This window comes from Engraulis encrasicolus, chromosome 16, assembly GCF_034702125.1.
Source record: "Engraulis encrasicolus isolate BLACKSEA-1 chromosome 16, IST_EnEncr_1.0, whole genome shotgun sequence".
NCBI lineage: Eukaryota > Metazoa > Chordata > Actinopteri > Clupeiformes > Engraulidae > Engraulis > Engraulis encrasicolus.
The window spans coordinates 20,821,391-20,892,677 of NC_085872.1; the positions used below are offsets into that span (position 1 = coordinate 20,821,391).

The window sequence follows — 71,287 nt, forward strand, 5'->3', positions numbered from 1 at the left end:
ACCTCTCCCTGTCACTTAAAACTACTAGACAGCCTATTTTCGGGAGGGGAACCGTGGGCTCTGATTATAATTCCCACAGTTACACCCTCGATGTAGCTACAGTAAGTTTATGATGCTGCCAGTGACTGTCTCCCTCCCTACACACTCGAATGTCATAGTTCAGCCCATGCAACATTAGAGTCGTTGTGACAATGTTTGTTGATGTGTTCTATGTTGAAAGCTATGTGAAGAAGATTCTGATGAATGCTGTCTCTTTGCATCGTGGCGTGGTAAGGGAACAGAGTGCATCATGAGACAGTGTGGGGGGTGTAAAGGGGAGCGTGTCTATGTTCCCACGGCCCATTGGTCCCACAGCCCATTGGTCCCACATCACTAAGACTATTAACATTAATTTTTAGGCCCATTGGTCCCACAGCCCATTGGTCAAACAGAATATTCCTGCTGCTCTATGTTCCAACATTTCTAAGAATTTATTGAGATTTAAGCCCCATGTTCCATTGTAAGAAGAAAGACACGTTGTCTTAGTTTAGACGGAAATGTGGGAACATGGAGTTGTGGAACATAGGGCCTATATTTTAATAATTTCTCAAAAATGTGGGAACATGGAGCAGCAGGTTTAAGCTGTGGGACATTGGGTTGTGGGAACATAGAGCTGACCTCGGTGTGAAAGTAATCGTGCTGGCACGTTCATATTTGACCTAATGGCATAAAATTCTTAACTCGCAAGTTCATATTCGTGGTTCGCCAGCCGGGAACTCGTAGCTAGTTTACACACATCCTGGTTGCACTAAAAGTTGATTTCTGTTGACAGCACTGGGCAACAAAGCTGTATACATACATATGAAATGACTGATCAAAATGCCATGTAACAAGCTTCTCCTCGAGACTGCAAGATGCCGGTGAAGGCAGTGAAATGCAAACAGTGTTTCAGGTACGTGAAAAGGTGTGTCCTTAAGAGAACTGTGGATATGACTTCCCCATGTGCTTTCCTTCAAGCGCATTTGGCTACTGAGTCATGGTAGCCACATAGCCTGTTGCATCTAATGGGTTTTCACACCTGGCCCCCTTTAAGCGCACCAAACTCAGTCCTCTTTAAGTTGACCAAAAAGCGAACTGACAGCAAAAGGTCTCAGTTCTGTTTTTGTTCATATTGTGAGTGTATTACAAAAAGAACTGGCAGATCTTTCTTTTATTCTCATCTTCTTCTCATCTTTCTTTTTTTTATCACACCCGGTGGTGTAGAGCCCTCCTTAAATGATTACACCTATAGTCACAAGTGTAACTTGTCAGAATTCACAAGCCAACCGAACTGAGACCACGTCAACGAAGGTCTCAGTACGGTTCGCTTCGGAGGGGTCTAGGTACACTTTGGAGCTTTCACATAGGCGGCAAAAATGCTGAGTCACTACTCTGAGTTCGCTCAGGCGACTGAAAGGGACCAGGTGTGAAAACGCTGTAAGATGCAGCAGGGAAACTGAAAGCTTTGGTCAGATGCTTCCCCACCATATTACAAAACATAATTTGAAAGGCCAGTAGCCAGAAGACATAAAACTGAATAGGGTGCTTTTATATAACCTACCCGGCGAGAGTGACCTGACCTCCGATGAAAACTGACCTTACCATGGACAATATAATTCTGTTCACCACCACAAGATCCTTTACAAAAGGAAGAAAGTGAAAAAATATCGTATCTCTGTCACTGCTGAGATAAGTTATCTGGGGGTTGATAAAGCGGTCCGCCAAGGCCAAGACAGAAAAAATACTGTGTAGTGAAGCAGAGGTTTTGCTGGATGGTCATGGAGAATATTAGCAACTAAGTGTTGTTCCGAAATATCAGATGCATCCTCAGTTCCTCTGTTGTGCACTTCTGAAACTCAATCATGGCATCAGCGACTCTGCAGGTAATCTAGTTGACATGTTACCTTTTGACCACTTGACTTTTCTAAGTTTTCCCTCTTTGTTGATGTTTTTTGTTTCGCAAATATGAAAACCTGCATTATCAAAAGTGGTGGGCCTACATGCCGCAACATCAGAGTTATATAGGCCAAAGTAGAAGTACTCTTAAAGAAGAAAAAAAACACCAGTAGTATGATATTACAAAGTTGAAAGTATGTAATGTCATACCATTGTGCTGTTATTACATTTGTAGTAGGCCTACTTCTACTTCTACTTTCTACAACTCTGCACAACGTCTTCAGTTCAATTTTAAGTAACCAAATGTTGTGGGGTCCTAAAGGCTTCCTCTCCTTGCACATAGGCCTAATGAAGTGTTGCAGGGCTGTATACATAGATGACATGCTGATTTGTGATTTCCAAATCATCTATGCAGCGCCAGCTCTTTGCCTCTTGAAGTGTTCACATGTGCCTAGTTGCCAAGTTTTTATTTAGACAGATGCAAAATTGGTGATCAGTGGGTATTTCTCAAAACCTAGTCTGCACACTTCCAAGTGTGCGCAGCCTAATTAGTCACGCCCAGTGATTGGATACTCCATAGAGTTCACCAAAGAGTATCCAATCACTGTGCTTGACTAATTAGGCTGAGCACACTTGGAAGTGTGCAGACTAGGTTTTGAGAAATACCACAGTCTTTATCTTCACATTTCATTTGCTATAATGCAGGCCTAAAGTACTATCAGGGGTCTTGTTTTGGGATGGAACTAGGCCTACTACTGGGACATAATAGGGAACCTAAAGGCCTCGTGACTCCTGCGACAGCTATCCAAGTATCCAGTTGAATCACGAGAGGTTGATCACGTGACGTCCCACCCCCTCGCCTGTCTGAGGAAGTAAGTTGTGCACATTGAGAAGTCAGCGTGGAGTGAGTAATTCATATTTCATACAGTAATGGCCTTGTGAATGCACTATTTTGGAAAACTCGTGTCAAACTATGCTCTACACTCCTAAACAGATTACGCTGCTGTATAGACTAGCACGTGTGCGTTTTGTGTCGTTTGTTTGTGTCGGTGCGCACCCAACAACAGTGTTGAAGGAAAAAAATGTATACATTTGACTGCCCATACATTTTTTTAATAGTAGCGACGCGACAGGTATACATTGTATCAAGTGTTCTTAGCGATGGCGCATGTTATGCAACGCATGCATGCTTGAAGATTTCCCTACTGTCATTGAGCCTGAATCACATGGCAGTTCATTGACAAAAATGCCTCACTAATATGGTTTGATATAATTTTATCGCTGTCCCAGTGTGTCGTGATTGACATACGTTGCAAAGTATGTAGGCATATGAAGTAATGCGTTGCGTTGTTGCTGGAGAGCGCACAGTTGTTTGCATCAGTAGGCCTACATTTTTGTTAATTTCTTGCGCTTCTTGACAGTCATAAGAGCAAAGAACGGAGATGGGTCGACTCGATGGGAAAGTAATCGTGCTGTCTGCTGCAGCGCAAGGGATTGGCAGGGCCTCGGCAATAGTAAGTTTCAACTGCAACCGACTCCATTCTCTTTCCTTTAGCTTCCTCTCCCTCACCAGAGCCCTATCATATTCTCTGTTAATTGCGCACACAGCAGGTGTGTGACCTGTTCTCATGAGCCAAAGGTCAGGTGTCCAGCGGTGATAAACTTTGGCTGTCAATTAGTAGTGGACTATCATTTCAATTTCAATTTATTTGTTTAGGGGGATAGCCCCTTGAGATAGGATAGTTTTCGAGGGGGTCCCCAAATTTCACATTACTAATTAGGCTACTGTAGGCCGACAGTATATGAACAGATAGAATAATTTTGTATTGAATATGAGATGCTAAAATGTCTTGTCTGACAGGTGACATTATTTTCAAAAGCCCCATGTGTGCGGATTGAATCCTCCCCTTACACCTATTGTTTTTGTAAATGCAGCAGTGGCGTGCACACACATTTTGGAGGGTGGGCAGGGGGCATGTGGAACTTCTGGCTGTCGGCTGGTTATTGTATAAAGACATTATTATCAAACACTTTTTATATTTTTAGATGGTCCTGTCACCATGGACTACAGTGAATTGTAAAACGTTCAAAATTTGTATTTTTGTCCAATAGTGCAATGGGGCAGGTGCTTTACCGTCTCGTCCCTATGCACTGTCATGAAGTGCAGCATTTGTTGAAGGAAAAGGAAACTGTCCAAAAGTTGTTGTTTGTTGATTTTAAACTAAACTAATGCTATTTCAGGCATTTGCAAAGGAAGGAGCACAAGTAATTGCTACTGACATTAATGAAGAAAAACTGAAGGAACTAAATGGCGTTCCAGGTACAGTCCTTTTCATTGTGGCTAGTTGCTGCCATCTTGTGGACAATCAGTGTAATGTTTTGGTCAGGTGTACCTCAAGCAAATTGCAACAACCATCACACAAAATTGCTGCTGCTCTATCATGGCAACTGGCTTGCAATAAAAGTCCATCAGATGATTTTATGTGTAATCTCTACCATCTTGTTTTATCAAAACAAGGCAAATTGCTCTGTAAGGAGTGGGGTAGCTCTGTGACATTGAATGACCGTATCTAAAAAAAATGACTTCTGCTAGAAATATTTTGTGTGTAGGTGCATATGGGTTTTGTATCTTAAAATTCAAACCAATGAAGTCACACATAAACAAATGCAATGTACACATACATGGTCTTTTTTCCATTAATCTTTTGTGAGTGTAATTATTTATTTTATTCACTCATTCCAAAACATTTTGTTTTATTCAAGGCATTAGGACCAAGGTTGTGGATGTTACCAACAGGGACCAAGTTGAGGCCCTTGCTAAGGAACTTGATCAAGTGGACGTGCTGTTCAATGTTGCTGGGTAATTTACTTCAGTCAAGTATACTGTGACAAATGCAATGTAAATGTGCACTGTGTAAAACGTTAAGTAGTTTATTTACAGAATTCGTGCTGCCCATTCAGAAATGTTATTTTTTTCATTAATACTTACCACCACCATCAAATTCGAAGTATTCATTATGACTGGGAAAATCACACTTTTCATGCATGAAAAGGGGGCTCTTCTACATGTCCGCCATTTGAAATTTCCAGAAATAGACCTTTTTAGCTGCAAAACATACAGTATTTTGCTCATACTAGTAAAATGTATTACTTAATTGTTTATTAAATATTCATGAAAAGATCAAATCTGGCAATAGGCAGCACAGTTTCAATGAGCAGCCTAGTTGTAATATCTACTCTGGCCACCATCCTACACAGTGCATCTTCAAAAAACCAACCAATGCAATACCAACATCTACATTTCAAAATCCAGATGACACCAGTTAGGTAATCAGTGTTGGACTCAGCAATGGTCACACTCATTTCTTTTCCTGCTGTTAGGCCTACATTATTATGCTTAAAACTAATCTTAGCTGTTGGTCTCTCTAGTCTGTAACAGTGCCAGAACCTTTTAGTCAAAGTTAAACCAAAGTTCCTTCCTGTATAAATCTCTGGTTATACGGTTATATATGGTTATATGTCGTCAAATCCTACTGACTTGTCAGGTAAAGTTGGTAATCAGCCATGCCCCTTTTGTGGTATCTCAAGTCTAACGTTTACATTATTTTTCTATAGGTATGTTCATCATGGTTCCATCCTGGACACTGAGGAGAAAGACTGGGACTTTACAATGAATGTGAACGTCCGCAGTATGTTTGTGATGATTAAGGCCTTCCTGCCCAAGGTGACCTTGACCTGCATGTATCCTTCCTTCAGAGGATTACCAAGTGAACACATGCTGCCCTATTTTCTTTCTGTTTTGTTCTGTGGTTTTATATGTATGTTTAACAGCAGCAGCAGCACTCGTTTAGCAGTTAACAGACGTGTCCTAGTCCGGCTTATGCACTGCCATAAGACTTGACATGTAGGGGTTAACCCCTAATCCCTTTTTAGACCTAAACACTGACCAAAGTGCCTCAAGATGATTGTTATTCCAAGGATGCCTTAATGACTTTGAATAGGTGTTAAAATGTTTTGTGGCAAAAGTTTTCAATTAAATGGTCTTACCATTGGTTGTGCCTTCTTACTGTGTCAGCTTTTGAAGTTGCACAGTTGTATTTAAAAAAAATTGCCCCAAGTGGTTCTACAAACTAATGTTTCCACAAAGAGCTGTCTCCACTCAACTCCACTCTGGGTTTTCCACAAACGGTGGTCTCTACTGCTCTCTGCTGTGCAAATAACGTCGGAGGGCTCATCCCAGTGCAATGATTTGAATGAGGGGAGGGGAATTATACTTCCAACCTGTTGAACAGCCAGAGATGAAAACTCTCGTTTCTTTAAAATGTATGTATACGTATGTTAATACCTCTTCATGTTTCTCATTGCATCTTGCTTTCTATTCTTGTTCAGATGCTTGCTAAAAAATCTGGAAATATCATTAATATGGCATCGGTAGCCTCCAGCATCAAAGGTAATTATCTGATTAACAGGCCCATTGAAATGTAAGGGACTATGCATAGAAGATTACTGTGAAGTCAAAAGACATCACGGCATATGATATCATATTTAACATTGTAGGACAATATAATAACATGCAGTACTGCCATGCTTGTATTCTGCTCTCGTTCTGTGTTGATCTGTCATTGTGTCTAAAATGTAGGTGTGGTGAACAGATGTGCCTACAGCACATCCAAGGCTGCAGTCATTGGGCTTACTAAATCTGTGGCGGCTGACTACATTGATAAAGGCATTCGCTGTAACTGTGTTTGTCCAGGTAGGTGTTAAGGGCTGAATTGAATAACTTATATGACCGGTGAAACTACTATGTAATAGCATGGATTTGGAGAATCCAATGCATTGTTTTGAGTCATTTCTAGTCACTCACTCTATGTATTTGCCTGATAGGAACCGTGGACACCCCATCGCTGAGGGATCGAATCCAGGCAAGACCCGATCCTGAACAGGTACTTAATTATATTCTATATTAACATTGCAATGATTACACATTAAAATGAAGGTAGGCATGCATTGATGGTATTAAATAAATATGATCCGGTTATAACTGTCACCTGTTATGGAAAACAACAAGCATTTACACATAGCTTCAGAAAAAGCAGTGGTTCAAGTTCAAATTCAATGACTGTGTATAGCTGGAAAAAACCCATAAACTCATTGTCTGTTAATAATTATTTGTTTTAAATGATCCCTTGCAGGCCCTGAAAGACTTCCTTGCAAGGCAGCCGACTGGTAGAATGTGTACTGCTGAGGAAGTTGCGAATCTTTGTGTGTATTTGGCATCTGATGAGGTATGTTTTTCCTTGATATAATGCTTAAAACTATTGGATGTCACTAGTAGTAATACCTCATGGAGTTAAACCAACTTTTGTATATTTGGTTCACAGTCAGCTTATGTCACTGGAACTGAGCACATCATTGATGGTGGATGGAGACTTTGAAGATTGCTGCCGGACCAGCTGTCATTCACTCCAACTGCTGTCATCACTGTGATTTTTCTTGGTAAAAATATGTAGCCCTATGTGGAAACACAATGCGGAAATAGAGTGCACTCAATTACAATGTAATGGATTTCTTACTTGATGTACTGTATTATAATCATAAACTGTTTGATGCAGGTATGGCATAAAATGCAACCTTTTACAGTATTTTTATACTGTACATGTTGTATGTACTGTCAACACGCCACACTTTGACAGGTATCTTTCATTAACCACTGCTGATATTTCAGAATAACTTGACAAATCTTTACCACATTGATTGCTCTATCATTTTAAACAATCAATAATCTTGAACACAGAAATACAGTAGTTCAGAAATAATGCTCATTTTTGGTGTCTCATATTTTTTCAATTTACAGTCCATACACCAGACTACTGACTGATAATCCCCTTCAGTATTCTTTTGCCATATGTGCATTTTATAAAATAGGCTGACTTCCATGAAACATGCATCACTACTGCTGAGTACAGTGGAAAGAAAAACAAATTAGGCCTACCGGGATATGGTAGGTGTTTGCAGTTGACGTGTCCTGGGCAACAGTAAGATCTTAAGATGGCAACATGGAGTTGCATAAGTGGCAGGATCCCTGTAATGACCCTTGACGATCGACCAGGCACCTGAGAGATCTAGGTCAGAGGGACTGATACACACCCTTTCTGAGAGGGAAGGTCAATGAGCTAAAGGAAAGTGAGCTAATGGAAAGTGCCTGGAGCATGTGTAAGAAAAAGCAGAAACTTCCTACTTTGTGAGACATAAGTAAAGTAGCCTATCATTTCTTAAGTAAAACAAGTTAATGTTTGAAAGGTGTCTAACATTTCACATCAAACAATACTCCATGTATTGTTTTCCAAGGATCATTTTCTCTGTGTAAAGCTTAAAGTGTTTATAAGAAAATGTATACATTTATTTTTTGCAATTTCAATAGTAGCCATCCATCGAATAACTTGACATAGTGCAAAGGCAAGTGATGGATAGCTAGAGGTAAATATATAGGTTTTTGATTACCCATCAAATTGCAGAACAAAAGAAACCCTTTTCACACATTAACGGTACATCCCATTACACCCCTTAGCCCCACAACTTTCCCCTTCCCCTCCGTTTTGCGCGTCCACGTGTAGGGGTAGTGGCTTCTTGATTCACGTTCAGACAGAGGGGTAGGGGTACGGCGAAGGACTTTCCACCCCTCCGAGCGGAGATTTTCCGACACCTCACTCCACGACGGAGGGCTACGACGGATTTCCCTGAATGCATTGCGAATGCCTTGAAAAATCGCCGGCAAGCCGCGGCATCCACAACAGCACACAACTTTAAGTACTATTTTCGCCACAATTGACTGTAAAGTTGTTAAGTTGTAATAATTACTCCATTGTACTAAGTTCAACATTGTCCTAATGTGTGATGGCCCCTTTCTCCATGAAACGCACATGAAAAAAATTGCTATTAACGTCAACCTAATGCATGGAATTAGTGACAGCTGTGAGTGTTATTTTGCGATTGTGGAAGTGGTCTCAATTCGTAGAGGTTGCGTTTCAAGCCCTTCACCTTGCGGCTTTGTTTGAAAGCACGAAGGGCAAGAGGAAGGTGTAGGGGTAGGGGTAGAGATCAGTAATGGGAAAGGCCCTTAATACATAGGAATAGGCTTTTTGATCCACATTTTTATAGTCATTACTTTGATGAATGCACAGGGCATTGCAAAGCTCTCTTTGGCCATTCCAATGCTAGATTTATGTTGTGCTAACGCCTCGGAAGTCAAAGTAGCTGCATGAATTTTTCCATGACCTGTTATTATGAATTCACAATCAATTGTTGGTAACACTTAAGAATAACTCCCTATCCACAGCTTTCACAACACTTTATTAATGAGCTCACACTTACTGGACTATGTCCATCTATAAAGGACTTACTGTGCACCTTGTAGGGAAGCTCAAATCTCAGTATACTTCGTATAATGACAATAGGAGAAATATCTATATAAAACAACAGTTCTCATATGGTATATACTATAAAAGTAAATCATTACTGGTACTCATTACTCATTTTCTTGATATGCAAGGCACACAAATAGTCTGGGAGGAAGGATAGTCTACCATAGATTGTGAGTGGTAATAGTAACACAACTCATTCCCACTACACCATTTTGCATCATATTGTACATGACCTCAGAAGGCTCCACATGTTTCAGTTCTACTATGTAGTTGTACAGTAGAGTGCAGTGCAGTGCAGTACAGTACAGTACAGTACAGTACAGTAGCATACAGTAGCATACAGTACGGTGCAGAATAGTAAAGTACAGTACAGTCGCGTGCAGTACAGTACAATAGCATACAGTACGGTGCAGTACAGTACAGTACAGTTTGGTATATCACATTACCGTACAGTACGGTGCAGTGCAGTACAGTATGGTGTATCACATTACAGTACAGTACAGTACAGTACAGTACAGTACAGTAGCATACAGTATGGTACAGTACAGTATGGTATATCACATACAGTACAGTACAGTACAGTACAGTACAGTACAGTACATTACAGTACAGTAGAGTACAGTACAGTAGCATACAGTACGGTGCAGTAGAGTACAGTACCATACAGTACAGTACAGTACAGTATAGCAGAGTGCACTACACCACAGTACAGTAGAGTACAGTATCTTGATGACGTTTGGGCTAATTTGACAGGTGTATCCCTCCAAAGCCAATGGGATTTCCACATGTTGTTTAAAGTTTTTGAAAGACTTTTTGAGTGTGTGAGAGAGGGAAAATGTTTTAAACAAAGGACCACACCTACAAATAAAAAATAATGAGAAATCATAAATCAAGTGGTTAGGTAGCCAACATGTCATCTAGGCTAAAGGCCAAAGTACATAAAACAGACATGTTACCATTTTGCTGTATGTATGGTGTATTGCATGTTGATTATTCATAATTTCCTAAGCATAAAGGCCCCCATCACTCCATAGTACACTAGGACTTGAGATATACATATCTGAACACAAATCAGCATACATTTTAATTTGTAATGGCCTTATAGAGATAGATCATCCAAGCTGTCACTGACACTTGATATGTGCATGTATTCACGTCATTGATATGAAAGTTGAATATTTCAGTTGGGCTCCTAGGCTTAAATCATTGATCAAAGATCAAAGAGTGCTTTCTGGTGAACATTTGTGCCAAATTATATGATTCTATCCCTAATTTAACTCTTCTTGGCCTTATTTACAAGTTGAGACGTGGCCATCTTGAAAAATGGCGGCCATCTTGGATTTTGAGTGGCCAATGCTCTTTTGTGAAAGAGTGCATTCTAATGAACATTTGTGCCGAATTGTATGATTGTATCATTAATTTAACTATTCTTAGCCTTATTTACAAGTGAAAAGGCTGGCCATCTTGAAAAATGGCGGCCATCTTGGATTTTGAGTGGCCAATGCTCTTTTGTGAAAGAGTGCATTCTAATGAACATTTGTGCCGAATTGTATGATTGTATCATTAATTTAACTATTCTTAGCCTTATTTATAAGTGAACAGGGTGGCCATCTTGAAAAATAGCCGCCATTTTGAATTTTTGCGTGGCCAACGCCCTTAGCTGAAAAAGTACATTCTAATGAACCTCTGTGCCAATTTCTATGCTTGCATACCAAAGTGAACTATTTTTGGTCTTATTTGCTCCGCTAACTGTGCACCTTGTAGGGAAGCTCAAATCTCAGTATACTTCGTATAATGACAATAAAGGCTTTCTATTTCTATTCTAATTCTATTCTATTCTCTGGAGGAGAAACTTCCATGACGATTTGACTGCGTTGTGTCTGCTGTGTTAACATACTATTTCTTGTCTATTTATAGGCTAAACATTTGTAAACATTTTGTTGATAATTAGTTAATGTCTGACAAAGTCTGTATGAAGCTGTGAATAGGTAGTTATTCTAAAGTGTTACCCAATTGTCTTGGTCATGTTTAAGTCTACAGGCAAATGTCATGCATAGGGGGAAAGCTTAGATTCTCTTCTTTTAAATGACATGCATCTGGAAATGTGAGGTTAGACAGGAGTAGGCATCTGTTTTTGCATGCATGGGGCTCACACTGATACTGTAGGGCTCATTGTAATGAGAGGCTAGAGGGGTATTCTGGACAGCATCTTGCTCAGGGAGTGAGTAACTGGCAAGTATTAATTCCAAAAGGTGTCATGCATTTTGGTCTACTCTCCCCTTAGCTTTGAGTAATACTAAATGCAATTCATTATAATGCGTTGCCCATAAATTCATTCCACAGTTACTTCTTGCAACGTCAGATTGCTTATTTGTTGCAGGCTGTATATAGCCTGATAAACCAGCCTAAATGTGAGACCGGAGTAATTTAGTCTGGCCCCGATGAATGATACCTCCGAAGATTGTTGATGAGAACAACCTGTTGTTTTTTCAAACCGTGCCGGCACTCTGACCAATCGGTGATCTTTGCCGTTGATGTGCTTTCCCAACGGTGTTGCGAGGTTCGTCGTCAGTACCCTCAAAACCCCGCCCGGTTTAATTCAAAACAAATCGCTGCGTTGTGATTGGTTTTGCCAGACTCAGGGCACAACGTTCAAAACATTCTCAGATCCGGGGCCAGACCCACTCGCTAGCTAACATTTTTCAGCGTCCAGCGGGTGGCGCTGGTTTACCAGGCTAGGCTGTATAGGCTATTCCTTTCATAGGGCAACTACACAATAACTGATTTGAAACTAGAAGTGAGATTGAAACATAATAAAATGAAGTAACACTAAAACGTATGGTGAGGGGAAAGTGCTGCGTTCAGAACCGTTTGATTACAGAACAGGGTTGACCCTCATGATGTTGGCCGTGTTGTGCTGGAGCATGTGATTGGCTACACCGCTACACCATCCCACAACTCCGCCAACTGCATTCCATTCATGTGCTACATTCTGCATCTCTTCATCTTCTGGCTATCGCGACAACAATGCTCATAGGACCTTATTCTGGTCGATCCCACATACTAAATGACTTCTAAAAGTAACTTTTACTAATAATTAATATTTAAGACCAGATCCAGTGGAGTAGTTTGAATTCAGAAATGCTAGGTTTATTTGTTTAACATTCTAACATCTCTTATGTACCTAACCTCCTTATGAACTTAATTTGCTTTTAGCATCCTTTTAAAATTCTTTACTTTTTTGCTTCATCCTTGTGTTGGACATTGCTGTCAGTGTTGCAACTGTACACTGCACCTTGATGTTTAGTTTAATTTCTGCTACTTTTTAATGCATAGTCCTCTTCTTTACTCTGTGTAGGACAATGCTATCAGTGTTGCAACTGTACACTGTCCCTTACCCTGTCCTTGTTTAAATTGCTCAGGCCTTCTCCCATTGTCTCTCCCCCCCTCCCTGAAGAGGTGTTACAAGCAGGACAGGTAAAGGCAGAAGAGACCAGAACAAAGCAAGTATGTATATTTAAAAATCCCTCACATGAAGTGGGGTCATATGGAATGATGTCACATACAATGGTAGTTTTAGCCAATAGCAATCAACACTAGTGATTCATAAGTATGCCCTGGAGGCCTATTGGTAAATTAACCCATCCATTGTTCCTTCAACGGATAAAATGTATCAGATTGGGGGCAATATTCAGATACCTTCACTTCTCAGAGGTGGATGGCACCTAAATTAGCTGTGTTTCTGCATTCCTTAACTCAGGAGGCAGTTTGTGCAGTGCCGTTGGACGTGTGGGCCCTGGATAGGTTCACCCCATACACATACAGATACCTACCCTAAACATGGCATAATCACATTCTCAATACAATATCAGCTCACATGACGCCCACTCATTTTTAAACCCACCTCAATTTTCATTTTTCAATTAAGCTACACATCAAGTGCAACTTGAACTTGAGATCTTGTTTTTACAATTAACAGAACTACCTGTAATATTTTGTTCCTTGGAATGCAATAGGCCTACATGGAGTATTGTTTGGTGTGAAATGTTAGATTCGTTTCCAACATTAACTGGGTAATTTCACGTGAAAGCAGACACTTTGGGACCCGACCCACACGGATTTCAATCATACTGGCTGTGCCTGTTTAGTAGCAAGGTAGCACCCCAGAACTGCATTTTTGTTCATCTGACACCAAAATTAAGGGAGAAACAGACTAGCAAAGGTTTACATGTGAGGGTAGGACACTATGCATTAAGCCTTGATTATATCAGTCAGTGTAAGTCAAAAAAGGATGTCTGAGGTATTGTTTGAAAGCTCTTTTCTGGCTCTACAAATTACTCATGAGTGGAGGTGCAAAACGCACACCAGAAACAGAGGTACTGGCAACCAGAAAATACAATTGCAGGAGGAGAGAAGTGCCGCACACTCTCAAGTTAAATAAACAGTTTTTAATGTGACAACGTTTCGGCCTGTCGGCCTTCTTCAGGTCACGTGTGAGAATTACAAATTACACATTTTTTTACTACAAATTACTCAAACAGCTTGGAATACAACAACCTTCAGAATATGAATTATGATACATTGAACAATTAAAAATTGAATATAAAAAAGTGTATATTTTAAAATGGCTGGTTTCTCGTCTAAACATAGCCTCTAAGGTCATAAACAACACCTGAAAATGGGGTGTTTGGTTCTTTATTCATTTCAGAGATAATGGGACATAAAGGTTGAAATGAGTTGTAATGAAGTAGTAATAGAGTAGTGTCTGGGACAGGGCTGGACTGGCCATCTGGCATAACAGGCATTTTCCCGGTGGGCCCTGCACCCATGTCGGTCCCTATACCAGGTACTCAAAAACTACACGGCTTCTGCCCATTGTCAATGGACACAGTGGAAGCTAGAGCATTTTAAGCATTCAGAGAAGGCAGGGTTGAAAGAATAAGCTCAGTAAAGGATTTTAAAAAAATGTTCAAGCATCAAAGGGTATGTTGTAGCTGTATATGATGGCAACTAGTGGCTATGTGTTGAGGAATGTATGCCGAGCACTGGAGAGGTGAAACTGAACTTTCTGCATCCTCATGGACCATCTCCATCCTTCACATATTCCGATAGACATGCCGTCATGTGATATTACTATGGTATCACCATATTTACTAGGTGATTTATATGATGCCATATTTTTGAGTCCCATTGTCTCTGAAATGAATAAAGAACCAAACACCAGCATTTCAGGTGTTGTTCATGACATTGCAGACTATGTTTAGAAAAGGAACTGCCATTTTAAAATATAAGTTTTTTTTATATTCAATTTTTAATTTTTCAATTTATGATAATTCATATTCTGAGGGTTGTTGTGTTCCATGCTGTTTGTGTAATTCGTAGAGCCAGAAAAGAGCTTTCAAATAACACCACGGACATATTTTTGTGACTTACACTGACTGATTAAGGAAGGCTGAATGCATAGTGTCTTACCCTCATATATAAACCTTCGCTAGTCTGTTTCTCCCTTAATATTGGTGTCAGATTCACACAAATGCAGTTCTGGGGTGCTACCTTGCTAATAAACAGGCACAGCAATTATGATTGAAATCCGTGTCGGTCCGGTCCCAAAGTGTCTGATTTCACGTGAGATGACCCAACTTGTTTTACTTTTTTTTTTCAATGATGGTAATTTATGTCTCGCAAAGCAGCTCATTGACCTTCCCTCTAATAAAAGGGTGTGTATCAGTAGGCCTACCTCTGACCTGCCTGATAGTTTCCAGGATATAGGACCGCTGGCCTGTGGGAAAATAGCTTACAGGAAATGCTGTGAGAGTTAATAGCATTCATTTAAACTGAAAATGTCCACTGAAACGGTTGGCTACATTGAAAGGTTTATTTGTTTCAGATCATTATAGGACAATGATGGTATCAAAGTTGATTGAAAGTTAAAAAAAACAACACTTGAACCAGTCTCATTTACATGTGTGTGTGTTTGTTATCGCTTGAATTGTTCATTCATTCATTCATTCATTCATTCAGTCAGTCAGTATTCATTCATTCATTCATTCATTCATTCATTCATTCATTCATTCATGTTATAATTAGCTGGGGCACTACTAGGCCTACTAGTCTCATGTCTAGCCACCATTAGGCATAGGCCTATCTTAAAATGGCACTGTTGTTCTGACCGAACAGGTAATAAAGAAAATGTCCTGGAAAAAAAATGTCTTAAAAGGCTATCTAGGCGACAAGTGTAGAATTCCCTTTATTGCGATGACCTCAAATGCAGACATGGGCCATCTGAGGACAACCCACGACCCCGCCCATACGGTTTTGGTTCAGCGCAGTTGGCGGATGTTTTGAAACTCCGTGCTAAATTTTAGTCGGACGGCATAATCCCTTCGTTTTTTCTTAGGGACCTTGAGCGCGGCGCTGCTGTCACATTCAACAATTTCCATTCATCAAACTTAGACCTAATACTATGGTGTTCTGTTGTTGCGGAATGAGGTAGGCTAAACATTTTTCATCAGTCGATTTGCTTTGCAGTTGAAGTCCATCGGCACCATGCGTAGGCAACCACAGCAGCGGCTTTAAAATAAAGCTGATAGCACCGGTCATCTATTCTTTCTACTTTGACAGAACCACTTAGCCAAAACTACGACTACATCACAGAATATCGTTCAATAATACAAGCGGTGGTGTGACTTTGGGAATAGTATGCATCATGGAAACTCGACTACTGCAGGCCTACTCGTACTATTCATTATTCCGTTTTCACGGAAATGTCCAAGTGGCTGTCTGGTAATTAGCGGGGCAAATGCTGTAGGTATCGTTCTAGCATCAAATCAGGTTAATAGACGTTCCCATGGCTTAAAGTGATGGTTAGCAAGTTGGCTAACGTTGGTAAGCTGTGTACAGTCTTTAGCCGGACCATATGCCACTCTTCTCTGCTAATGTGCCATATGTTCTCACATCAAGACGAGCGTCGATTAGTGTGTGGTCTCGTCAAAATAGGATTAACTATTGGTTGCCTGCTTAACCATCCTAGTTAGCTAGCTTTCTGGTTACTATGTCCTTCGAAGAGATGCCCCGCATTGGACTATCACTATATCTGCAATAAACTGGAGACAACACAATTTCTTCAGGTATCTTTTGGTAACGAACAGATGCATTTTCATGAATCTGCAAAGGTCGTACCCAGCTGCACGTGTCAAAGGAACACGGAAGGGAAACACTGCGATTGAACTCGATTGGAAACTGTTGCTTCATTCTCTTTCCGCGTCGGTCTGTGGCCAATGTTTTGCATTTGTAATGTCATTATGTCTCATTTATTTATTTTGTCACAGTAGATAATTGTTTCTATTACTATTGTGAGTTGTAAGTGCATGCTGCATTCTGTTGTATTTTTATTGTGTAGGAAAACAGTGATTTTCATTGACCACAAACTGGTTGCTCATGTCCATTTTAATTCACACACTTCCTCTGTTAGGTGACGCCTTGATGGAAACAAGCCTGCCGCTGGAGTACATAGACAGCGCAGCGCATACATGGTCAGTCACAGTGATAAGAAGAGAGTGAACCCCCTGTGCCATGGAAGGTATCCAGTCAAGACCACATTCATCAGTATCCTGTGGGACCGATGAAGGACTCAGCCCACTATGCAACCATGCTGGGGTAGGACATGCTATTTCAAAAGTTACCAATGCTTATTTTGTATCCGTGGAGTTTGCAATATTTTTCATTGTAGACAATTTAAAATTTTCATTGTAGACATAAATACCACTGTCGTAAGTAGACAGTAATTAATATAGGGGAGGATTTAAGCCTCATACTATTGCTTCAGAACTTGGTATTCTTGTTACTCTTGTTCCAATTAACTGCAGCTCTTTTTTTCTGAATAATGCCACTTTCTATGTGGTCTAAAAGCACACCGATCATTGTGTAAACAATTTTCAGTGTGTTGTAGTGGCTTACTGTTAGGAGACTGCATCGTAATCTCAAGAGTCAACATCAGTATAAGTTTATACTTCCATACGAGACTAGAAAAAGCAATATCATAAAGGGGTCGATGAGTAGAACCTAATTAAACTGTACGACAGGAGTAGTTGGACCTTTTTGAGTTCATTTGTGGACTTCACTGTAATATATTTCCCCCCTCTACGTATATCCATGGCCTTGAACACTTGTCAATGAGCCAAAGGTAACTTAACTTATCTGTGTAGACTAAACTCTGTCTTATTTGTGTTCTTCTGTTACTATTACCAGTCACACCTCAATGTTGACCAGATGCTGCAGCTTGTCCCAAAGCGCTCGGACAGCCCCAGTCACAGTGTGACAGAAGAAACGGTCTTCATTCCACCTAGCGTGACTTCAGTGGACGCCTGCACCAACACTGACCCGCCAGACAAATGCTGCGAAGCGGCGCAAAGACTTTGCCCCCCCAGGGGTATATTTGCTGCCCTCATAACCAAAGGTTTGTAGGGGAAGGGTGCAGTAGTGCTTTATATGGGTTGTTCTCATTAATGATGGCTGCAGCTTTTCTTGCTGAGTAATGGAAGAATCCTTTGCTTTTGTTGTGTGTGGGTAGAGCCATGCGAATGCATGCGAATTCTAGAATCACTCTGAATACAATGCAGGGCTACATTTCTCGAAAGCATAGTTGCTAACTACATTAGCTACTTTGTAGTTTGCAATGCAATTTCCCATTGGCAACTATAGAAGTTGCTAACTGGCTAACAACTATGCTTTCGAGAAGCGCACCCCAGATGTCCCAAAACTGAACCTCTGCTGTTTAATCCTAGCTGAAGTCCACTAACTGCCACCACAAACTCTTGCATTGCTGTTTACATGTTGAGTCGACTTGCTGGAAGCTAACAGCATCTGTAACATTGCTTACAGTGACCATGGCCGCTGTGCTGTTTGGAGTGGTATGGTCGATCACAGTGAAGGAGTGCGAGCCAGGGGGCAACTTGTTTGGCATCGTCGTGCTCTTCATTACCGCAGTCATAGCCGGCAGGATAGTTGGCCTTATCCATCTCCCAAAACTACCTCCATTCCCACCACTACTCGGTAAGCTACACATCACTGAATGATTCCAGAGTAATGTCTTGATTTATTGATAATATATACACAATGTCACTCTGACCAGATTGATGGAACAAAGATCAGATGTGAAGGTAATTGTATCCTAAGAAATGTCATTTCCAAAACAGGAGCTGATGTTGTCATTTGTTTACTGTACACTCTGCTCTATCCATCCATACCAGCATGTGCAACAGCCTGTTTAGTCTTTCATCCTGTGGGACCGACTTATCTTTCTCGGTCTGTTGACTTTTCAGACGGCATCCTTAATATTCACCCTCATGAACTGTTCCATGTTTTAATTTTGAGCGCCACACCTGTTGACTCAGCTTTGTTGTACGCACGTTATCAGCAGCTGTATAGGTAGAACACATTGGTAGTATGTGTTTGCCCTTATGCTAAGCAAACTTAGTGAGTTTAGGATTGCTGGTAGGATACTACGTGCATGGAAACTGTGTACACTACACACACCCCTTTACTTTCAGTGAAATGTTAAAAAGATGGTGGGTAGGGAGATTACTATAATTGCATTAGTTTTCAGCTGACATTTCGAAGTTGGTTGTAACTTTCCAAAAGGGCTGGTCTTAATGCGACCTGCTTTGAGGCTTTGTTGCCCAGGGATACAGTACTAAAGGTGGGCGAAGCTGGCAGGAATTTTTCATTATCTTTTTGGCTCCTGACATGGAGCTGCCTGAAACCTTTCAGTTGTTTCAGATTTCTCAGCCAGTTTTCTTAGGCGTAACAAGTCCTTTGCTCGGTTTCCCTCCAAATCAATTTCATATTTCTGCCAAATTTAAGGGCATAAAACAATCAAGTTTTTTTGGGCATGAATGTATCAACACCTGTGAAAGCTATATAAATGTTAAATGTAGCATTATCTCCTTCACCTCATTTTAAGCCTTTGACTTTCAGCTGTGAGTGTTGTTATACTTCATCTTGTGGGAGTCCTGTTGGATTGTGTGTTCACTTCAAATAGAAGTACTTAGGTATGCTTTCTTTAACAGTATGTGTCCTTGGAACGAAATCTGAGCATGACATCCTAGCGTTGTGGGAATGTACCGAAACTTTCTCTTTTGCCCTTGTCCCGTCACCTAATCTCTCTATTCCCTTTTAGGCATGCTGCTGGCAGGCATCCTCCTCAGGAACATCCCCGTGGTCACTGACGCAGTCAAAATCGACAAAGACTGGTCGGCTTCATTAAGAAGTATTGCCCTGGCTGTCATTCTTGCCAGAGCTGGGCTGGGCCTGGATGGATCAGTACGTTCGTTTTCATCCTCTTCTTACTCGCGCCTTTGTAATAACGATTTGTGTCTCTCTGTAATGCTGGACTCATAGAGGTAGAAAATAACACTAGAGAGGACCCCGCCCCCCTTTTTACGGCAATCTGTAGCGGCCATTATCTGTAGGTAGATCAGAGAAATGGAAATGAATGGAGAAGGAGGCTCACCTCTGTCAAAAATGGCTTAATCATGTGAAAATGTCCATCAACACACTATACAAGGACAATATTTGAACTGTGTTGCTAACTATGTTCATAAAAGATATTATTTGATTTTTAAATGTATTTTATCGACTCATATGATTTAAGTAGATATTTAGCCTGACATTTCAAATCTGCTCTTTGATTAAAGTGTCACTTCATATTTACACAGTTTTAGTCAATTTCTTGACAGGGGTGGGCGTTTTCTCCATTGACTTGTATTGCCTGAAGGCACCTACACTACCTACGGAAGTTGGGAAGCTCCAGCTGCCATTTCCGAGTGCTGTCGCAAATTGCTGTGTCCTCTCTAGTGTTATTTTCTACCTCTATGGCTGGACTGTTCCTTTGCATGTGCCATTTTGGTTTGTCCTGACAACCAATGTGTGATGCATGGTGATCTGTTGTACTGTGTTATGTGTTTCAGAAGTAGATTACTGTATCGCTGTACAATCATATCAGCTGGTTCTTGTGAAGGTACCCTGCGCTCTGTTCAGTAAAAAGACTAAACAGTTCAATACTACAGTAGCCATAGAAATATCTTTCATTCATCAAAAGTAATATTCAGTAACCTCCTGTCTTATCAGAAATACATCCATGGCTAAACTGCTAACAACTTTTGGAATTCATCAGACATAACATTGTGCTGTTAATAGAATAATCCAACAAGGTGACCTTGTAACATCTCATTCATTCGGCTCATTCTGTCCTTTTGATATCTGGTAACAGTAACACAGCTGGACAATTGTGCTGTCACAGTGATATTCTATTTTGAATCGAGTACATCATGGAGATGTTTGCTTTTCTTGTGGTTTCTTATGGTCATCTGATAGAAGGAAAGATTAGATGATTCTGCTTATGCATACTTTTGTCTATCTCTTGTATGTGGCAAAACATTCATGATTTATGATGACTAAACAAAGTGCTGGCAAACAAATGTGTTCTTTTAGTTGACTACAATTGCTTATGTACGCATGTAATCATTGATTTATGACCATAAAGCTTCAATATGAAACGTTCTGAGCATGTTTTTGTTTTGCTTTTCCCAGGCCCTGAAGAAACTGAAAGGTGTCTGTGTGCGGGTGGCCATAGGACCTTGCATTATTGAGGCCTGTACCATAGCTGTCGCCGCACACTTCATCATTGGCCTGCCCTGGGTCTGGGGCTTCATTCTAGGGTACTGGAACGTAATAACTATTTAGTGTATAGTAGTCTATCAAGCTACACAAAGTATAATATAAACCATGCATTGTATACAGTATGTAAATGGTAGATATAAATGTTCTTTAGAAATAATTGTCCCTGCCGTGTTGTTGTTGTGTTGTGTTGTGTGGTGTGACAGGTTCGTCTTGGGGGCGGTTTCACCGGCGGTGGTGGTGCCCACCATGCTCCTGCTGGCGAAGGATGGTTACGGTGTGGAGCAGGGGGTGCCAACCTTACTGATGGCAGCGGGCAGCTTTGATGACATCCTGGCCATCACCGGCTTCAACATCTGCCTCGGCATGGCCTCTGCAACAGGTACAGCAGTTACATCACTCCGCAGCGGGCAGACTCCCTGAGTGGCATCAGATTTCACAGTTTCAAAACGGGTGCACCATGGATCTCAAACTTGGGCCTGGAGAAATGTGCACTGGGATTATAATCAGTGGTTTGAGACCGTTTTTAAACTCAGTTCTATCCAGTTCTTGCATCGTTAGTGAATGTGTTTGTATATACTCACACCATACTCTCCTTGATGATGCATGCTTCAAAAAGTGCACTAAACTAGAGAAGAGCCCCAATTGGGTCAGAGGTAGGAATCAAATTATCAAATGGTATCTGTGATCTAGTTAGTCAATGAATTGCCATGCATGTGTGATTGCCGGTGATTCCATTCATTATTTGCTGAAAATGTTTATCTACATCATAACGACATTGGTATGACATTTCTAAGAGTCTTGAGTAACAGATTGAGACGTTGTCATTACCATTTTGGCAGGGCTTTGAACCGGTTCAAGGAACGAAAACGAAAACCGGGAACTTTTTGTATTTTACAGGGAACAGAAACAAAACCGGAAACTTTATTATTTTTTATGTTCTGGAACAGGAACACTTATTTAAAAATAATGGTAACCGGTTAATACCGGTTAATACCGTTCCTCAAATAAATAAAAAAAAGTTACTATTTTCCTGCGCACGTTACCATGACGGCTGAGATTCACGTCTTGTGTGACATCAGACATTCTCTGACTGAATGGAGAGAGAGCTGTGGATTACAAAGTCTCCACTCCGCATCTTAAATAAGACAAACCACTGTCATACATTTCCATTGCATCATTGTAAGACATTGCAGAGAAGCGTGTGTAAAGCGCACCGAGAATGTTCTACGTTATTGGGCATACATGGCCGCTTCAAATATGCACACACTCACAATGTCCATCATAGCGCTCCCTGTGACCCAAGTCAGCGTGAAGCGCGCATTTTAATCATTGAGGTTTATTCTCCGCTTCTCCGCTTAGGCTGTCCCTGAATGACAACATTCTGGAGGATATTCTTTTCATCCGCTTGAATAAACAGCTTGGAATGTAGGCTGACTCATTTGCACTTCCGTCTTTTTTGGTTAATGAACGTCAGTTAGGCCTATGGGGACTAATCAGCTGACAGGAACGAAATTAACCGTTCCGGGAACAATATTTTTTTGTTCTAACCGGTTCGGGAACGTCAATTTATTGGTGGAACTCATAACCGGAAACGTTATAATTCCGTTTCTGTTCGGAACGGAACGTTTGGAAAAAAATAACGGTTCAAAGCCCTGCATTTTGGTGACAATAAGGTGATTACAGAGGCCCTACAGGAAAGTGTTAACTTTGCTGTGTTCACATGTTGGGGCACATGCTACTGTTTCTTTTAAAGGGATATGCCACTATTTTGGGGCTTAATACAGTTAAAATCGTTGGCCGGGGTTCATAAAGGTGGTTAAGTGTCTTATTTTGCATGTTAAGCATTGTCTTGCTTTATAAAAAGAGGGAGTATGTAGCTAAGCTAGTCAAAGTCAATGGATCACTGTAGCATGTAGTATGCTACACGGATCCATTGATTTTCAGTAGCTTAGCGACAACAGCAAGACAACAGCTTACATGAAAAATAAGACACTTTACCACCTTTATAAACCCTGGCCAACGATTTTAACTGTATTAAGCCCCAAAATAGTGGCATACCCCTTTAAGTAAAGGTGAAGGCACAAACACTCAGCACCTGTTCAGACTGCAATGTATTGTGTGAGGGGAGGACATACTCTGGTATAGTACTTTATTATTACAGTGGGGTATACTGTAATTTGTCCTGCTTTTGTGCCATTGCTTGTTTTTTTTATATTTTTAAATGGGTAATTTGTCACGATGATCGTAGTTATTAAATAAACTGTATGCGTTTTGTTGCAGGGTCAACCTGGTTCAGCCTGATGCGAGGTGGGCTGGAGGTACTGGGGGGATTTGTTGCCGGAATTCTCCTGGGCTTCTTCTTGCAATACTTTCCCAGCAAAGACCAGGTGGGGAAATGATCAGCACAAGTGGGAACTGAAACACTTTTAAGATTCATTTTGTTTTTTGTTTTAACATTGTGTTTCACCAGTTAAATGGTTTTGGAAGCCCCTTGATTTATTACAGTGACCTTAAAAGTCCTACACGTAGGTCTGTGTAAAGGTGAGAGCAGTCATACAAAAGCAGTCAAGCAAAGACGTGGCTCTTATTCCACCAAGACAATGTTTTTCATCCTGCTGTGTTCACTGGCAGTCATTTTGAATTGGAGTGATTAAGGTGTTTTTTAAAATAATATTTTATTCAAGGTAATAAAAAGGTACATGTACAATACAGTGTGTAAAGTCAATTTTGTATATGGTTAAACTCAAGCATGTCGGTATATGTGATATTTGTTATGTGTCCATGTGTTTGAATGTCATTTGTCATTGTCTTTGCATATTCAACCTCATGTTTTGTCATGTTAAAGCCATGGGATAATGTTGGTTTTTTGCATTTCTGCATTCCATCCCCTCTTCACTTCACTTCACTTCACTCTCTCTCTCTCTCTGATGTAGAAACATGTGGTGATGAAGCGCTCCTTCTTTGTGCTGGGCCTGTCTGTGTTTGCTGTGTTTGGCAGTAACGAGGCTGGCTACCCGGGCTCCGGGGGTCTGTGTACACTGGTGCTGGCCTTCGTGGCGGGACTGGGCTGGGACGAGACAAAGGTCAGCTCAACCACCACCTCTTCCCCACTGTGTGTTTGTGTGCGTTTCCCAGTCGGGGAGCAAAGCAACATTTAGGCTCTCGCACACACATACGCACAAACTCACTAAGGAGGTTTATATTGTTTGTGTGTTCTTTTCTGTCCCTCTTGACATTTTGTTTTGACTTCTGTTCGTAACTTAAACTACTGACAGTACTCATGAAGGAATCCATGTCATTTATAACCCAATGGGCCCCATATCTATGTATTACTCATTTCCCTACACACCCTCATACTTTTCAATGCGTTATCTTTAGAGAAGGACGTTTAAATGGCTAAGTAATGTAGCCTGACTCTCATGAAACCCTTGTGGGAAAAATAAGTGAAGCGCGACAGTTGTTTCAGACAACAATGACCTCTCTCATGGAGTGGAGGGGTGCGGATAGTGTTGCAGCTGCGGGGGGTGGAAAGGGTGGGGATGATGGATGATCGATGATGGATAGATAGATAGATAGATAGATAGATAGATAGATAGATAGATAGATAGATAGATGGATGGATAGAATGGGCTCATTAGATAGAGAGGATGGATAATAAATAGGCTCATAATAATGCTGTAGTGTTATTTTTTATATTTATTATTAGGAGTACAGTGTTATTTTCTGTAATACTTTTCTTCTTTCTCAAGCACAGAATACCAGTGTATCATGTTGTGGTGGCCTATCACTATTCATATTGTTATTAGACAAATTATTAATGAGACGCGGATACTTAACAATTTTCAACCTTTTCAGTCAAAACCCAAAACATCCCTGCAAAAAGGCCATTTCAACATTAGAGAGCAAAAAAGCGTGAACAGACACACAGGCATAGTTCCAGGTGCACATAGTCTGCTCTCTCTCTCTCTCTCTCTCTTTCTTTCTTTCTTTCTTTCTTTCTTTCTTTCTTTCTTTCTTTCTTTCTTTCTTTCTTTCTTTCTTTCTTTCTTTCTTTCTTTCTTTCTCCTGTGCGCTTTCAAAGCTTCTGCGTATTCGGGTCTACTTGAATGCTTTGTGCACACGCCTTTGTTCACCTTGTCGCGGGACTTGTTATAGCTTGCCAATCTTTTGGAACACGCGGTTACGGTCATGTATATGAAATATGTCGTATGAAACAAGTGACCAGACTCCACATAGTGTATTTATATGAATTCAAATTCCTTTATTATCATCAGTGGACTACTTATGCCTTGTGTCTACTTGTGTCGCTAAGCTAGTGAAAGTCAATGGATCCGTGTAGCATGCAATATGTCGCTAAGCTAGTGAAGATCCATTGACTTTCACTAGCTTAGCGACATATTCCCTCTTTTAACTTGTCTTAAAGCAAGACAACGCTTAACATGAAAAATAAGACACTTTACCACCTTTATATAAACCCCAGCCAACGATTTTAACTGTATTAAGCCCCAAAATAGTGGCATACCCCTTTAAGCCATTTTTTCCTGTAGTGCTCTCATCCCTCCCGGTTTACTTGTGTAAATATGATATTTATAACTTATTTGTTAGTGAATTGTCTAGAACTCATACAGCTACACATCAAATATAGTGAACTAGCGAACATTAAAATAACAGACAACGTCAACGAAAGGGAGGGCGTGGACAAAAGGGTTCCACGAGAATGAGGGCGTCAGAGAAAGATGTTGGCTACTGTATGTCTGATGGCACCACTGTTTCATGACTGCACAAACGTTTTCGTCATGGAAAAATGGTTTGTTGACAAACATTTTCTCTTCCCTTCGGAATTAACACTTGTCTCAATGCCTGAACTTGACATTGTATGATTACTGTTTTCTTTTTTTTTTCTCTTTGAGTTATTTATTTAGTCTTTTTTTGAGGAAGGTTGCCAAGGCGGCAGGCCTCCTTTGGCAAGGCGCGCGGCCGCCTTAGCTAGAAAGTGTTGTGGGAAACACGGCTGTTCTATCAGACTTCGGTCATCACTAATGGTCACGCTGCATGTCTCTTTCCAGACGGCTGTGGAAGACATTGTGGGTAGAGCTTGGGACATCTTCCAGCCTCTTCTCTTCGGTCTCATAGGGGCTGAGATCACCTTCTCCAAGCTAGACGGTCACACTGTTGGTAAGTCATAACACTGTAACTACTTTGTAACAGGCAGTGTTGTTCTAGACCTGAAAACTCAATTTGTTTTGTTGCTGTACACTTGCAATTCAGTGGAATCACACTATTCAATCACACTGTAGCATACAGTGGTGTAGTCTACGTAGAACACGGGTATACGGAGTATACCCACTTATAAATTTCAGGGATTTCAGTATACCCACTTAAAATGGATTGATCCATTATTTTTAATGGCACAAATATATACAGTATACCCACTTAAAAAAATGCTGAAATATACAGTATACCCACCATAAAAAGACTACACCACTGCATATATACACTGAGCAAGGGGGTGAGTTACCACACCAATTCAAAGTATTTAATTTGTCCTCTTTCTCTCCACAGGGCTAGGTATTGCTTGCCTTCTTATTGCGCTGACTGTTCGTGTTCTCTTCACATTTTTCATGGTGACGTGCGCTGGCTTCAATTTCAAAGAAAAGATCTTTATTGCAATAGCCTGGATGCCAAAAGCCACGGTGCAGGTAAAGTGTGGAACACCGACCATACAAACCATTCATAATACCTATATTGATATACAAGGGGATTATAAATTGCATCTCATAACTATATAAAGTGCCACACAATCCGATTGCCTAATAATCCATGAATGCATTTGGTTCCTGGAATGCAAAGACGAGCCCAATGGGGCCAGTCAGTGAGCATGTGTGATTAATGTAGATGTCCTACTGCCCCTGCAGGCAGCTATTGGGTCCACGGCACTTGACATGGTTCGCAAAAAGGAAGAGGTGGATGCAGAGCTGGAGGGGTACGGGATGAACGTGCTAACGGTGGCCGTGCTCTCCATCTTGATCACGGCGCCCATCGGAGCCCTGCTGATTGGCCTCACCGGGCCATACCTCCTTCAGAAGCCCAAGAACCCCTCTGCCTGGGGTAAACACCCTTACTCCCACCAATCTCTATGTGTGGAGCTGTCATAGGGCACTGCTCTCTACAGTCACACAACAGTCATTCGTGTTTTAGAGGGGTTTTTGTTTCGTTATTATTTATTTATTATTTTGTTTTTGGTTTTTTTTGTGTGTTTGTTGGCATGTCAAACAAATTAAACCTGGCATTTGAGTATACATGTCACTGTAAACGTTTCCATACCGACATGACACTATTCTTGCTTTGCACACTGCATGCTGCATGTCACGGAACATTTCTGGGTATATATACATGGTGGACAACAAAAACTGGACCGCTTTAAAAAAAAAAAAAATCCTGTGCACACACACCACTTTTCACTCTGACTATTTGGATTAAACCACCCCTCCTCCCCCAACAACCCCATATCTCATATCTACCACCTTACGTTTTTCAATTTCATCATCAACTACACAGTTAAAGAATAGAACAACTCGAAAATGAAACACCTGTTTAGATCCAAATCTGTCACTTCTGTAAAACTGACAAATTTAGCTTAGTTTGTGGTTTAGTCACAATTATTGAGGGTAAATTGTTGTTTAAAAGTGATTCAGTTTTCCTTTGTCCCACCTTGTATATGTCTCATTACCATACTTGTATTAGTATTTCATGTGTAATTCTCTTAGACAGTCCACGTGCAATGGCAGAGAGAACAAAAATGACATGTCAAGCCAAGCAGTCACCAACAAATTTTGCAGTCTCGGTCTTTTGTCTGATTTGTTTTGTGCTCCAGGTCTGGGGGGTAGACAATCAACAGACACCCCAGTCACCTATGAGAGTGCCATCTGAGGCGCACTCCAGTGACTGCCACTGGATGGACAGGGGAGGGAGGTGTATGGTGACCAGTACCACCACAGGAAGAAAGGATATGCGAGTCTCGACAAGACAGTCCCTCTCCATCCAGGGGTTACCTACCTACATGTTTGACTGGGGCCTTTGCTTACATGCAGCTGGTACAGGTGAATCACTGTGTATAATTAATCCTGTCCGTCAGCTGACATGCTTCATAATGAGCTTAGACAACTGACTGTCTTCCCACATGTATACAATGCGCAATCACCATAACACAAGGCATTCTGCAGCATTCGGCTAACCTCACTTCAGCAAACGTATGCACAGTTATCTATTCAGATTTTAACACACTAACACAGACACGCATAGTATATGTATATGCAGTGCGCAATAGCTGCTTAAACCAATTCAGGATGTCATTGTTCCTGATCTTGGGACCCAAACAATATAAAAAGGTGTGTGTTTTATGGTTTATTACACTGCTCCATTTTTTTAACAGCACATGCTTTGTGCAAAACAGTGATGCCTCATATTTGAACAGGTAACTTATTTAAATGTTGATAATTTGTTGTTTTTTTTAAACAACATCTCTTGTCAACTTTCATTTAAATAATATGCTGTATCAGTGTCTTGTACATTTAGTTTATATTTATATTACAAAGACTAACGTTTCTATAAATATGGTTGAATTGGTTTTAGATGTAAATGTTGTTGCTGTCAAAATTACTTTCAAAGAAGTGTAGAGTAATGTCGGAAAACAATGCAATCGAAGTGAATGTCTCTTTAGGAAGAATGGAAGTGGATACATTTTTTAATTTAATATTATTTATACTAAACTATTGACAATAGCCATTTTACCCCCCAAAATCCTGTGTTGTGTCACTGTGTTAAACGAGAACACCCCTGGGTCATAACTTGTTTTAATTGCGGCCTTTGTGTTATGGTTGTGCTTCAAGTAATTTTACCATTTGTGATGCTTATATTATTTCAGGTTTCTCATTGGCTCAGATTTTTTTGTTGTTATTGTTTACTTTTGCATGCAATTGTACACAGTGTATGGTTTTACTGCTGTGGTGACGTTAGACGTAAAGGTACAGTATGACTGATATAGTGCCCTCTAGCGGTGACACGGCACACTGCAATTGAGTACCTCTACTTTCTGTTGACGTGTAGAAGCTGCAATAACAGTGTGATGCCAAAGGTGGGAGAGGTGCTTTTAATGTTGGTGTGTAGGTTTGCCTGTTCCTGTGTGTGTATGATGCATCATGGTGGCACATAATTTGTGGAACATTTAACTGTACTCTGTGTACCAAAGAGTTGCTTTAAGCTGTCAAAACAGCTTGGTCATTACACGCAAATTATACTGAAAACATGAACTCAAAGCTGTCTGTTCATAGATCTCCTCAATTACAGCATACTGTACCTTTTATTTACTGTATTGTAAAGATGGTGTGTGTTCCCTAGAACTTGCTGTGTTTACAAAAGCACTTAGTTGTGTTGTACAATACAATGTCATATGGTTTAAGACAGGTAAATAAAGCCACATATGAAATGAAGTGAAAACGGTTGTTTTGCATTATTTGGAGTGGAATAACATTACAGTCATAGGAAAAAGTTTGTGTACCCTTTGAAATGTCTTACATTTCTGTCAAAATTGCTCTTAAAACGTGGTCTGATTTTCCCGGAAATCTCAAGAAGGAACAATCAGTCTCCTTTAACTAATTCCACCCAAACATTTACATGTTATCATATTTTTATTGTTCATAACATGTAAACAATCACAGGACAGCAAGGTATAATTAAGTATACCCTTGCATTCAATAGGTTTTTACCCTCAGTTAGTCGCAATAACCCTAACCAGATGTGCCCTGTAGTTGCCGTCCGATCAGATTAACAAAATATTCTGGAACAATCTGGATGCATCTTGTCTCCCTCTTCTTTAGAAAACTGCCCCTGGATGTCTGGAGTGGGTAGCTTTCTTGACTTCATGCCATATCATTTATTTTTTTTGTCAGGGCTTTTGGGCTATTCCAGAATGTGTATTTCGTTGTTATAAAGCCATTCTAAAGTCGATTTGCTTCTAAAATATGGGCTGTTGTCCCATTTCAGCACCCATCCTCTAGTGTGCTTCAGCTGTGTGACAGACTTCCTCACGTTTTTTCTGTAAAATATCACAAACTTCTGAGTTCATTGACGATAGCAAACTGACAAGGGCCTGAGGCAGCAAGGTAGCCGCATATAATGATGCTCCCGCCACCATACTCAAAAGTGGAAATGTAGCTAGAAATAACCAAAAATGGGGTTCACTCAGCCAATCTAAAAAAAATGGGTCTTCTGTCAAAAAAAATATTGCTGCACCTTTGAGGTTTGCAAGAAAAAAAAACATTTACATGCTTCACAGAATTACTGCTAAATGCTCTATAGACCAAAGTTGAAACCGAAGTTGAATTGTTAAGGGGAACACACAATGTCATGTTTGGAGGAGAACTGGAGAACCACACCTTCACCAAAACCTCATCTACACCTTTGAGTATGGTGGCAGGAGCTTTATTATATGCGGATACCTTGGTGCCTCAGGCCCTGGTCAGTTTGCTGTTATCAGTGGAACAATGAACTCAGAAGTTTGAGATATTTTACAGAGTAAATGTGAACTAGTCTGTCACACAGTTGAAGTACACAAGAGGATGGGTGCTGAAATGGGACAATCACCTATACTTTTGAAGCAAATCGACTTCAGAATGGCTTCATAACAATGGGCTATTCCAGAAGGTGTATTTCAGTCAAAGCCCTGACAAAAAACAATTGAGATGATATGGCATGAAGTCAAGAAAGCTACCCACTCCAGACATCCCAGAAACCTTGCTGAAGAGGGGCAGTTTTCTAAAGAAGAGGGAGACAAGATGCATCCAGATTGTTCCAGAATATTTTGTTAATCTGATCTGCAACTATAGGAAACGTCTGGTTAAGGTTATTGCGACTAACTGAGGGTTAAAACCTATTGAATGCAAGGGTGTACTTAATTGTGCCTTGCTGTCCTGTGAATGTTTATATCTTATGTCCAATAAAAATATGATGAAAAGGAAGAAAGGAGTCGCACACTGGAGCTGAATGCAGAATCAAAAACTGTGAACCAAACTGGGAACACTGATGATGGGCTAGACCCGAAACGTTTGTCCCCTGTCTGTCGGTTTTATTTACTTTTTTCGGCTGTGTTTAATACAGTTTTTGATTCTGCATTCAGCTCCAGTGTGCGACTCCTTTCTTCCTTTTCATTATACTGCTCTTGGAATTACGCACCGAGCGATACGCTCAGGATAAGACATTGGCGCGGACGCCACCCCACCATTACTATTCAATAAAAATATGATGACATGTAAATGTTTGGGTGGAATTCGTTAAAGCAGACTCTGTTCCTTCTTGTGATTTCCGGGAAGATCAGACCATGTTTTATGAGCAATTTTGACAGAAATGTAAGACATTTCAAAGGGTGTACAAACTTTTTCCTATGACGGTATGGCATTAATAGGTTGCATTGGTCCCTCTAAGAGCATAACAACCCCCACAAATAGTTCTCAAATCACTTCCAACTAAAATTCAGACCGGGAAATAGATTAAAGCCAGAGAAAATAATGCTCTTATTTTCAGAAGGACTGTCTCTTCACGCTGGTTAACAAGTCATGCTGTAGTAGTCTGCCTAAATACTTTGCATGTAAAGAGAAAATACATATCCAGGATACAAGGCCATTCGAGTATATTCTTCCTCATTGCACACAGCATTTGCAAGGTGGGATGTTTGGGAAATGCAAATGATATGTAAACAAGATAACCTTTCTAAGAGGATGACATTGTAGTTGGCTTGGTTATATCAGTTACATATTTGCCTGCTGGACTACTGTCAAAGAATAGGTTATTGCATGCATGTAGGTGATGGGTGTTGTTATTTGTAATGACAAAAAAAAACAGAAATAAAAATGGTCTGAAATCCTGAATGTTAAAAAAGCAAATATTTATATAACCTTAACAAAATATTTTACAACTGCATTGAAGCACATCTGATCTACACAGTAGCATAACCACAGGAAATGTCTTCGACTAAATTCTTTCTGTAGACAGTGTCAAAATATTTAAGAAGCCATCATACAAGCCAGCTTTTAGTTCCAGCTGACTTAACTTCCAAAATATGAATGGCAGACGACTATTAAAGATAAGTTAATGATATTTGCAGTTTGTGGTAAATTTCTAGGTGGTAGTACTACAAAATCTGTTGGTAGATAAAACGTTCACAAAGACTTTTACACCATGTAACGATAGGTGATACTTTTGGAATTGCATGAAGGTTTCACTTAATAAAAATATCTCCAATAGGCCAATGGGTCATACACGGTTAATAACTTAACATGCAGAGAGTGAAAAAGGCAAATGAAATAAACAAACAAAAATTACCCAAAACAAAAAAATAAATGAGTAAAACTTGATTGAGGTGACAGTGGCCCATTTCAACTTGATTGCCCTTTTTACAAAGACTACTAACTGATGCCATTTTAATAGAGGAACTGATACATCGAAAGCCTTTCGCAATTTCAAGTAGTAGTAATCCTTACAGTATCTAAGTATGAACACCTGAATTATGGAAATTCAATAGTTGCTCAATTAAGTGTATTGGTGTTCAATTATATTTCCCCTCCACTTTCCCAAGTCATATATTGCACTTTATAGTGTAACTTGGGCAAAAACAGGAGATCACATATGGGTGATGCAGATAAAAAAAGACAATTCAACATCTACCACACTTGTACAACTACTTGGCCCAGTTGCCTATGCACTTAAACGGAACATGAGGCAACATATCCCGTGCCATTTAAATGAAAACAACCCATAACTGGCACAGTATGATGTATGAAAAACAAAATCTCCCATTAGAGTAAGGCAGCATACAGAAAACACCTAAAGTAAGGCAGTGAGGGAGGGACTGCCCTCCATTGCGTTATAGAATTTTCTTCTTCAATACCAGTGGTCCGACATTGTCTCCAGTCAGCTGGTTGTGTTTCTTGTGAGATCCGTCGCAAACAGGAAACTGAAACAGGAACATCAAGGACAGGCCATTAAATGCTGATAAGGCTACCATACAACATGCTGCATTGCTGTCTGTTAGGGTTAGGGTAATGGTTCACATTTTTGGTGCCTAAAGATGTTTGGAGATTTTATGTATTTCTAAGTGAGTGCTATTTCTTATATCATTGGATATAAGCCCGACTAACGGTTTCGGTGTTACTACACCTTCTTCAGAAGCGAAACGTTAGCCGGGTGTGTGCACAAAATAAAATCTTGAAAACTAAGCTGCAGTGTGCTCCAGCCTCTCCTTTCCAGTGATGTCTGTCCCACTGCCACTGTGATGCACCTGCAAGCTGAGTGAGAGATAATGCGTAGAGTCCCAATTCCACTATTCCTTATATTATATCATATTTCACTCACTCACCCTCTTGGACCGCCAACATCGGCAGTAACAGACCGTTGTGCTGCTCAAGTCCTCAATATCAATCTCGTTGACCACTGGGCGTGTCTCCTTTTGAATTTTAAGGTTGATGATGCAGTCCTTTTGCTTCTTCTTAGGAAGGAAAGGGCGAATGGTCAGGTAGCCCAGCAGAGCAAGAATGCCCAATAGTGGTAGTAACCGGAGCCACTCAGACACTGGGAGAATGAAAGAGACCATAGTTTGTTAATTGCACAAAGGGGCAAAGACAATATCCTGGTGCAAAAACTGCTTGAAACTACTAAGCCTATTATGGACCAAAAGAGGATCCCAGTGCATGTAGATCAGTTTCCATTTAGTAAGGCAGAACTCACTGATGATGATAATAATAATAATAATAATAATTATTATTATTATTATTATTATTATTATTATTATATCACAAAGACCAGTCCACTGAAAGTAAGTATTAAAAGCATCAAAAAAAGTAAATCTGTTTTAGCATGTAGGTGCTTTTACCTTCAGGCAACACTTTGCAACTACTGAATCCACACAAAATACTTCCAAAATTGCAGTTACTGGTGTAATTGAGGCTGAAGCATCATTCATAATATCATTATAGAAGGCCTACAGTCTGGTTGTGATCCCTCAGGGAGAGGTGTGCAGATTATTTTTTCCCACCATTCATTTGTGGTATAGTATATACCACAAAGGGACAAGGCATGTTTGTAATGTAAGCCTTGTTCCAACTTGTGATTTACTCTAGCCTATAGGGGAACAGAAGTTTAGGAATTGGGTTTATGATTCATTCTTGCATATTTGACATCTCAAGACTGCGCAAGACAGGGGCTAAGCTGGTCTTAAAAAAGACAAAAAAAAAATGTTTTCTTAATTTTAAAAGACATATCCGCACTGGTGCATGGCTGGCTGCCTGCACCCCATTCAACAGACCAACTAACACGAGATGATGCAGTAGGCTCATGCTGCTGAAGACTGTAACCTTGTAACTTCACACTTGCTCATCCTGGATACAGCTCTAGTGTTAGACTTGAGACGTGGGTTTAAAACAATTTGCGTTCTTCGTCTCGATTGATTGCTGGACTTTCTTTGAGTCAGAAACCAATGCTTGAACTGTTACGCTTGGTTATTGAACTTTTACTTCCCTGAACTCCAAGCAGATCGCCTTTCCAGCAACTAGCCTGCGTTTCTTTCAGCAACAACCGAACAGAAAAGAGGACACCTGTGTGTGTACAGTGACATAATCAAAGACACAAAGACAAAAGACTCCCCTAACCTGTTGGCATTCCCCGCAGATCTCAAGAACTGGCTAACTTTAGTGATCAGCCAGCAGACAATGAAGTTTTTTTGTAGTAACATTTGTCAAGTAAAAATTTAACCTACCTGTTAATCGCGCAAACCCTCCTATTGTTTCTGGTAGGGGCAACTTTTTGAGGTAGGCTGGAAGCTGGATTTTAATGATCCTAGAAATAGTTTCTAACACCATCTTGAATGAAGAGGTTGCTCTACAGCGAACTTGGGATATTTCCTGGGGTTCAACGTCATTACGCTCTTTTTCGATGATTACACTAGCCTTTCAGCCCAGCAATTTCAATGGAGGTGCAGACAGACGTACTTACGGTAGTGAATTACAAAATGTACGTACGGTACGCAGGAAGAACAGACCAATGAGAGAACACACAGTTGGGGAGATGTGATTGGCCATAAGTAAGAGGCGGCTTGTAAAAAATGTTTTCAACACCTTGTTGTCATGCACGGCATTTTTTCCCCTGTGGCCTACAGCAGAAATTAGGTAAAGTGTATGTAAAAACATTACTTAGTTAGCCTATCTTCCTCAATGATGAAAGCATGTAGGCCTATAGAAGTAGAAGTTGAAGTGCTTTATTGTCATGATGTGATGTTGTTTAACCCACAGATGCCCACAAAAGTAAACATAGACTAAGCAGTAGGCTATATCTAGTGTAATAAAATATAGAAAATGTAAAGATAAGATATAAAATAACAAACAAGTGATGATTTGCAGGGTTCAGTACAGGTGCAGGATTCAAGTATTCACTGAACAGGTAGCCTAGGCCTTCACTGTACAGCAGGCCTAGGCCTACAGGTAGAATAACACAGTAGGCCTGCTGCGCGCACACACACACACACACACACACACACACACACACACACACACACACACACACACACACACACACACACACACACACACACACACACACACACACACACACACACACACACACACACACAGCATGACGGGCAAAGTCCACATGCATTTCACAGTTTAGACAGTCTGGAAGTTTTTTTTAGGGGGGGGGGTATTGGTGACGCGTGGAGTTTAAGTCTGATGGCGGTGGGACAGAAACTGTTCTTCAGTCTTGTAGTGTGGGTGCGCAGTGCCCTGAAGCATCTGCCCAAGTATGTTCAACTGCAGTGTGCAGGGCGGGGGGCAGGTCTGGATCACATCTCCCTCCTCCCCCCTGAGCACATCTTCCTCCTCCCCCCTGAGCACATCGAGTGCCTCCCCCTTGTCATTCAGCGGCAGCGCTAAGCTTCTACATGGGAAGAAAAATAGCTCTGGAAGTCACTGCACCGTGCAGAGCAGAGACGCAGAGTTTTCACAAATAAAATCGTAGATCCACTCTCTCTACTCCACTAATGTATAATGGTTTGGTGAGTGTAGTAAACACGAGCGGGGAGCTTTGAGTGAACCGCGCGATGAACAGCACGCGACCCTGTTTAGTATAATTTATTAATCCCGAGGGAAATTAAGTTATTAGGCTATTATTATTATTAGCTAATATAAGCTAGGCTACATTTAATATTTGTTAACGCATGGGTCTAATTTGAATTAATATTAAGTGTCTCTTCTTAGTATCTTAGTTTGAAGACCAGATAGGGCCTATTTGTTTCTAAAATTCGAAAGATGGGGCCAGGTGCCAGGTGGCAGCATGGTGAAGAGCTTGTGGCCTGGGTGTGAGTGATCTGTGTTTTTATTGCTCTGTTTGTGCAGCGTGTATGATGGATCTCCTCAAGTGTGTGGGTAGTTAGCTACCAAAGAGTATCTGTGCCATTCTAATTATGCTCTGTGACATTTTCTTGTTGCCTAACACCATGCAGTATCTATCAGTTCAGTGGGGGGTTGGGGGATGGGTCCCTCATTGAACCGTGCAACAACAAAAAATTGCGGTCATCAGGAAGAGTTGGATTGTGAGAGCTGGTCAGACAGGGGTTGGTGCTCTTGTACTTATCGTAGGTCGGATATAATGCCCTGCCACATGAGTCTGGGGTCAGTCTACAAAGTACTGAAAACGCAGCTGAAGAAGAAAAAAAAGTGTACCATATCAAATGTCAAGGCCATGCTCGTCTGTGATATTTCGCATTTCGGCAAAACAAACAAGGTCGTCTGATCATCAAAGTTTGATGTAGCTCAGTGGTTCCCAAACTTTTCCCCTTGTGCACCCCTTTGTACATTTCAACGTGGTTCGCGAACCCCCCAAGCGAATATTTTGGTGTGCTGATGTCCATGAAAGTATGGATTCACTGCACATTTTGCACAATTATTTTGGGGAATCCTCTTTTTTCTAGGAGTTAAACTACTGTACAATTTTCATGGACCCTTCAGCATAGAATTCACCATACAATTAAGAACTATTTAATGTTCATTAATGCTGGAGAAAACCTCACATATCCACCATTGCTCTATTTAGCTCGTGCACCCCCTTTGGCAGGCTGCGCACCCCCAGGGGTGCATGCACCCCAGTTTGGGAAACCCAAACCAACATTGGCAGGCAGGCAGTCACAATCACACCCATCTGGTGGTGAAAAAGCGGCATAGCACCACAATATTACCAAGCCACATGACACCCTGTAGGTGCAGGAGATATGTAGAGAGATGCATTTGGCATCCGTTCCCCTCAGAATTGACAGTTGAAAGACACCAATTCATAATATAAAGATAGAAGACAATATTACTACATTTTATTTTAAAGCGCCTTTTCAAACACTCAAGGATACTGCACAGACAAGCAATAATAAAACAAGACACATAAAAAACAGAGATTGTAGACAAAAAATAAAACAAAATAGAATTAAAAAGTCATCAAGAATAGGCTAACTGAAATACACGAGTTTTCAGTTTGCATTTGAACTGGGGTAATGAGTCAATATTGCGAATGTCAGAAGTGCATTCCAGTCATTTCCAGCCTGGGGAGCAGAGCGATTGGAAGCTCTATTCCCCATAGTACTGAGGCGGGCAGAGGGGAAAGAGAGAGGGGACAGAGGAGGTGGAACGGAGGGGGCGAGAGGGAATAGCAATTTGAAGAATATTAGCCATTACCATTATCATTAAAACATGGGCCTAATGGGTAGGCCTAATGCAGGATTCAGTAACATCAGGACAGGACGGAAGATTCAAAGGCCCCAAATTACACCCACGTGACTGACTCAATCACATGTTGCTCTTTGGTAAAGACTTCAGAAAGAAACCTAAGTGATTTAAGTGATCAACACTCAAGTCAAACAAGTGAAACCGGATGGAATGATGGGCCTTTTGGTGTAGCCAGGCTGCGCCCTCCTAGTGACGCAACACCTTCATATCTCGATTGCAAGTCTATGATAATCAGGCAAGTCTTTTGGTGCTGTTTGTAATAACAAATACAGCAGCACAGCAGACAATTAGATGCAGTCCAGGTGTAGCCTCCCTAGGCACGATGACATTGATTCACACTAGAAACAAAAGGCAACAACAGCAACAATACCGTACTACTGCAACTGCTGCTGCTGCTCCACCTGCAGCTGCTATTACCACTAGGCCTACTAGTACTGTTATAGATAGGCCTACTACACTACAATACTACAACTACTTCTACTACTACGTAGCCAAATAACAATGACAATAATAATAGGAGTAAATAGTAGCCTAGAGTAGAGTCATGTATTAATTCCGAGTGGAAATTAAGGTGTCCAGTAGTACATACATAAATACAGACACTTCAAACATCATAGCCTACAGTATATAGGCCTATATTAAAAACTACAAACTTCCGGTTGACGTGGGATGCAGGTAACATGCCTTTTGTTTCCCGTTTCAATAAATGTACCTTGCAATTAAAGGGACAGTTTGGTCAATTTCAACATGCAGTTGTATTGCTCACGCTACCCTTGACTTGTCAGTACCTGGTGATGCCACATTTTTCAGCTCAGCCCTTTCTGAGATATGAGCAATTATAATGGGGGCAGCGTTTGTTTACATTTTTTAAAAATGAAACATAGGCCAACTCCAAATATTTTCCCAAAAGGTACTGCTGTTTGCTAGTTGTCTGCTGATGTTTTATAACCTTTTGGATGTTTTTGGGAATAAATAAAAATGTTTTTTTGAAATGTAAACAAAGAGCTGCCCCCATTACAATGACCAGGATCTCGGAAACGGCTGAAGAAGAAGAAAAAAAAATCTCAGGCACTGACAAGTCCAGGGTAGTGTGAGCATTACAACTGCATGTTGAAATTGACCAAACTGTCCCTTTAAGTATTGTTTAAAAAGTCAGTAGATGCATTACTTGTACGTATGATAAATGGAGTCGTTTCTAAAACGTGTCTTTTATCGATTTCACAAGACCAAATATTTATCCCACATTTATAAGCAGGCACTTTTCTAGACAGCCGTTTTTATGACGTTGAGGTCCATCTCTGCTCAGTGTCATTGGTGAATGACCGACGATGTCTTCCTGCAGGTTGTTTGCCCGGCTGCTCCGTAAGTCTGTCAAGTTTTATGTGAATATGATGCATAATGTGTTGTTATCGTGTTCATTTGTGTTGTTAATAATAGGCAAATCAGTTTCGGTGTCACTCTTGGTGAAAAGTCAGAAGCTGGAGTGTAGCAGCTCTGCTAAGCAAGTCGCGCTGGTAGCCAAGTGAGCTAGCGTTAGCTTGTTCGAGATTCCACATCGTTTAGTACGCAGAGGAAAATACGAACTTTGATCTTGTAGGCTAAATCAATGTGTCTTCCTTGTAGATTTTGGCCTACTACATATTTTGACCATTCAAAATTATTATTTTGTCTTTGGAAGAGGCAACACATGGTTGTCAACACACAGACAACACACACAGTTGAGTTGCAGATTATTTGCCTTCTGCTGTCGGATAGTGACTGAACAATTCGTAATATTCCTGAAAAGCAAGCATATCAATATTCATAAGCTTAGTGGTTTCTTAATTTAGACCATGTGCACCAAAAGAAAGCCCGAGGGCCTAACCTTAGACCCCTAGCGAACCCCATCACAAGCGTAGACTATTAACGCTACGCCAGGCACCATTTATTAGTTCTGCTGTAACTGTCTGTGTCAGAATGCAAATTGTGCAAGGACCGCGTCTAACGCCACATAAGAGCAACAAAATGATAGAAAACAGTTGCATGCGGTGTCTCCCCGTTGGTGGAAGCCCTCCATATGAAATAAATAGCACATCCTTAGTACGTCAGTCTGTTTCAAAAGTAATGATCTGGCGTTGTCCATTGGTGTATTTTGTTCGAGAGCAGGCTTTAATGTCATAGTAGAAGTGTGACAATATCCTTTTCGTTTGTAGTTTGGTATGTGATCACTCGGGGTTAACTGGTCTGTGCACATGCTTTTGAAACGCGTTGTTTGGGCAAGAGCTCATGTCCAGGTTCCTGAACAAAGTTCAAGTTAATCAGAGTGGACCTTTCTCGGGAGAGACATACAGTTGGCTCCCTGTTGAACACAGACAGAACTCTCCTCTCTCCCTGTGACAGTGTTATAACATCAGACTGTTGTCATGTAGCCTTTTCTAACCTTCTGCTATTTCATTTGTACAATTTCTTTCTGCTTTTCTTCACAGTGCAGCAAACAGGGGTCAGGCATTGTTATACTGCTTCAAGGAAGCATCTGTACATTGACAAAAACACCAAGGTCATTTGCCAAGGCTTCACTGGAAAGCAGGTTAGTAGTTTTACTTTCATGTGATGTCACACAATCCTGCGAACATTTCTGTTTATCTAGGAGAATAACATTATCTTACTTGCTCAAGACAATGTTATTGTTTCAGTTCAGAATACATATCTTTTTAAAATAAGACAATTTGTTTATCTGGCAAATGATGTGTGCGTTCAACTGTGTTGTCTTTATAGGACACTTTTTAAAACCACAGTTTTGCCAAAGTTGCCACAGAAAAGGTGTAGTTGTAGAGTTCTGAAGAAGTATTATGATGCCCTCTAAATGTCTTTATTGTTGGTTGAATAAATACATTTTAAAAGGCATAGGAATAAGAATAAACAGTAACAGTAATGAGTAATAACAGAGGTATGAGCATGTTCAGAGGAATTACATTTTTAATGTGTATAGCAATACTATTGTTGTCTCTACACTGGTGTTTATTGATCAGGGTGTACGTCTGTCTGACCCTTCCTGGTTATCAGAGGTGTTTCAAAACCCCACTGTTGTCATGTTAAGAGGAATGGTTACGTTGGTTAAGCATTAACTGTCAGGCTTTATCTGGCCTCATTAAAGACAATCTGTCCTTTGCCTTGCTAGGAATAGTTCACTATAAGTGTGTGTGTGTGTGTGTGTGTGTGTGTGTGTGTGTGTGTGTGTGTGTGTGTGTGTGTGTGTGTGTGTGTGTGTGTGTGTGTGTGTGTGTGTGTGTGTGTGTGTGTGTGTGTGTGTGTGTGTGACATTTTGTGAATCAATTGTCCCACACCCTCCATCATGTCCAATAATGTCTGGGCACAGCTGTGGCCTTATGGTTAGGGATGTAGTCTTAAGATCTGAGGGTTGCCGGTTCGAACCTCACCCTTACCTCTCCTTGCATTTCTATTCAGGGCTGAATTGCCCTTGAGCAAGGCACCTAACCCCACATTGCTCCAGGGACTGTAACAATACTCTGAACGCTGTATTAAATTTGCTTATTACCAAGGTGTCAGCTAAGTATAATGTAATGTTGAACACTACATTACCCCAAGTGCATACAAATAATGTCATGCTTTAGTACTAGCGACCTCATGTTTGATGCCAGAACAATGGCTTTGTACTAGTCAGACACGAGGGGGGGGGACTTGCACACTGCTTGCAAAAGGCTTATTGTGCAATTATATTATCGAGGGAAGGTAACATTTCAATCATCGATTCTTACTACTGATGATCTATGATCAAACCTTTGCCCCCCCCCCCCTTTTTCTCCTCAAGAAGTTTTTTGTTTACAGGGGTGGGCAAATGTGTTGCAGCTGCCTTTCTCACACTGCAGTTTTGTCACTGGTCCTGCTTACAGGGTTAAGGTGAAAAGGGAAGTGTGCCTCTTCAATTTCTTAGTGGCCTCAGCCAAGTTGGCCATATGGCGAACCCGAAAAAATAGAAATCTTGGGGAGGGGACAACAGACCCCGTGGACGTTTTAAAGGGGATGGTGGGGTGTAGGGTCAAGGTGGAGTTCGCATATTACAAATTGGTGAATGATGTAGTTTGGGAATTTGGGGATTGGGAGGACTGTTGTGTGAGGTGGATGAGGAGGAGAGGTTGGTGTTGAGGCTGTAAGGAGGGAACTGGTTTGGTTTGGTTTTTGGTTTTGTTTTTTCTTTGCTTTGCTTAAAAAATGATGATGTTTTGAAGGCTTTGTAAAAATCTGAATCTTCTGGTCCAATAAAGGAGTTTTTAAACCTCTCCTCAAGTACTTCTTTGATTTGCACCCATTGAAGTTTCTCTCTTGGATTTGCACAGCCTCCACTAAGCTTAGTAGCCATATACCCAATTGTCATGTTCTTGCTTGTTTAGGCAACTACAATGTATTATCTGGCGGTTATCTCTACTGCTGAAACGTCTGTTTTTCAATTGACCTTGTAGTTTTTCACTTTTCAGTTGCACCATTTTCTAATTTAACAGTCATCATCATCTGTTATCTTAAGTGTCTCTGTTTTGGGTTTTTTTATTCTGTTTTGTAGAACATTTGTTGGATGTGGACTACATTTTCAAGAATGTAATGTTGATACAGTATGTTACAATTTGTGCAGCTTGGGAATGATTTGTTATCAAAACACGTTACCAATGTCTCCACTGTGTAGATCATTGAACTATATTAATTATCATATCATCATCACTGATGTGGTGTAGCTTGAATTTAATCCACCTATTGTTTGTCATGATCTCTTCATGATCAGTCGTCATCATTAGTCGATTATGATTATTTCCAAAAGAATGCTCCCGCGTGTTACAAAAAACGACTTGACTTTTGAATGGTCAAAATCCATGTCATATTATAATCATAATTTCATATATGTGACTAGCCACAACAAAACAATAAACAAAACAGGGGAATATGGAGTTATATGATAGCTTACACTTGGGAATTGGGTAATATCTAATGTATTTGTATGTGTTTACGTTTTAAAATGAAAATCTGAGAAATCTTGCCCATAGAAAATGTATGCCCATCTTGCCCATAGAAAATGTGAGCCCATCATGTATTTTTGTGTAAGTGGTATTACATGGTATTGCATATTGTTACACTGGTATTACACTAGTATTACATGGTATTAAATATTGTACACTGGTTATTACACTGTACCTGGTATTGCATATTGTTGCACTGGTATTACACTAGTATTACATGGTATTAAATATTGTTACACTGTACCTTATATGGTAGATTCACTGAAATGGTGAACTGTTAAAATAAGGTAGTACCGGGCAAATCAATCCAAAAGTTATGGGCCAAATAAAAATTCCGCCATTTTGAAACTGTTGACCTCCAAACTCAAATCAGTTCATGAACCTACCCTAGAGCATTAACACACCAAATCTGGGACAAATCCATCCGACTGGTCAGAAGATATGAGCCAAACAAAAATTCGGCCATCTGGAATTCAGCCATCTTGAAAGTGTTGGCCTCCAAACTCGAATAAGTTCATGAACCTACCCTAGAGCATTAACACACCAAATCTGGGAGAAATCCATCCACCCAGTCAGAAGTTATGGGCCAAACAAAAATTCGGCCATCTTGAATTCAGCCATCTTGAAAGTGTTGACCTCCAAACTCGAATCAGTTCATGAACCTGCCCTAGAGCATTCACCCAAAAAATCTGGGACAAATCCAAACATCCGTTCAAAAGTTATCGCGTTAACACGAAAGACCTTACGCGGTGGCGGCGGACGCGGCGGACGTGGCGGACGCGGCGGACGCGGCGCACGCAAAACCATTACATCCCCGACGCTCCGCGTTTCGGGGATATAATACTGTTTTGATCATTGAGTAGACAACCACCCAACTTGCACATTCTGCAAAAATTTGAAAATCACACACAAAGAAGAACACATCTATTCAATGGCGAAAAAGTTTTTACATTTTGTCAGTCAAAAAGAGTGGGAACCCTGTACGCGTATGTATCATGTCCAATCATCTTGTTGTACTTAACCATCTATGAGCCATTATTCATTTCATCTCTATGCATGTAAATTTTGTTCTTGGAGCAGGCGTCACTCTTAATTATTTAAATCTCTGAGGGTGCTGGCCCAAATTTCAAATTCAATGTTTCAAGATCTCTGTTTCAATGTTTTCAATGTTTCAATGTCTCTATGCATGTGTATGTTTTCCTTCTTCCTGATTGTATTGCTCTGATTTTGTCAGTCAAAAAGACTGGGAACCCTGTATCCCGCATATCATGTATCTGTATCCCGCATAACCCCGCATATCATGTTCAATCAACTTGTTGTACTTAACCATCTATGAGCCATTATTCATTTCAATGTCTCTATGCATGTGTATGTTTTCCTTCTTCCTGATTGTATTGCTCTGTTCTTCCAGGGGACCTTCCACAGCCAGCAGTCTCTGGACTATGGATCACAGTTAGTGGGAGGAGTATCCCCCGGCAAGGGGGGCAAGACCCACTTGGGCCAGCCCGTCTTCAACTCTGTGAAGGAGGTAAGGGCTCAACTTGTGCTCGGCCATCGCGCTGTGTCCTCTGCTGCATTTAGGCCTTTTCTGAGAGTGTGTGCTAACTGGCAGCTGTCCTGCCAGTCTCATGTTAAAGGTCATACAAGGTAAGTGCGTCGATGGGGGCTATTCGGGAGAAGGGGGGGACTGCTGGGCAGTTGAGGCCCTGTCTCGTCTTGACAGTTGAGCTCAGAAACCTCAGTGGCTTATAAAAGCCTTTTATATAATAGCTGTACATAAACAAAAAGAAGCAAGTTTTCAGTATACATGGGTTCTACATTTTTGTTTTCCCCTGGCTGCGCAACCCTAGCTGCGCACGACTCAACCTCTGATTGTTGGAAACCGCTGTTGGTCAAAAAATTAGCTCACGTGGTTGGCTGCCAGTGTCTTGCCCCTCCTCACAACAGTGTTTATAAACAAAAAAAACCTTATCTATAGGAGACTGGAGTATGGTGGAGGGATCCCAAATAATGTAATAATGAACTTAGAAAAATGCTAAATTTGCAGAATTACTGATGAGAAATAATCTGTTGATTGATAGCTCATGTAGTCCACACAGTTTGGTACAATAGAATTGAGACTGTTCAACTAATAGATATGTATATAATGATATGATGTACAAGATATGTATTTCTTCTATTTCTTTTGTCTCTATCCCCACCCCCGTAACTCACCAGGCCAGAGAGGCCACTGGAGCCGATGCCACGGTGATCTACGTCCCTCCGCCCTTTGCGGCGGCGGCCATCATTGAGGCCATCGATGCGGAGGTGCCGCTGGTGGTGTGCATCACAGAGGGCATCCCCCAGCAGGACATGGTGAAGGTCAAACACAGGCTACTGCGCCAGGGCACCACCCGCCTCATCGGGCCCAACTGCCCAGGTGTCATCAATGTAAGACAGCGCGCGCACGCACAGACACACACATACACACACACATACACACACACACGCACGCACACACACACGCACGCACGCACACACGCACGCACACACACATACACACACACACACACACCAATTCAGGGGTGGGCGATATGACTATATTAATCTCATATGACGATATTAACCTCATCGGGCCCAACTGCCCAGGTGTCATCAATGTAAGACAGAGCGTGCACACACACACACACACACACACACACACACACACACTAATTCAGGGGTGGGCGATATGACGATGTTAATTGTGAATCGTGATATTGGGTACAAGATGGTCTCGAATCTGCCAAAGTGGAGAAATCGTATAGATCGTCTTGCAGTGAGAATGTTTACAATTGTATCAGAGTGATGTTTACTTACTTGTGTTGTTGTCTTCATTTATATTCTTTACATAATTGTATTCCAATTGTGCACTTTATGAGGGTGTCATCAGTGTGTTAACATTGTATTAACTGCAAACTACAGATTGTAAGTGTATGAAAGTTGTTTTTATTTTTTCGACGGAAGATTGTGATAAAAAATCGGAATCGAGATGTTATGTTAAAAAATTGTGATACGATATTTTTGCCATATCGCCCACGCCCACCCCTACACCAATTCATCCAACACAACTTTAATCAATCTTCTGAAGTTGCCCTTAATTTCCTTTGGGTTCCATAGATTATTCTAGTCTTGTAAATTGTCGCCACACAAGCGCAGACGACACCGCATCAATTTATGACTCTTTCAAACATGACCAGCTTTTCTGGTAAAGTGAGTGTATTGTTATAGTTTTTGTTGTACCTCTCTAATTGAAGTTAGAGTTGACATGTATTCATTTTCGTGTCTGCCCCGTTGAAAGTCCCTTCTGTTTCCTCACTTTAACAGCCTGGAGAATGCAAGATTGGAATCATGCCAGGCCACATTCACAAGAAAGGAAGAATTGGTAAGCAGTGTTGCGTGATTGGTTTGTTTTGTCGATTTTGGCATGAAGAATGACCAAAAAAATGGAAGGCGTGATGTGACAAGTCTTGGTAGCACATGTAATTTGCAGACACGTTTATGATTTCATAAACCAATGGGATGTTTTTATCCTGACAGTGACTTGCTTTTGCAGATAAATGTAGCGTTCTTGAAGTATCATTAATATTGCAGACATTGTGGCTTTGAAGGATGGAGTAGCTGATAGTTAGTTTGATAGATGATTCTATTGCCGTTCACGGCATGCAGCATTCTTTAATGGTATGTAATCAATGCCCTTGAGAAATGCATGTGGAGATGAATATCAGAGAGGGGAAGCCCAGGGACTGATTTTTATGGTGTCTTTTTGAATACTCCAGCAATCGTTTGTTAAAATAATTTGCCTTTGGGTAAATGAAATCCACGTGCAAAAAACTGAGAGAAAAACTGCTTTAATGGCCAATGGGAAGTCAAGATAACAGAAACGCTGTGTTTCAGTATTAGCAGCTGAAGTGATAAAACCCCTAGTGGTCTTATTCCTGCCAGAGGGAGCGAGTGTGTTTCCCCAACATGATCATCCAAGCAGAATTTATGTTTATATTAAGGTCAGTGTGGAAAATGCTTTACTTTTTTCTGTGTGCTTTGCAGGCATCGTGTCCAGGTCTGGCACCCTCACATATGAAGCTGTGCATCAGACCACGCAAGTTGGCCTGGGGCAATCTCTCTGTGTTGGTAAGTGAGCGTGCTGCATGTTGGCGCAGAATGACTCTCGTGCATTATCACACCAACAAGCTAGATTAGTGTTTCTCAACGGGGGCGGTACAGCCCCCCAAGGGGCGTTGGGTAGCCCTAGGGGGCGTTGAGAAGGATGCAGTTGTGGGGGCAGGGCTTAGTTACCATTGAGTTGCATTAGTCTATTTTATTTTTCAATACTAATGGGGGCATTGGCAGGCTTATGATGAGGTAGAGGGGGCGTTGTGAGGCGTATGATGAGTTCAAGGGGCGTTTGTCAAAAAAAAGGTTGAGAACCACTGAGCTAGATAATGTGCAAGAACACCAACAAAACTATCCTCTTGTGCATTCACTGATCGACCAGGAAATTCTTTCTTTCTTTCTTTCTTTCTTTCTTTCTTTCTTTCTTTCTTTCTTTCTTTCTTTCTTTCTTTCTCTATTTCTCTATTTCTCTATTTTCCCATGCCAGGAATTGGTGGCGATCCTTTCAATGGCACCAACTTCATTGACTGCTTGGAGGTGTTCCTGCACGACCCAAAGACAGAAGGCATCATTCTGATTGGCGAGATCGGAGGGAATGCAGAGGAGATGGCTGCCGAGTACCTGAAACAGCATAACTCTGTAAGAATCACTTACAACCCCTCACAGTTGGTGGACTGCAGTTCTTAGACTTTTTATTTTAGCCATAGTTTGTTGGAATGTCCAGAACTTATTGACTCAATAGTGTGTTCTTATTGTACTGCACCATTACAACAATTTCATACACTTCATAGCAACTGTAACGGAGGTCAGGCTTGCTAGACCTCTCAATGGTTTTCAGTCTCAAGAATCCCTTCAGGTAACCTTTTTCCTGCTCCACAGTAAAAAAAAAAACAAATCTTCATACCTAGTATTAGACTGGGCCAGCCACTGCTACGCTCTCTGTCTTTCTCTCGCTCTCGCTCTCGCTCTCTCTCTCTCTCTCTCTCTCTCTCTCTCTCTCTCTCTCTCTCTCTCTCTCTCTCTCTCTCTCTCTCTCTCTCTCTCTCTCTCTCTCTCTCTCTCTCTCTCTCTCTCTCTCACACACACACACACACACACATATGTACTATACACAACACACCCACACTGAGACTTCCCGATGTCTGCTTTTGTCATCCATAGCCCTCTCCGACCTCTTTGCAGAGGCAGACAGTCACAACACATCAGCTTCGGCTAGCGTAGGCCCTAGCTGGCCTTGGCAGCTGCGTGGCCGTGCGGTGCTCCGTGGGTCAGCGAGGGGTCAGTAGGTGGTGCGTAGGAAGGTTTTTGGCTAGAGGGAGCTGTGGATCGTTGTAAGGGTCTATAGGGCACACTCTCTTGGGGGTTTCGGCTTACAACTGCAGCAGCTCAGACGGCGCACGCACAAACTGCTAGAAATATTTTAAGACTGAGCCAGTGAAAAAAAAAAACACTGAATATTCTGTACTTTTTTCAGTCTTTTAAAGTTCTGACTGCCTGATGTCCACGGGGGGCTGTGCTCAAGTATCAGTTATCCTTTCACCGAATAGTAGATCTTTCGATTTTGACAGAATATCAAAAACTCTTCCATATCCATGCAAAATATAAATCGAATACCGTTAAAAAGCTGTTTATTTGTAGCATTGATGCTATGTGGGAGCAGAGACCAGTGTTATCAGTCCAACAGTCAGACCGCTAATCTATTCCACTGGTTGCCTTGTAAGATACCCAACCATCCTCTGCCGAAGTGGCAATGGGAATATAGAACTAAGCAACAGGATTGGAGACCGGATTGCTGTCTGCTGCATGGCCTTGTTGGCAATTTGGCTGTCTTTCATCCCAGAGAGTGGCCACTTATGCTCGCAGAGGCACTTACCATAATGTGGCATGCTGTTTCATGTGGCAGTAAAGACACACAGAGCTTTCCTGTGCTTAGTGCTCACTGCTCACTGGCAGTTCATTACCAAATCACCACAGATCGTTTTCATTGGACATTGTGATAGTGTGTGGAGCGGCTGTTAGTGATGTGTTTGTCATTTGTAATGTTCAGTAGGGGAGTTTTGCACTTGCGCTTCCTGCCCTGGAGTACGTTTCTCGAAAGCGTAGTTGTTAGCCAGTTAGCAACTTGGGTAGTAGTTGCCAATGGGAAATTACATTGAAACCAACAAAGTGGCTAATGAAGTTAGCAACTATGGTTTCCAGAAATGCACCCCTGGTCTGTTTTTCCAACGAGCTCCTCATGAGGTGTCTGCTATGCTTGTGGCATGTGAGCAGTCGTACTGTATATCAGAGGTGGATGTGGACCCTGGCATGTCCTCATGACACTGGCATTGTTGGGCAGAGTTCTTAGCAAAGGCTATCATATGAAAGACGCATAGTTGTTGTTAGCTCTGCCACTGGTCTGTTGATTGGTCGAAGTTCACTGTTAAACAGTATCTACACTTGCCTGTCACACTCTGTGTGTAGTCAGTTGAATTCTCTTTGATTTTCTAGTTTTATTGTAAATTTTGTACATTGTATATTTTTAGTGTCTGGGATGTGACCCATTCAGCTGGGCAGAGGAAGCCAGCAAGAATGTGTGCCCTTCAACAAAGCTATTGCTTTGGGGTAAACACACAGCTGAATCCAAACTTGGCTGTTGTTATGTAGCATCTCCTTGTTGTTTGGCATGATTTTGATGAGCAATGGCTGTAATTTTGTTTTTTCAGCTTTTTCTTCAAAAAAAGCCTTTATCTCCATTTTCAGGTATTTTGCCTGCTTGTTCATTTAGGTAGACCCTCTTTACACATGCTGTATATGGATTTTTTTTTACACATGAACAGAATTCAAGCTCTATAAAACAGCTATTTTTGGAATTTTCTGAATCACACCTGTCAGAAATATATTAAAAACAATAAAAAACAAATATATTTATCCGTTTGCACAGCATGTGCATAAAGAAAAATCACCATTCTGCACATGCTGTGCAAACGGATAAATATATTTGTTTTTTAACATATCTGCATACATGTAAGGCCTTAGTTGAACCTCCGATGTCTCTTGAGGATGGTGCTGTTTCTCAGTCTAGCATGCAAGCGCTTCTATCCCTGGGGCTTGAACACCTCCAGTCTCCAGTGTCCAAGGTGAGCAGAAGAACCACTGACTGATTTTAGGAGGACAGTGTGATCTCTGTAATATCACTACTCTGAAGACTACCTCCATTTGCAGAGGCGTCCCAATGGACCTCTTCAGCTGTGCACTTGTAATTGGCTGGGCAATATTTCGGAGATGGCTGAGCCCCTCCCTTTCCCATTTTTTACGCAAAAGTACAATCTTGAGACCATTTGCTTAATGGTTGATTTCACCTCAATTGCCATTCCACACACACACACACACACACACACACACACACACACACACACACACCCTCATCAACGTGGAAAAAAAGTTGATAATGTTTTCAGGCTTTTGGGCACGATGTGCGAAAGTCATCGGTGAATGTGTTTTAGGAATGAACTATTAGCCACAGTCTGGCGAGGTGAGATTGACTTCTTGGGGTCTGACTAGTGACATTTTAAAATTCTCACCTGTTATTCCCTGTTGCTGATGACTGTTCAGTCAGCATATTATGGCAGACGTGTCTCGTTAAGATAATGCAACCGTTCCCCTTGGAGGGGTTTTAAAGGTTTTTCCTGAAGAACTATGGGGCGAGACCGGATCGATGAATGGTCATGCCGCCACATTAACATGTATTGAATTTTTTTTGCTAAGAAAGATTAATCTCTTGCCCGTTATATTTTCTTGTCCACTGCAATATTGACATTTGGTGGCAAAGGGTGTCGGACAGTGAGTGGGAATCCCGGATGACGGGCAGGGTTAAGTGGTCTCTTGTCAGGCCCAGGTCGTGAGGTACTTTGAATCCAACTGATGTTAATGAGAGTGATGAACACGCTAACGGGTGATGGGTTAACAACAAACACTTTGGTTTGCGAAGGCTGCCTCAGCTAACATCATGGCTGCCTGCGTGAATTGAGGTCAGGGGTTAGATGCCTTGATAATGTTACAGAGCTCATTACGCTTTCATCCGTGTCTCTCCTGTATGATCATGCTTCTCACTTGCTGTCTTTACAGGGGAGTGTGAGTCAAGCTACCATGTGAACCATTTGCTGTGACCTGTTTACAACCCCTCTTTAATCCCCTCACCTTTCTGCGTTCCCCATCCCTCCCTCCCTCCCCCCATCTATTTTGCCCGTCATCCCTCTCTTGCTCTCCCTTTCTCGGTCCCCAGTGATCTTGCGCCGCACTTAACTTTGCAACGCACCCTTAGACCTAAGACCTTCCACAGCGTTATGAGCAAGGTGAAGGACTTGCTGCCTAAACCAGCATGAAAGCACTATAGGTCCCCATGTAATCCTCTGGGTGTGAAGTGCCTGTCCCCTTCCCTGCATACTGACTCTCAGGTGTTTCGTGGTCGTCGCATTAAGCCCTTTTAATTCGTTTAGCTTAACTTCTGTGCCACGCTGTCAAGCGCAGTGATTTTTCTTTTTATATTTATATTTCTTCTTTTAAGATGGGTGTAATTCTGGGTTAAAAAAAAAAGACAAAGAGCAAACTTGGAAGAAAAGAAGCGAAGCGCTGATGTTGTGCAGGTCTACAGCCGTGGGTTTATAATTGTCTCACTGGTTGGTCTCTTAATCGTACAAGATTAACACTCCGCCTGCTGCCCCCGCCCACCTTCTTCCTGCGTTCCCCCTGCAGCCCTGTACTCCGCTGGGTAAAGGTGTGGGCACAGCTGCCTGCTTCGCCTTCGTAATTAAAGTCACACAGCCCCACCACTGACAATAAGAACAAAGAAAGGAATTATAAAGCTAATTTAACTCCTTTTATGTATGGGAGGGGGGTGGGGGGGTTGTTGAACCTCGTTGGGGAATGAAAATTAATTGCCTAATTATGCTCCAACCTGTTTAGGTAGATTTAAGCATTGGCTGCGCGGGAAGGCGGTTCATTTATCAAAGCGCAAGTACACTGGAATTCGGCACGGGGAGCTGCGGTAGTGCCTGTTCCGCCGTGTCCCCTCAGAGAAAAGGGTTTAAGTGGTAGGATGATGCAGGTGCAGGGTTCTCCGTTTCCAGGCGAGCCATTTTTCTCCCAGTTGTCTTTTTGGTAATGCAGTTGCTGTGAGGCAAGTTGTTGTAATTTAATCTGGGTTTTGGTTGGTTGGAGTTCAACGACAGCCAAGTCTGAAGGCTGCGTCGCAGACATCTTAATGATGGCAGTTCTGCCTCCTACTTGAAATAACGGTGTGGTGTTCCTGTTTCAGGATTCAACATTACCAACATAGTTTGTATGCTAAAGACTTCAAAACATTGGTAGCTGTGAAGTTTCATCGACTAAAATTAGCTCTTCCCCCTATCTGCCTGCTGTAGGACAGCCTGTAAGAGTAGCAGATTGCAGCTCGCCTTACATATGGTGATCTTGATGATGATGTTGCTCTCAGAGATGAAATATTAGCTAGCATACAAAACAGGATCAGGGGTGCATTTCTCAAAAGATAAATTGTTAGCCTGTTAGCAACTTGGGTAGTTGCCAATGGGAAAATGCATTGAAAACAACAAAGTGGGTAATGTAGTAAGCAACTTTGGTTTCGAGAAATACACCCCTGCTCTCCGTAGCGCTTCCATCGGTCAGTGCACAACAGAAAGGGCTGGCTAGCTAATCACCTCAGACGTGACTAATTGCCTCCACTCCAGTGTGATTTTATTAAAACTGTCCTGAACCTGCTATCAGCATCCCACCCACACGCTATTAAATGGCCCCACGGTGGCACTCCCATTTAGATCAGTGTGGGTGAGTGTAAACACACATCCACTTAAAATGACGGTACCTTTTTGTAATTAGTCAGTTTTGTCTTCTGCAATTGCTGCCTTTTCACACGGAGATGTTAATAACGGCTGCGTCTTGCACCGTGCAATTTACGCCAGCCCTCAGATCACCTCTGTTACCCAGTGTGGTGTCTCGTCGTCACAGTCTCCACTTAACTTGCATGTTTGTCTCGTCTCCAACCCCCAGGGACCTAAGGCCAAACCCGTGGTGTCCTTCATCGCTGGCCTCACCGCCCCGCCCGGCAGGAGGATGGGTCACGCCGGCGCCATCATCGCGGGGGGCAAGGGTGGAGCCAAAGAGAAGATCGCAGCGCTGCAGTCAGCCGGAGTGGTCGTGAGCATGTCACCTGCTCAGCTGGGAAGCACTATGTTTAAGGTATGCGAACAGGACACTCTCTTTTGAAGACCTCTACACTCTAAGCCAGGGGTGGGGAACCTTTTTCATTCGAAGGGCCACTTTAAATTCCCAAACAAGGATTTGCCCCTGCACTTAAGGCCTTTATTGAAGGCAGCCACCTTTAAAACAGACCCCACCTTCTCTAGGCCCCCTGAATATAACTTAATTGTATTGCAAATGTATTTTCTAAGATTCCTTTACAAAATATTTCATATTTCATGTGAAGCTGCACAACATTAAAACTACATCGGGGGCCAGATAAAACGGCCTCAAGGGCCGCAAACGGCCCTCGAGACATAGGTTCCCCACGCCTGCTCTAAGCAATCCCCTGTCTTCCCTTCCCTTTTCATTTTTTCAGATATGACACTTTTTAATGAATCGCATATGCATCACATTCACTATGTTGTCATTGACAGTTGTGAGGATGTGTTGACGAGTTTAATTGATGAAACGGCAGCGTAACCTGCTGTTATTACTGCTGCTATTACTGCAAATTGGAGGTCGGTACGCGCACATGGCGCTTTTGCAAAGTAATGGAGATAAATAAAACAGCTTTCAGAGTGAAAGGGACGGGAGGGAATTCCCCTCTCTCCCTCTGTCTTCAGTCATCCATGCTGTCAGGCTCCTTTGTGGGCTCAGTCTTCAGTCTTGAGAACCAGGCACCGGTTCCCACAGGCTTCGCTCTGAGTAACACATCCCTGCTGCTCTCTAGGCTTCTAGAACCTTCCCTTCATCCTTTCAATCTTTGGAACCCCTTTGGTATAAATCAATGCGTGAACCTTCACACTATTGAACTGAAGCATTAAAAAAAGTTGCCCCAGCGATTAAACTCTGTAACTGCTATATTGAGACGTAGCAAAGAAAATAATAAAGGCAAGTTAGCTCCGGGTGCTCTCAAGGGGGTTCCTCAACAGCAGAACAAATATTGTAGTAAAGGTTGAGAAAAAAAAGTTGGTCATCAGCTGGTGCTGCCTCTAGCTATCATGTTCGTTTTTCATGGAGTAGTTATGCAGCCGACAGGAATAAAATAAGACACAGGCTAGATGAAGGTGCTTTGTTACAGGCAGGGTGGCGTGCGTCGTCATAGCCAGAGGGCTTTTTTTTTTAACAAGATGTATAAAAAGTGAAAGTGCGTTTCGCCCATTCATCACCACCTTCATTATAGGCAGCAGTGAGCGCTCTTCTTCCCGTCCACGCAGCTTTTTCTCCGTCTCCCCCACTCTATAATCATTGCCCGTAATGATGAAAAACGCTCTTCCTGCTGGTTAATTTTGCAGCCCATTGTGTTCATATATCTCTGTTAATCTCGCTGGCCGGATTTAATCATGCCGCTGTAATCGCTGTGTGCGTGTTTAAAGAGACACAAAGAAATGCATGAGCGTGTCTGTCTGGGAGGTGCACTTTGGGCCATACTGATTTTGATTGGATCTTTTGCGTTTTTCTGTTTCTCACGATAGGGATTGCGTTCTGTCTATACAATTTGCACACATACAGTATGCACAGCACACGCGCACTTGTCCATGGTGTTGGCATCTGGTAATAGAGGCTATTTTAATGCACACAATTAAATATCTGACCTATACAAGCAGATAAACCCAGAGACTGTGGAGAGCAGGGGACATGACTGGCGTCATTGCTTGCGTGGTACCTTAAAATACTGATTCAGATGCATACATAAGGCATCAGAATAGTTGCAGCTAAGCAGTTCTCCAAGAGTCCACTAGATGGCAGTCCAGACTCAACAACAGTGCCAGAGAAATTCCTTCTCCTAAGCGTGTGCCTTTTCTCAAGATCTTGACGCATGGTATTTGCTGTGATTAATTCTTTCCCGAAGAATACAAAATTATGCTGCATTCAAATGTGTGTCTTTTTAAATCCCCTAACACGTTTGATTGTAGTGCTTAGATTTGCTGAATTGATTATGCATTCTGCTTCACTCTCTTGCTCGTCCTGATGAACTGTCGGCTGCGTGTGTAAATATCACGCCACTACCAGGCACTTTTATGAACACTTGCATAGACGTTATTAAAGCATCTTTTTGTCCTCCATTTATGACTTCAGTTAATGTAGTAGCCTGAACCACCACTTTAGGCTTGCACCTGTTTTTATGTCAGCCATTTGAAAGGCTGCAACTGATGAACACTGGCCCATAGGTGGAGTGCTGCCCCTCTGTTCTTCTATCCGTATTGGCAAAAGTCCATTAGTGACTCGCACTGTAAACACTATGCAATGTTATGACCAATAAGCAGCAGTGGCACAGTATTGGCCGTATTCTGGCAACATCATGTCATCCATTGTAATTTAAGCGAGCACTGCATTCAGTTTTGTTGATTGTATTGACTTGTTTTATGTTAATACATGGATTTGTTTTATATGTATGTACACACACACATTTTGTTTTTGCTTTGCATACACTCTGAGGTATTTTTTTGTTATGTGTTTTTGTTGTTATATTTTTTGTATTTATTTATAAGCTGGTGATGAGGGATTTCAGCCAATTCAGAATTTCAACAATGCAGAATGGGTCAGACTAGTTAAGATTCAGTGGCAAGTCCACTCAATGGATGTGCACTTGACCTGTGTGTGGAGGCTGCTGCTGCCAGCTGTCACTGATGTCTGTCTGTACTCCCATTGTCTTTGCAGGAGTTTGAGAAGAGGAAGCTGCTTTAATAAGCTCTATGAGAAGGTGGAAAAAAGAACCCTCTGGGAAAAAAAAGAAGACCCCAACCACCATCAGAAGGCATACCCTTATGAAATATACTTCACCATGCCTCCAATCACAATCTACACAGTGTTATGTCTTTCAGTTCATACTGTAATCTTGTATCTCTTATCCAGAGGGGGCAACATATGCTAAATAATAATTTTCATTGACCAACAATGACCAGCACCTGTACAGCACAGTGATTATATGTGTAGAGAAAACCCATTTCACTAAGTCCGTGTTCACTCTACAGTGCTTTCTACAATGTGAGGTCAGTCCTCTGACCAGCTGCGTGGCATTGTTTTTATTTGCTCTCACTGGTCCTTTGTCATGAACCGAGATTGTCCTGACAATACATTTTCTTTTGTTCCAAGCTCTTGTTGTCGTGCCATTTCTCTTCCTCCTAAGCCCACTCACCAGAGCTCCACACACTTAGACTAGATCCTTTCAGCAGTCTACACACACAATCAAACTCCAACTGAAAATCACCCGGCTACTCAAGTGGCCTCATTTAGAGTCAAGTGGAATTGATCAAGCCGCATGGAATCCAGACGAGTGGTATTATTTTCTACCCATCAATATGATCAGGGTTTCGAGGAGTAGCGATTGAAAGCAGGACAGAGTAGTTCTTGTGCAAGAAGACAAATTGCAAACACACCCTATTGGCATCAGCAGCCCAGCTGGCATTAAGACCATTTGGGTAATAATATGCTCTTAACGGTTGTGCTTTGGAGATGAATTTGATCGTGTTGTACGATCAGGTATTCACTGACTACTATTCCAATATTGTGGGTGGCTAGGGTGGATTTAACATTTTTTTTAAGAGCATAGGCAGTTAGTGCTCTGCATATCAGTTGGCTGCTTTTTTCATGTTTCCCCCTACTTTATGTTGTGACGAGCAGTGGAAAAACACTTTCTTTTCTCTTCTGTCCTCTCACTTTCTCTTTCTCACACAAACACAAGCACACGAGATGTCAAGCTGACCTTTTATGTTACAGAACCTGGGGATGTCAACTGCATTCATGGCAGTTACCTTAGGCCGGGTAGCGAAGGAAACATGTTTATTACGTGCCTCCTGATGATTCATTTGAATGAGACACTCCACCGGTCGCCGGCGTGAAAAATACGCTCGAGTTCTATTTTCCAAATGCAGCGCGGCGCGGAGCCGGCTCCCGCGCCGCTGACGCCCAACTACCAACAGTTGGTGTGTAAGGACAGATAGGTTTCAATGTATTTTCACCGACGCTGGTAAAAAACGTGGCCGTTCCGCGACGCTTTACCGCCCTGGTGTGTAAGACCCCTTAGGCCTTGGGAGGTTGAGCTCAGGCACTCTAGTCTGCCTACAGCTGCTGTTGTCTCCAACCGCACGCTTCAATTAGTTGCTCATCCTGAAATTTATCAGGGGGAAAAAACCTTTAGGCTATGTGCACATTAGTCCTTTGAGAAATGTGCTATAAGGAATGTGCCACCATGAGTAAGGATGCACGATGAAGTGGAGAAAAGAAGCAGATGCGTATAAACACGCAACATTGACACGTGTGAATTATTGATGTGCGTGTGTGTGTGAAAAAAAAGTGTGCTCATAAGATGCATTAGGTCCTTGAATAGTGTTCTTGATCAATGTCACCCTGTCAATTATACAGCTGAAACAAGTTAATAGTGTACTAGTCTGTGTCAAAGGTGATGTACCACATTTTTTATTTGGTGACACTTTATGACAGTGTGACCCACTGTATAGATTTACTGTTAATGTGCATTTTCAGCTCTAGGGCCGATGTGTTATTAATACGTCTCCCTTATTTACAAAGGATTTATGAGAGCATTTTCCCCTCTACAATACAGCTACTGATGAATACCCACCCTCTCCACCCGCCTTCTGAGCTTCCAGCCATGTGAATGAATGTGAACACTATGGGGTCTATTATGGGATTTGTTCAAGAGACATAACTTGCCCTTGATATGGCATATCCTTGTCTATAACCCTTAAAACATTTCCATAAAACTGCCATTTGTGACAATTCATGTAATACTCCTCAACTTTTCTTTACCTTTCAAACTCAGCGAAGTGGCTTCAATAATCCCTTCAGTTTATATTATATCCTACACTAGAGCTTAGATATGTCTGAACTTGGGATCCTTTGGGTTTGCACATATATAAGGCAGCGCGCCCATGCGCACATCCTCTTCGTCCATTTCGCCTTCATGAGACAACACCGATTAGGCCTACTTCCTCTCCTGTAGTTCAGCTTAACACTATGGGTTCTATTATGGGCTTTGTTCAAGAGACATCATAACTTGCCCTTGATGTGCCATATCTGTCTATAACCCTTAAAACATTTCAAACTGCCATTTGTGACAATTCATGCAATACTCTGCTCAACTTTTCTTTACCTTTCAAACTCAGGCGAAGTAGCTTCAATAATCCCTTCAGTTTACATTATATCCTACATTTAGAGCTTAAATATGTCTGAACGTGGGATCCGTGGGGTTTGCACTCATTCCTATGCTAACTATAAGTGGGTATTGTGTGGATGGACACTGATGGTTGAGCAACATTCACTACAGGGTCTTACGACTACCATGTGTGCACATGTCTATTGTATGGTATGAAAGGTCGTATTATTCATCAATATATTGTTAATTCACAAGTGACTCCTTTTTTGGTTGCAACATCAGCAGATTGGCCCTCTAAATAGAGCAATATTCATAGGGGAGCTGTGCATTGCTACTATCATGTACAAAATGTCCATGTGGTGGTATCAAAGGGCCTTATTATTCAGTATTTTGTGAATGGCATCTTTTCATTTAGATCTTTTTATGCTCGGCACATCCCCAGATTGGCCCTCGAAATCAACCCATGTTGTGGACATCCGTATTTGAAGTGGACCACACAGTAGGGGAGCCCTCTGGGCTAACACATATGGATACAGTCTTTGAAAATATGCTATAGCCTACTTTATAAACCCGAGGATTAAGCGGGGTAATGAAGCCTGAAAATGCTCTCGTCTACCGGACATCTCTGTGCTCTTATCACTTAACGGCAGTCGGCCAAGAAGACAGATTGTTCTGTGTACACACTGTTAGCAATTACTTTCTAATCTGCATTAGGGCATTACCATAATAAAGACTGCCAGTGGAGTTTGAGGCTTTATTTGTTTGGGGGCTACGGGGTCCCTGCTCTCCCCTTTACGTTGCGGTGGCCAGGCAGGCTCAGGCTGGAGCCTATATGGTTATCTCCGTATAGCTAATGAGGTGGTGTGGGGCGTGCTGTGTGCTCGCTCGTCTGTGACTGACAGTTTCGATCCAGCTGTTAGAAAGGTGAGAGAATCCCACCGCTTGCATTACCACAGATTACTATATATATATACGGTACACCTTCTTTTTTTCTTCTTTTTTTTTTTTTACCTTTCTTTAAAGGGACACTGTGCAGGATATGGTCAAAAAAGGTAGGCCTACTGCAACTATGCTGCTCATTGAAACTGGGCTGCCTATTGCCAAATTTGATCTTTAGGCCTACATGAAAGTTTACTAAGTAGGCCTAATAAACAAATATTTTCTAATATGGTCCAAGTACAGTCATTTTTGCAGCTAAAAATGGCTATTTCTGGACATTCAAAATGGCGGACCATGGAGAAGATCCCCCTTTTCATGTATGAAAAGTGCAGTTTTTTCAGTCATAATGAATACTTAGAATTTGATGGGGGTGGTAAGTATTCATGAAAAAAGGTAACATTAGTGAATGGGTAGCATGAATTCTGGAAATAAACTACTAAAAATCTCACACAGTGTACTTTTAACAGCAAATGCTGTCACTTGCCTCAATGGCTGAGTTGAGGCAATATGAGGCAGCTGGGAGTAGGTCAGCATGTAGATGCCATTCAAAGACTATCAGAAGAGATGTGTTCTCCTGAGACCTGCTAAGGTGATGCACAAAAATATGCATCAGAAGACTACAAAACAATCTGCCTCCATGAAGAGTTAAATTGGGTTATTTGCTATAGAAAGACTGGTAACACTTTATTTTAGGGACACATCTATTAGCACTAATACATAAAATATTAATGCATGTGTAAGTAACTTGTAAGGCATGTACTAAGCAAAATAAGACAGTTGTTAAGCATGTATTCACAAATGTCTTGTTCATGCACAATAAGGGATTTATTACCAATATAACCTCAGTAAGGACCTAGTAGACCTAGATTTCTATTTATGTGTAAGCAGTAAGGGCCAGAATACAATGTGTATAAGCTCCTGGTACACTGTGTGAACAAACCCTGAACAGTGTGAAAACAGATGTGGAATAAGGGTCCCTATTCTAAAGTAATGCATTGCTCAGCCCAGATGGCTTAGGGCCCCCTCACTACCTAGGGCCCCCACTCTACGCCCCCCCCCGGGAAACAAAGTGTAAGATCATTTCTGATTCCACATCAGTCTCAGTAGGTATGAAAATCTCACTTTTTCTACTCATTATATTAGTGAGTAATTGGAAGCATTATATAGCAAGGATTGGACGTAAAGTTATCAATGACGGTGGGTGGTGAGATGTCATTTTTTCATACACCAATTAGTTTTAATTGTAAAAACCCTACAATAAATGCAGAATATAACGATGAGTAATAGTTTGGAAGCGAAACTAAGCTATTCCTCTCTGATAAATAAGTTGATGTTAGAGAAACTTAGCTACAAGAAGTGCAGTGCATGATGGGTACGCCCTTAGTCAGAAATGCAATGCATGGCCAATGCAGCAATGATAATATTTCTGTTGTTACGTACATGGCAAATTGTTTGGATAGCAACTAAATTTCACAAGTGAGGGGAGGAGCTAAGGACGTAGGCTCAGAGCTGGGTAGGTTGTCTGTTGGCCTAGATTGTGTACCCATCATGCACTGCACTTCTTGAAGCTAATGTTCTCAAACAATTATCACAAAAGAGTAGTTTAGTTTTGCTTCAAAACTATTATTCTAATCTCCTGCATTTATTTTGGGTTTTTTTTTACAATTAAAACTCAGTGGTACATGAAAAAAAATTACATCTCACCAACCCACCGCCATTGACAAGTGTACGTTCAAGCCTTGCTATATATAGGCTCTTGTTACCTCCCTCTCATTGATATGAACAAGAGAAAACTAGATGACTCAGCTGGGTAAGTGTTAATTATTTGATATACCCTTGCACTTTGTAGACCGGGGGGGCTAGGTAGTGCAGGCCTGGGTGGTGGGGGGGTCCTAGGAGTTTGGTAGTGCAGAGGCCCTGAGCCATCTGGGCTGACCAATGCATCACTTTAGAATAGGGACCCTTATTCTACATCTGTTTTCACACTGTTCAGGGTTTGTTCACACAGTGTGTCGGGAGCTTATACACATTGTATTCTGCCACTTACTACTTACTAATAAATAGAAATATAGGCTTACTGATCCTTACTAAGGTTATATTAGTAATAAATCCCTAATTGGGCATGAGTCAAGTAGGTTTTATTGTCAATTTCTTTACATGCACTGGTCATACAAAGAATTTGAAATTACATTTCTTGCTTTCCCATACAGACATAGGAGTGATTCTCTAATTCGCCTACACTTTTAAGTCCGTGGATTTTATTTGGCAATTCCACTAACTATTAACTGCATCCAATGATGTTTTGGACATTAGAAAACATTTATCTTTCATATAATACAGAAAGTGTAGACATAGCATTATTTCCCTCAGCAAGAATGAATATTTAATACTGGTTTTGGGCGTTTTCATGCCGTCCTGTTTTCCAAATGTCAGATTCAGTCTTCATATTAGCATGTAAAGAAACTTGTTTTGCCCAAGATGATTGCAAATGTTGATTCACAGTAATCATCACAATATGACAAAACTGTCGGAAAGACCACTGTCCTTTCCATTATACACGAAATTTGCCATTTTGTGTGTGTCCACGAAAACTGTGTTAACCGTGTCACGGTCTGAAACCTCCTCCATAAATCAGTAATGGTTTGGTCTTAGGCCATACGAATAACATCACGTGATGTCATAACCTCTTTGGCAGGATACGGGAAGACTTTTTGGTAAATTTTGAGCTCCATCCTTCCATAATTTAATCCATTCTTTTTCATGTTCTCATAGCGGGGAAAATTGCCTGTCAACTGTGTTATCAACATATTCATAAGAATCTGAATTAGAAATCACATGTAGAAAAACACAGATAAAGCATACAAATACATGAATTGATTTGTGGTGGAACTTCTGAGGTCCTCAGTTAGCACAACACCATAAAAATGGCTGAAATGTCAACGGTGTTACCGTCAATGGTGTTACAATAAGTATGACAGTCAGGGTTGCCAGATGAGGGCTGATGATTTCCAGCCCAAAAAAATGATCAAAATCCGCCCTAAAAAAAACCCACCAATTCTATTGATTTATATGGCAGATGGAAGGTTTTCTGATAGATGCCATTTTTACCCGCACACGGCCATCCTAAGCAGCCCAATTGGGTGGGAACCAGCCCAATCTGGCCAACACTGATGACAGTTGAGGAGGAGTATGTTTTTGCCAATTTATATCCATATTGACAGACAAACAAAAAAAATAATTTGTGTTCTAGGGAGATGGGTTTGTCTGCTCTGTTTTTTCTCCTAAAAAAGTTGCCGACTTGGTCCCCTGCACTGTTGACCGTAACACAGTTGAGTAACACGGTTGAGTGTTTTGAAAGTGTTTTTGCGCTATTGATCCCTTATGTGTTGGAAAAAATCCTATGAACATACACTAGGGATTATCTCTGGAGAAGGAAGTCTTGTATAAGGAGGGTGACTATATTCAAATCAGACGTTACAGGGATTTATGATGAAAAATGTGTCAGTCTGTATCACAGTGACTCAGAAAATCCTACTTATGAAGCTCAACAATCACATTTTCTATATCAGTTGCACAGATTAATGACAACATTACTGCTAAGGGACATAAGCACTTTCAAACATATTGTTTCAACTCTGTAGTATTTTTATATATGTTTGAAATGACATAGTATTTGTCCATAACACTGTTGACAAAATAATTAAGCAAATGTTCGCTTTCATTAGAGTATTTATCAAATGATTTAAGATTAAGCTTGGCAATTTTTTTGTTTGGAAACTTAAATATATACACTATGTAAACATCTAGGTCATTTAGTTGAAAAAAAATACTGATAATTGACATTTTGCTTTTGCCAAAAGCGTAGGGGAATCGTAGAATCACTCATAGACTAATCTAGGTAAGGACATAGACAGTATAGACATAGACAGTACTTATACATGGACTTAAGACAGTATGGACATAGACAGTGCTCATACAGACATTTAAAGTGCAAGACTGGACAACAGAAGACTTGTAGAGGACATACATTAAGAGGTATTGTTGTGCTTTTGTGCTTTTCCTAAAAAAAGTCCTTTATAGTGTTCTGACATGGTAATAGTAGCATTTTGAAGAAAAATAAATATTAAAAAGGTCTGTCAAGTACACCAGCAGCAGTGTGTGTGTGTGTGTGTGTGTGTGTGTGTGTGTGTGTGTGTGTGTGTGTGTGTGTGTGTGTGTGTGTGTGTGTGTGTGTGTGTGTGTGTGTGTGTGTGTATGTGTTTAGTGCAGGTAGAAGGTGCGGTGTGCGTCTGTGTGTGTGTTTGTGTGTCTGTGTGTGTGTGTGTGTCAGTGTGTTTATGTTTGGGTTTAGTGCAGAAAGTGCAGTGTGCTTGTGTGTGTGTGTGTGGTGTGTGTGTGTGTGTGTGTGTGTGTGTGGTGTGTGTGTGTGTGTGTGTGTGTGTGTGTGTGTGTGTGTGTGTTGTGTGTGTGGGCGTGCATGTTTTGAGTTAGTGCAGGTTGAAAGTTCAGTCACAAGTATAGTAGTGCAGGTGGAATGTTCAGTCGCAGATATGGTGGTGGGGGATGGGGGGGGGGGTTTCAGTGGCCTTGCTGGCTAGAGGCTGACAGTGGAGGGAGAGTGGGTTGAGTGTTCAGCAAGAACAAGACATTTGTGAATACATGCTTAACAACTGTCTTATTTTGCTTAGTACATGCCTTACAAGTTACTTACACAGGCATTAATATTGTATGTATTAGTGCTAATAGATGTGTCCCTAAAATAAAGTGTTACCGAAAGACTGTCTCTGGATTTTTTTCCCTTTTTGGATTATTGTACATATAGGAATATGGATGATGCATTTCAACACAAGTTCCTGATAAATCAATTCACATAACAAACATAGGCCTAGTTGACTGGCTGGTGTATGTTATTTCCCTGTCATAATACTGTGTACAAACTACCTTGACTCCTGACCTCAGTGTAAAGATTTTTCAAAGACCACAACTCAGGTCCACATAGACCAAACACATGGCCATGAGAGCACAATCAATTCACCTATAAGAGATTACTGTATTTAATGTGCTAGATTTGACAGAAATGCTATAGCATAATAATAAAAAGAAGCAAGCATGCAGGCATAGAGAGGCAAAAGGAAAACTGCTGCTCTGCCTTCCACACGAACCGAGGAACAGCAAAATTAAAAACCGTAATTAAAAGCCTGCATATATTGCTTTTAATAAAGTGCTGGCACTCTTTTGGGCCTCGTTGTGAATTGGTCTCATAGTCCTTGTTCTCTTTGAAAGGAGTGCTTATATAAAGGGAGAAAAGTATTAGCCTACAGGTTATAATTGTTCCTTTTTTTTTAAAGAAAAAAGAAAATCTGTGTTCATGCTATTTGGCATATTCATGTGCTCCATTCGAGAGAGGTAAAGCTGAAGCCCGAATGTGTCTCCTTGGCAACTAGGGTTTGAATCCCTGCCAGTGAATTAGCCTTATCAAGCAGCGGGGCCAGCATTGTGAATGCAGCCAGTGGCAGAGCTGTGATTGCAGCCCACCTTAAAGCCATTGGCGAAGTCCTTATAACATGGTAGGTGCATTGTGAAGGTGAAGGACAGATATGTACAGTATTTAGCCAAGCCAAAAAAAATCCATCAAGCGGGCAAAATGCCGGCACTGTCTTCACAAGTCCTTTTGACAGAAAAGTTGTTCTGCTATGTTTCGGTGTAGGCCTACTACTGTACATGCGCTGTTTTATAGTAGTGGTAACTATTTCACACCGACAGTATATTGGAAATGTTTTTTTTCCCACCTGTAATGTCATATTGAAACATTTACAAGGTTCCTGCCAATATCAACTATCACCATGACACCAAAACAGATTAGGGTTGCAGTTCCTGGGCACAACACATACCATGAAGTAATCACCTGCTGCTATTGTTTGGCATCCTTAGTGTTTTCTGCTCTATGCCAGTGGGGATACCAATATTGGTAGACTCTGGTGTATTGTATATACAGCTCACTAGTCAGTAGTTATTTGCACAATGTGCTCAATAGGGCCCCAATAGAAAGAAAGACAACATGCTTAAAAAGTATGCAGAGTATCTAAAGGTTTTTTTTTTTTTTAATGTTGTTGGTAGTTTACTTTAAAGGTGTATTATTATTATTATTATTTTTGTTTCACAAGTCATAAAGAGAACACATCTTGATTAAATCTCTCATGAATGTGATATTCATAAAGTCCAATTAACATGCTTCAATTTCCCTTACAGGCTCCCTTCCCTTACCCTTGCATCAATAGTAAAGAACAATGCCTAAATACATGCATAAGAGTAATAAAAGCTTGAAGTGTTTAGGCCCATATTACTGTCAAGTAGATGGGATGTAATTTCAATAATGTCATGCTTGTAGTAATGAGATTAGAGTAAAATACAAAGTGATTTGAGCTAAATTTAGTAATGCATGTTTAATCACATTAAATGTGAAGTCATAGCTTCACTTTCATGTATCCACTGTTATTGTTCTGGGACGTTGTGACATCAGCTATCTTGGAAGACTGTTTCAATAGTTCTGAAATTAATTGAGGAGGGCCGTAAGGGATTGTCACATTAACACTGTTGGCAGAATATGTTCCGTCACATATGCCATGGTGACTATTCCATGACATGCAAAACATATTCTGTTTGCCTCTATAAAGGCATCTGGATGCTTTTTATTGGATCTCGTCACAGACTGAGCAAAGGACTGTGAATAACAGCTACCGTATGTGCTATTCAAAATCACACTGCGAATGCACATTTGTGACAAATATCTAGTATCACCTCAAGCTAAAATCACCTCTCACAGGCCCATTCTCAGGTAGCAGGTGATATTGCATGTAAACATGCAATGTATAACAATCCTGCTACTGAGACATGTTATGTTCCTTGTGCATATTGTCCATGGTTGTTAAAAAAACAAACAAACAAACAAAACCTCAGATGGATCCACAATCAAATTAATTCATATTAAATCCATGTTTCTTCTGCAACGAAAGGATCTAATAAATTGTGTCTATTATGAATGAATGGTTTCCCACTCCCACATACATCGTAGGAGACTATGAACTGCTAGCAATGGGCATATGGGTGATGGCACACATCGTCAGAAACATCTACAGTGTAAACGCCAGCGCTATTAACCACCGATTTTTCTCAGTTCTTTCCTGCTTCCAAGTTTTTGACAGAACGGTCAGATATTTCAATGGAAGGGAAACCACGCTGTTTTTTTCTGTCTCTTGATACCATACAATTACTTCCACAGTTGAAGGCCCCTGCCCTGAGTGCCCTCCTTAGCTTCCCCTGGCTGCAGATAGCTTTACAACAGCATGCAGTCCGGCAGAGAGAGAGAGAGAGAGAGGCCAAAGCCAACGCAATCCAATAATGGCCCCCAAGCACTTCTTGGCCAGATTGATCCAACCTGCTCTTGCCGTTCCTCTGAGCACTATTCACCTTCACAGAGAAGACAGAAAGGTGTGCGTGTGCGTATTTGTGTGTGTGTGTGTGTGTGTGTGTGTGTGTGTGTGTGTGTGTGTGTGTGTGTGTGTGTGTGTGTGTGTGTGTGAGAGAGAGAGAGAGAGAGAGAGAGAGAGAGAGAGAGAGAGAGAGAGAGAGAGAGAGAGAGAAAGAGAGAGAGAAAGAGAGAGAGAAAATGAAAGGCAGAAAAAAAGAGATGTGTTTATGTACGTGAGGAGAAAGTGGTCCTCTAAAGAGAGAGAATAACAGGGTTGTTTTGCTGTCTCTGGCCAGGCAGTGGAGTGACAGCTCATTCAAAGGGAGCCGCCACTCCTGTCAGGGGAGGTGAAAATACCCCTCAGGTTAACAGCTCTCAACCTTCCAAAACTGCAGTCTCCCTATAGTGGTTCCATTTTGCCAGCAGATGATTTGATGAATAGTTAGGTTACTAACGATAGGTTTTCTACACGTCCTAGGACTGGTTTACTGGAACTTGATTTGCCAGCGGTGGTGGTGGTGTGAGCTGTGTTTTCTACCAAAAACCTCCTGAGCACATTCGGGTTTGTGTGTGGACTTAAAAAAAAAAAAAAAAAAAAACCTTATCCCACACAATCGCATGCAAATGCAATTTACCCCCAGTGCACATTTGCTTGATTTCATCCAGTAGCAAACTGCCTGGGTAGCAACTTAATACAGCGTACAGGGAAATCATGCTGATATTTCATAAGCGATACAGCTCAGGAGAGAACAGCACCAACACTCAACTTGCCTCAAGGATACAATTCATCTTTATTCCTCCGCTCCACACTCCCCCCACCCCCCTTGTCTGATGCGCTAATATAATCAAGAGTTTGGAGCACAGTTGTTGATTAAGGCAACTCCATTCATCATCGCCACAGCAAACGGCAGAGAGTGCTTTTCCGTGCAGAGAGGGGGGAGGGGAGGGCAGGGGAACGGAGGAGAGGGAAGGGGAGACGAGACGAGACGGCCATCAAGCCACCTCCCAATTTTTTCTTCGCTCTAAACTGTTTACTCATCATCAGTGATCCATCCACATTATGAGTCCATCAGTCACTCCCTGCTCAGGATGGAATCTCCACACCGTCCTGATAACACCACCCTTCCGAAAATATCTTGCTAACACTCTCTGTGAACTCCACAGTCGTAGATGCATTTGTAAATGGGAAAAATAACGCATTCAAGAAGATTCATAATGATTAGCATAAGCATTCACATCAATTTGTATATGCTCATCAAATCAGTTCATACCGTTACACCTTTGAGAAATTGTGGATTATTATCAAAGTAAAGTTATTTCGACCTGATTGTGGTGACAAGACAATGGACGTTGTGGGACAGCTGTGGCATAGGCCTAATGGTTGGATACTGGTTGGAGTGTGAGGCATTGAACCCACCATTTCTCCAGATACTTTGAGAGGCCTAAATAATACATATCTGCTGTGAATAAGAACATTAGCTGAATGTAAAGTAATAATGCTACTCCACATTTCAGATACGTCTTTGAAGTCAGGCCATAACGTAAGAAACATTCTGAAGTTCAACTGAAAGGCTACACCACTGGGCTGACATCATGTTCACTATAAGACTTTTACCTCTCTGGGTATCAGCAGCAGGCTTTTATCTTTTTTTGATGTTAATGTTAAGGCAGTAAAAATATTAGAAATCCCAGAGAAATATCCTAACCCGACTCAATTAGGCTACTCCACTCTCCTTTCATTGGACGCCTACCACTATCTTGTTGAAATTTTTTGAGTAGGCCTAAATTCTGTGCTAAATGCTGTGTTCTGGCCTAAATTCTGGGCTGACAGTTCACTGTAAAACTTTCACCTCTCTGGGTATCAGCGGCAGTTTTTTATCCTTTTTATGTTAATTTAAAGGCTGTTAAAATAATTAGAAATCCCCAAGAAATATCATAACCCAACTCAATTAGACTACTCCCCCCTCCTTTCGTCGGACGCCTACGCTACCAGTACTTTGTCGAAATTTTTGGGTAGGCCTACATTCTATGCTCATGCAACTGACCAATTAAAATATATTTCCCTTCCTGGTCTTGGCTTACTGTCCTGGTGGGATTCATTTACTCTGCCTTTTAGAGGGCTGGTGTTAAAGATTGTGGTTTATGTAGCTCAAAATGGCTGGCCAGAAGATTTTCAAATGAATGAATGAAATATGGATGTTCACAGTGTGCATCCTCTAAAAGCTCACACTGGGATGATATGCAATGCCTCAGGTAAGATTCTATGCACTGCCAAAGAAATATATGTGTGTTTTTTAATCAACCGTCTGAAACAAAATAGCTCATCCATATGCCGAACTGCTCGTGTTTACAGTAAAATGGAGGGTAGTTCTGACCTATATCCCCTGGGTGTTCCCTATAGCAACTGAAGGAGATCTATGTTGACATGCAACTTATTCCACCAGAATAGAGAGGGAGAGAGAGAGAGACACAGACAGAGAGAGAGAAAGAAAGAGAAAGAGAAGGTGTGTGAGAGAGAGAGAGAGAGAGAGAGAGAGAGAGAGAGAGAGAGAGAGAGAGAGAGAGAGAGAGAGAGAGAGGTCTTTTTCTCTGTCAGGGCTGGGTTGGATGTTATGCGATTGTGATGTGAAATGTGGCAGCTGCTGAGCTGAGTCCTCCACTGTGTGAACTGACCCCTGAAGACGGCGAGGTCACGGGCCAGAGCAGCTAGGTAGAGTTGACCCTCGGCTTCGTAGCGCTGGCATATTCATTGCAACGAGACTTGAATTGAATTTCAATCCATCTGCCTCTTTCTTCCCCTGAGGAACTTGTTTTCTGCTTCAATTGCTTTGTGCATATTATCTCCACAGTGCATTATGATGCATGAAAAAATATCCATGTCATTAGTTTATTTGTCAAGTAATTAATTACTTTTGATGTTGCATTAATCCCCATCTTTTGGGTTTAAAATTAATTTTCTCGTTTTCCCCTCTGTGTGGTTTCTATTAAATGCATATCAACCAGAAAGCCATTTTTGGGACCAATCTTTCTGACACTTTCCTAATTATGCCAAACTCGTGAGATGTGCAGTTTGAAACCTGCAAATTAAAAAATCCCAGCTTGAATGCTCCCTGAAGATATGCGCAAGCTACATAAGTGTCTAAATACAGACCTTTTTGCAAGGCAAAAGGACAGCTTTTTGAAAACTCCACGTCTCCTACATTTGCAAATTGATTAATATTGGATCAGCTGTTCCATTTACAATACATGTTCAGAGGTAACTGGGCATGCAACTGTCTGAGGGTCAGCAAATTCATAGTGATGTTTGCTGGATGAGATTTAGCCTACATGCATCCACATTTTATTAGCAAGGCATCGTCTTTGAAAATGGTCTGATAATGTTACTGCCTTGCCTTATTTGTCGGAAAAGATCCCCTGAACAAAAAGGCATTCAGTCTGTTTTTTTAAAAAAAAAATTGGGCTTATTACATGCATACCAGGACGGGATAGGAGTCATGTTTATCACACTAGTTCAGACAGTATTTGACTGCAAAAAATAAAGGCTCGGAAGCTTTCAGACCCTCTGAAAGGGGGAATGATGGAAAAAGCCACTGGTTTAGGGCTTCTTCTACAGTGGCAAACGAAGGATTCTCTGAGAAACCTGCAGGAAAACCTTGGGGTCCTTCCACGAAGCACTACTTCCAAATAGATTCCTCTAAGAACTTTTAGGTTCCTCTGAGGACGTTTAGGGATTTTCCTATAGTGACAAACTGATGCTTCTTTTGGGAACTTTCAATTTTCACAGTGTAGCTTGTTGTGAATGGGTCTCTGTAGCTACTAACTAGAATGATGACCCCCCTGCTTACGTGACAGGCATGACGATGCACATGTAGGCCTACAACCTTATGTGGAAACTATCCAGAATTGATTGTGGCTTCTTGGAATCGTTTGAGGTTGGTGGTGGGTGGTAACATGTCCTCCTAGATCTCAATCTAATGAAGCACGTGACGTGACCTGTGCTGGTTGAAAGGATTATTCTTTTGCTGGTCATTAAGTCCATGATCATCCATTTCTTTTATGGACAAAGGTATCATCTATCAACTGCAAGGGCAGTTTGAGCGAAGCTTCCAGCAGAGTATTTTTTAAACATTAATTAAAATCAAGGAATGTGGTCGTGAAGTCCTTTACAGAGGTCTCTGCTTCCTCGGTTCTAAATGGGCTGACTATCTGGGAAAAAAAACCCCATATATATATCCTTGAAAATATTACTTTTTCTGACAGTTTTGCCCTTGACAGTGAAAGTGCAGATTATTGCGAAGCCTTATATTTGTCCAGAAGTGTTGGGCAGACCCACATTTTTGGAGGAATATCATGAACTGTTCGAGCCAAATAATAAATGGCTCTTATAAATAAGCTCATCCAGCCTCATTTCCCCTTCTGTTTCAGTAGTCGTATGATATCTGTAACAATACACTGGCCATGAATGGCATGCAGTGCACAGGCTCATAATTTCATTAATAATGTGGCTGATCATGGCTGTCCTTCCCAGAGTATGTGTATGCCATCTGGATTTGCCTAATGAGCAG

General features: G+C 41.3%; 4 protein-coding genes across 5 annotated transcripts; 3 read left to right on the forward strand and 1 right to left on the reverse strand.

The window, feature by feature from the left end:
• The first annotated feature begins 2,711 nt into the window (after positions 1 to 2,711).
• bdh2 (3-hydroxybutyrate dehydrogenase, type 2) lies at positions 2,712 to 7,730 on the forward strand. Of its 2 annotated transcripts, none has more exons than XM_063218976.1 (10): positions 2,712 to 2,786; positions 3,336 to 3,428; positions 4,156 to 4,234; positions 4,678 to 4,774; positions 5,530 to 5,638; positions 6,304 to 6,364; positions 6,554 to 6,667; positions 6,799 to 6,857; positions 7,107 to 7,199; positions 7,296 to 7,730. In XM_063218976.1, the coding sequence occupies exons 2-10, from the start codon at positions 3,357 to 3,359 to the stop codon at positions 7,347 to 7,349; spliced, it is 738 nt and encodes a 245-aa protein (XP_063075046.1). In that variant the 5' UTR covers positions 2,712 to 2,786; positions 3,336 to 3,356; the 3' UTR covers positions 7,350 to 7,730. The 2 variants fall into 2 exon arrangements, with proteins under 2 accessions (XP_063075046.1, XP_063075045.1); XM_063218975.1 differs by having other exon boundaries at positions 2,746 to 2,818.
• Positions 7,731 to 15,672: 7,942 nt separating this feature from the next.
• Positions 15,673 to 29,503, forward strand: si:dkey-162b23.4 (sodium/hydrogen exchanger 9B2). Its single transcript, XM_063218978.1, has 13 exons — positions 15,673 to 15,824; positions 16,807 to 16,991; positions 17,583 to 17,790; positions 18,216 to 18,386; positions 19,513 to 19,655; positions 20,925 to 21,052; positions 21,218 to 21,393; positions 23,295 to 23,401; positions 23,948 to 24,097; positions 26,081 to 26,189; positions 26,577 to 26,713; positions 26,930 to 27,122; positions 27,889 to 29,503. The coding sequence occupies exons 2-13, from the start codon at positions 16,908 to 16,910 to the stop codon at positions 27,942 to 27,944; spliced, it is 1,662 nt and encodes a 553-aa protein (XP_063075048.1). The 5' UTR covers positions 15,673 to 15,824; positions 16,807 to 16,907; the 3' UTR covers positions 27,945 to 29,503.
• Positions 29,504 to 31,324: 1,821 nt separating this feature from the next.
• cisd2 (CDGSH iron sulfur domain 2) lies at positions 31,325 to 34,981 on the reverse strand. Its single transcript, XM_063218979.1, has 3 exons — positions 34,819 to 34,981; positions 33,424 to 33,635; positions 31,325 to 33,021 (listed from the first exon to the last, which is right to left on the reverse strand). Exons 1-3 carry the CDS (start codon positions 34,919 to 34,921, stop codon positions 32,932 to 32,934), a joined length of 405 nt encoding a protein of 134 aa, XP_063075049.1. The 5' UTR covers positions 34,922 to 34,981; the 3' UTR covers positions 31,325 to 32,931.
• A 4,107-nt stretch (positions 34,982 to 39,088) lies between these two features.
• suclg1 (succinate-CoA ligase GDP/ADP-forming subunit alph) lies at positions 39,089 to 56,294 on the forward strand. Its single transcript, XM_063218980.1, has 9 exons — positions 39,089 to 39,190; positions 40,294 to 40,394; positions 44,243 to 44,359; positions 45,049 to 45,261; positions 46,177 to 46,234; positions 46,897 to 46,980; positions 47,450 to 47,601; positions 53,008 to 53,196; positions 55,861 to 56,294. Exons 1-9 carry the CDS (start codon positions 39,157 to 39,159, stop codon positions 55,885 to 55,887), a joined length of 975 nt encoding a protein of 324 aa, XP_063075050.1. The 5' UTR covers positions 39,089 to 39,156; the 3' UTR covers positions 55,888 to 56,294.
• The last annotated feature ends 14,993 nt before the right edge of the window (positions 56,295 to 71,287 follow it).

What these genes read in the sequence shown, in the direction of transcription:
- bdh2 (XM_063218976.1), top strand. Translation starts at nt 3,357, where the DNA reads ATGGGTCGACTCGATGGGAAAGTAATCGTGCTGTCTGCTGCAGCGCAA. An exon ending in GGAACTAAATGGCGTTCCAG is followed by an intron (nt 4,235 to 4,677) that starts GTACAGTCCTTT and finishes GTTTTATTCAAG; the next exon opens with GCATTAGGACCAAGGTTGTG. An exon ending in CAAGACCCGATCCTGAACAG is followed by an intron (nt 6,858 to 7,106) that starts GTACTTAATTAT and finishes GATCCCTTGCAG; the next exon opens with GCCCTGAAAGACTTCCTTGC.
- cisd2 (XM_063218979.1), bottom strand. Translation starts at nt 34,921, where the DNA reads ATGGTGTTAGAAACTATTTCTAGGATCATTAAAATCCAGCTTCCAGCC. An exon ending in AGGGTTTGCGCGATTAACAG is followed by an intron (nt 33,636 to 34,818) that starts GTAGGTTAAATT and finishes TCATTCTCCCAG; the next exon opens with TGTCTGAGTGGCTCCGGTTA. An exon ending in GATGTTGGCGGTCCAAGAGG is followed by an intron (nt 33,022 to 33,423) that starts GTGAGTGAGTGA and finishes TTCCTGTTTCAG; the next exon opens with TTTCCTGTTTGCGACGGATC.
- si:dkey-162b23.4 (XM_063218978.1), top strand. Translation starts at nt 16,908, where the DNA reads ATGGAAGGTATCCAGTCAAGACCACATTCATCAGTATCCTGTGGGACC. An exon ending in GGCTGGGCCTGGATGGATCA is followed by an intron (nt 19,656 to 20,924) that starts GTACGTTCGTTT and finishes TGCTTTTCCCAG; the next exon opens with GCCCTGAAGAAACTGAAAGG. An exon ending in GTCTGGGGCTTCATTCTAGG is followed by an intron (nt 21,053 to 21,217) that starts GTACTGGAACGT and finishes GTGGTGTGACAG; the next exon opens with GTTCGTCTTGGGGGCGGTTT.
- suclg1 (XM_063218980.1), top strand. Translation starts at nt 39,157, where the DNA reads ATGTCTTCCTGCAGGTTGTTTGCCCGGCTGCTCC. An exon ending in TCTTCAACTCTGTGAAGGAG is followed by an intron (nt 44,360 to 45,048) that starts GTAAGGGCTCAA and finishes GTAACTCACCAG; the next exon opens with GCCAGAGAGGCCACTGGAGC. An exon ending in ACCTGAAACAGCATAACTCT is followed by an intron (nt 47,602 to 53,007) that starts GTAAGAATCACT and finishes TCCAACCCCCAG; the next exon opens with GGACCTAAGGCCAAACCCGT.